This window comes from Siniperca chuatsi, linkage group LG7, assembly GCF_020085105.1.
Source record: "Siniperca chuatsi isolate FFG_IHB_CAS linkage group LG7, ASM2008510v1, whole genome shotgun sequence".
NCBI classification, from domain to species: Eukaryota; Metazoa; Chordata; class Actinopteri; order Centrarchiformes; family Sinipercidae; genus Siniperca; species Siniperca chuatsi.
Genome location: NC_058048.1, coordinates 1,485,407 through 1,557,495, shown reverse-complemented (window position 1 = coordinate 1,557,495; position 72,089 = coordinate 1,485,407). Strand labels below are relative to the sequence as shown.

The window sequence follows — 72,089 nt, the reverse complement described above, 5'->3', positions numbered from 1 at the left end:
CATTTCTTCCATTGTAAATGGTTCATCTATAATACAATCTACTTCATCCTTTCTTTCTAATATCCCTGGATAATGACTTATTTTCCCCTTTGTTCTTCTTCGTCTTTCTTCGTCTGATAGGTTTTCTGAACTATGTATCTTTGCAAATGCTTTGACCATGCTCTCTGCTTTTTCCCTATTTGACACTGCTGAGCCTTCCTCTGTTACTATAACCGGGTATTCCCATTCCCTTCTATTTCCTCCTATCCTCTTTATCATTCTCCATACTTCGCCCACTGGAGTTGTTCTACCTGTTCCAACACAAAAAGTCCTCCAGCTAGCCCTCTTAGCCTGTCGTACTGTTCTTCTTACTGTAGCCTGTGCCTACTTGTACTGGATTAAATGTTGCATATTATGGGTTCTTTTGACTAAACTGAATACTTTATTCCTATCCCTTACTGCCTGCTGACATTTCTCTGTCCACCATGGTACCAATTTTCTCTTCTTCCTATTTTTATTTTTTGGAATAGAACTCTCTGCTGCTATTATAATTGCTGATGTAAACTGATTATTCAATTCATCGACATCTTCAGATACCTCAATCCTCATTATCGCCTCCTCATTCAATATCTGGAACTTGTCCGCCTTCTCAAATATCCATTTCGGACTTCTATCACCTGGTCTTTTTCCCCCTCTTTCTCCAATTGAACAAACAACTGGGTAATGATCACTACCTATTGTATCACTTGTCCAAATCTCCCAGTTACTAAAACCAGCTAGCGAGTTAGATACTAAGGTAAGATCTATTGCTGATTATTTCCCCGTATTTACATTTATTCTCGTACCTCTACCATCATTTATACATACTAAATTCCTGTCCTCCATCAACTCTTAAATGACCCTTCCATTTGAATCAGTATGATCGCCTCCCCACACTGTACTGTGAGCATTAAAGTCTGCGCACCATACCACTTTATTTTTGTCTTGACCTTGTATTCTCAGTAAGTTATTCAGATCCAAACTTTTGCAGGGATTATAATAATTTATTATGACCCCCCATCACATATTTCCACCATTACACATTCCTGATCATCTCCCACACCCAGTTGTCTATATGGAATTCCTTGCTTGATAAATGTAGCACAGCCCCCGCCTTTTCCAAGATCTCTATCTTTCCTTATCCCTAAATATCCATAAATTATAAAATCTAAGTTTGGTTTCAGCCAAGTTTCTTGAATACAGATTATGTCTGGTTTCACTGCCAGTGTTTTAATGAAGTGTTTGAATTCCTGACCATTAGCCAGTAAACTCCTGGCATTCCATTGTAGGAGGATTACCATAATTAAGATTAACCAACCCATGGTACATCCTGACTTGACTGAATGGCAAGGTTTTCCCTCACCTCTTCCCACGTCAGTCCTATTAACGAGGTCTCTTTTATCCACGCACACCCTTTCATTTGATCTTTTTTCCTGCTCTTGATACCAATCTACCTCCGGACTCTCTTTCCTCAACTTGCTTTTCATCTGCACATCTTATCAGTAGATTACATTTACATCATTTAGCACCTTTGTGTATATTATTTCTCCCACTTTATTCGCCTGGGCTGTTGTCAAAGTAAATGGGTTGATTTTCTTCATGTCACTTTGTGATTTCTCATTAAGTCTTACTATGATTGTGTACTTGTCAGGTCTTTCTCTTTGATTTCCCTCTATCTCGTCATCTTCATTCTTCGATTTCTCTTCATTATCACTTCTAGCTCTTTTACTCCCTTTATCTCGATTGATATGTATCAGTCTCCCTACTTCCGCCTCATTCTTTTCATCCCTCTCATCATTACAACCCATATCAGCCCAACTAGCATTACCTACCTCTGATCCATTGAACAGTCGTGCTCAACTGCCTCACAAAAGATATTTCCACCTCGACTTGTTTTTCCCGTAAACTTCTGACTACTATTTTTCCGATCTCGGCCTGCTGACGCCATCTTTCATTGCACATTGGTTTCCCTTGTACTGACGCTATCATATTTCAAATCAAGATAACAAAATGTTTTTTAAATCCTTAGAAATTTAATAGTTCACTATTATATAATAGGGAATTTACTGAAGTTATAAAAAACCTGACACTTGTCCATGCCCGATCCATGACGACACCAACTGCCTGATTTGTACCTGCATGTGTGAACATTTTACTTGACATTTTACAGTCCAGGGATGTATGAAGAGATACCAGCAATTTTTACTTTATTAACAACACAACATTATAGTAGTCTAAGTTAAAAACAGAGAACTCTATAACAGAGGATTACAGTGAAAAATAATTCAAAATAATAAGAACAAATTCAAAAACAAGTATTTTGCATATACTGAATGAATTGTATTGAATGGACACAGAATTAAAACAAAACAGAATTACGTTTTCAATTACAAATGAAGTACAGATTATCGGATGATACACGGACCGAACTATTACATTTCCAATTATTAAAAACCATTTGGTTATCTTGAGTGTGAGTAGGATTGTTTTATGATCAGTCATTCACATCACGAGTAATTTTGAACAGGCACATTTTCGGTAACCTCCGTTGACTGACCGGACCACTTTTGCGCATGTGCAAAACGGATCGGGCACTGACACAGCTTTCATAGGAATGATACTCTCTTTATACATCCATGGAAAATTCCCGAACTTCCCGATGGCCAGTCAGCGCTTGAGTAAATGCGTTTCTTCGTGGCTCTTGCTGCTTTGGACCTCCTCGGTTTCTCTATGAACTAGGATGTCATCCATATAGACTTCAGTTCCTTCCAGCCCCTGTAAGGTTTCTGACAATGTCCGCTGGAAGATTTCTGGCGCGCTTGTTATCCCAACGGGGAGTCGGCAGAAGGCATACCTTCCAAAGGGAGGGATGACAGTGGTTAACTTGCGGCTGACACCTTACACAAGGAGGGTGTAATGAATGAATATAATATACAAGTTTCACTTTTTGAATGGAATTAGTGAAATAAATCAACTTTTTGATGATATTCTAATTTTATGACCAGCACGTGTGTGTGTATATATATATATATATTTATTTATATATATATATATATATATAACTACATAAAATGCTGAAACCAAGGGAATGCTGTATTGTATGATCAAGCAACAGACGAAATCGTCATATGATATAGCTTATGTGAAAGGCTAAATGGCATTAATACTGTTGTTTGTTTACTGTGTTAGTATGTCCTGCTGTGAACTGTTTTGTAGTGTTTCTCAGGGACCCCACAATTTATTTATTTTTTAAATTTTTGGATTTAAAAAAAATACTACATTCATATACCAGGTTTATATTCAGCTCCATTGTTATTCCTTTACATGCATGCAATGCATATAAAATAATGAATCTGCCACAATTTAAAGAAGTCTATTTAAGCTTCAAGGGTCATAATTTCATATATTTTTAATTAGTTGTGAATGTGATGTACGGCTTGTGCCATCAGGTGTCGCCTTTGAGCAATTGCTGTGGGCTGTGATGCAAAAGCAGAAAAACTTTTTTGTTTTTGTGTATTGCATTTCATATTAAGAAGCAATAGTACTTTCAGCAAAACAGAAGTTTTCTGTTGGATGAGACCAAATATACTCTTGTTTAGTGCAAAAATTAAGTCACCGCAAGTCAAGTTATGTACCAGCATATGTCTGTGTCTCTGGCTGAAACACACACACACACACACACCAGACCAAAAAAAAAGAAAGAGGTACACTCAAATATACAAGTCTGATTGTCGATGTGGTTGCATGTGCATGATTGTGAAGTGGTGACATATCACGTACAAAGTACAGACAAGTGAAGCAGGCTGAGATTGGTTTGACAATAGTGACCCCCTTTTCCTGTGACTGCTGCATTGTGGTAAACATACTGTAGGAGATGGCCAAATTGCAGCCACCACACTTTCATCATCTTTCTATATTGTGCTTATTGATTTTACAGCATTAACAATACAGTATATAGGCACATTCTAATCTGAATGCTGAGAGCAAAACCAGCAAGTGAATGAAAAGTTTATTTTACTAGCTCTATCCAGGTGTTTTTGAAAACACTTGAGAAACTTATTAGTAGTATTATTCAGTAGCTCAGCAGATGCATATTGAGATCAGCAGTTTATTAAACGTGAGTGAATACGTGACAGTGAAACCAACATTAAAAGAAAAGTCAATTAAAACCATTAACTGATTATATTTTTGATTTTTGTTCTAAGTTCTCTTTCTACAGTGGGAGTGGGATGTATATTATGGATTATAATAAAATAAAACAAGGTTGAAAGTCTCTCTGAGTTTAAACCAGTGATTAAAAAGTCAATTGATGTTTCTGTCTTTAGATCCAGGAAGATTACATTAAAGACTTTGAGTCCAAAAATGCAGAAGGCGGGTTCCCAGCTGGTCTGACGTGTTGTCATTGTGAGACAAAATATGTGTAAAGACCTCCCTATCTCTGGATTTTGGCAGCATATCAACTAATCAAGCCTAATGAAAAGTGCATGACTTGCAGACAGATATTAAGATCTTAAAATATATAAACTCAGACTAACTGGAAGCCAAAGCAGAGACTTCACAGCTGGTGTGTGCTCCTGTCTTTGCTCTAGTTGAAACTGTAGCAGCAGCATAATTATGTACCACTTGTAACTAGTAACTTTGGAGGACACCTACTTGAAACTGCTGCTAAAAAAACAGAAGCGCTAAATTATAAATCACAGTTTTGATAGTTGCTTCACATTCGGTACAATTTACTATATTTGAACAGAATAATCCTCCCATTATCAATATTGCTTTCCATGGAGTCATGGTCCGTTAACTGAATTCATGTAACGAGTGAAGACACTTTTTTTGGTTCCAGCGTTTCACAACAGTGTAAATTCATACGCTCAGGATTTTTAGACTTTTGGCCCGAGTAAATAAGGAGTTTGACATATGAGAGTAATTTGTCACGGAAAGAGTTGTTAGTTTGAGCCCTATACCAGTCAAAATGAATGCACACGCAAGCAATTAAGGGAGTAACAATAAGTCTTTTTTTAAACATTGTTCTTCAGGATGTTAGAAGACTATTTAACTGAGATTCCTTAGAAAATACCAATGACATCCTGTCACAAGGAAACCTAAGTCTACTTTATGAAAGTAAATAAAACTGAAATGGTTTATTTGCAATTGGAAAGTAAGATTGCAGTCACTGACCAATTTCTTACTGCAGATAACTGGGAGCACAGTCTGACTTTGCTGTCTTGTCACGCATAAATAAAGCTTCTGTTTCATCCTAACAGGAAATTCTATTCATAACAGCTGCAAGGCCTAAAGCCTCTCACATCATTTCAGTGGCAGGTGCCGTGGCAAGTCAGCGGCAGGAGCCACAAACACCAACAGCAGCCGTGGCAGGTCACTGCTGCCACTATTTGAGCCAGCCCTTGCTGCCTTTTCACTGCACGATTTAGTTTGCTGCCTTACTGACCAGAAACTGAAACTGTCCCATACTCTATGTGACTTATTTTTTTGTATTTTTGTATGACACTCGTGCCCAATGTCCACACGTTTTACATGTACTCTTTTTATCATAGTGCTGAGTGTCACATCTACCACAGTTCTGGACATTTTAGAGGCGCTTGTTACTTCTCGTGCCGCATATCCTCTCCTTTGTTGTTCCCTTTGCCGTCTCCGACGTCAACAGCCACTTGCAGCTCTGGCGGGTGGGACTGGAGGCTAATCTGTTTAGCGACCTCCTCAGACTGGCGTACTTGCTGGATAACTTGTGCTAGAGTCAGATCTGCGGTGAGCTGGAACTTCTGAGACAAGCCCTTATCTCTGATGCCCACGACCAGTCTATCACGGATGTATTCATCCCTTTTGTCGCCAAACTCACAGTTCTCCGTTAGCTCATACAGAGCCCTAATGTATGCTTCTGTTTTCTCACTGGGTAGTTGGCTCCTTTGATAAAAGGACGCCATTTCATGTATCGGGTTCCATCTTGGAATGATATAGTCGGCGAATTTCTTCAAAACGACATTGTAGTCTTTCTTATGGTCTTCTTTCTCAAATTCGAATGAGCTGAATATCTTTTCAGCTTTGCTAGCCATGGCATGAATGAGAGAGCAGACCTGGACTTCCCCGTCCTCTGTTTAATTTTGTGGCTGTCCTGAAGCGCGAAAATCTTTGCTTCAACTCGGGCCATTCTCCCGGGCTGGCAAACTTTGACATCTCGATCTGTTCTGGTCACCCGTGCTTCAGACAACATGTAATGTCTACTTGATATCTAACTACTATAAATAACATGTGAAACATTTATTGAACAGCCTTAAACACATTGTCAACACCTAAAAACCACCGTTCTTCCTGGTTTCTCTAAATTCACATACATTCCAATATTGCGACATCACTGATGCCTTCGAGGTAACATTGCAGTAGGAAATTCCACTCATTACAGGTGGAATGATTGAAGCTATGCTTTTATTTTCAGCTGTTCCACATCTCAGTTAGCACCGTTCTGGACTGTCTCATTTTAGAAGAGAATTGAGAGTATAAATACATGCAATGTCCTTTAGTTAACAGCAATTTAGCATATAATTTAAAGCTTAAAGTTTTAGTAGCATTATGGCAATCATCTGTATAAAGGACATTTTTTGCCATCTTTTAACAAGTTTTTACAATTTTTTTAAACCAGGCATTAACCTTTAAAACATCTTAAATCTTTTTAACAAAAGAAAATTACTGCTGTGTGACAGTCAGCTTTAGTTATTAAATATATTTAATATATATTATTGATGATATATTGTCCCAGAAATAATTTTACAAAATGCTTTAGAAGAAAAATACAAATTTTATACCAGTTGGTGGCGGTAATACACCATTTTGTTGTTTGTTAGTTAAAGGAAGAAGTAGAGCAGCAGGGGGAGGTGTTAATAGTATTACTATGGCAACTGTGCTAGTGTTACGGACAGAGCAGACCGGAGACACCGAGATGAGACTGAGATGTTTATTGCACACAAAGGGAATTTGGAAATGTGAAGAGGATAATGCTACCGTCCTTTAACTGATAGAAGAGGAGCTCTGGGGTTGAGTAGACACACACTGGAGAGTGGAGACATACGGGACCGGGATCTGGAGCGACACACACTGGAGACTGGAGATGGTCGGGACCGGGGCTCTGGAGACGAGTAGACGTTTCGCTAAGACGTAGGTGAGTCCGTGGCGTTGTGGAGCTCTGTCCTTATTCCAAACGAGACCGGACACTGACTGAGGGGAGTGGAGTGATGATTAGGTGCAGGTGTGTGAGGTGACAGGGGACTGGAATTAGTACTCGGGTGAGGGAGTGCGGTGTGTGTGGTGTAATGGAGCCTGGCGTGTCTGTGACAGTACCCCCCCTCACGGTCCGCTCCTGAGGACCGGGGACCCTGACGTCATGGTGGCCGTCCTCTTCCTCGGGGGGCAGGTCGATCTGGATGGGCAGCATGGAATTCTGTTTGAAGAGAGGGATCAAGGATGTCATGTCGGGGGACCCACGACCTCTCCTCAGGACCGTACCCCTCCCAGTCCACCAGGTATTCCAGGTTTCCACCACGGCGTCGAGAGTCCAAGATCTCGGACCTGGTAGGCGGCTCCATCCTCCAGGATCAGTGGTAAGGGGGGATCTGTCATGTCGCCAGGCTCTGGAGATGGGAACAGAAGAATGAAATGGTTTGAGTAGGGAGATGTGAAAGGTAGGGTGTATCCTATACTGTGCAGGCAATTGGAGTTTGTAAGTGACTGATTTATTTGTTCTAGAATGGTAAAGGGACCAATGAATCTGGGACTTAGCTTTCTGCTGGGCAGGTGCATCCTGATGTCGCGGGTGGATAGCCAGACCTTTTGGCCGGGTAGGTATTCTGGAGTGGTGGATCTCCTGCGGTCGGCTGTCAACCTGCGCCTGCAGAGTGCTCTTCGGAGTTGACGGTGAGCCACGTCCCAGACCCTCTTGGAACCAGTAGTCTACGGCGGGAACCTCCGAGGGCTCCCCAGACCATGGAAGAGAGGGGGTTGGTAACCGAGTACGCACTGGAAGGGAGTGAGTCCAGTAGTAGATTGACGTAGAGAGTTCTGGGTGTACTCGGCCCAACCCAGGAACTGGTTCCAAGAGTCCTGGTGGCCATGGCAGAAGGTACGTAAAAAGCGCCTAATCTCCTGAATCTTCCTCTCCGTCTGGCTGTTAGTTTGGGGATGGTAACCGGAGGAGAGGCTGGCGGTCACACCTAGGAGTGAGAAGAAAGCTTTCCATACCCGGGAAATGAATTGTGATCCTCTGTCAGAAACGATGTCCTCCGGGATCCCATAATACCTGAAGACATGGTTAAAACGGCATTTAGCGGTCTCCATAGCCGTGGGTAGTCCTCGGAGTGGTATAAGACGGCACGATTTTGAGAACCTGTCCACCACCACGAAGATGCAGGTGTTGACGGATGGAGGGAGATCCGTGATGAAGTCTACCCCTAGGTGTGACCAGGGTCTGTTGGGCGTCGGAAGGGGACACAGTTTGCCTGTGGGAAGATGACGTGGAGATTTAGACATGGCACATTCTTGACAACCTTGTACGTACCTTCTCACATCCCTAGCCATATTGGGCCACCAGAAGCGTTCTCGTGGCAGAGAGAGGGTTTCATTGGCCCCGGGGTGACCAGTGCCCAGAGATGTATGAGAAGTGTGGATGAGTTGGTTGCGCTGGGTTCTTGGAACATACTGATGACCAGGGGGACAGCCCGGCGGAGCGTTGGTGGAGGCATTGGAGGAGGGAACAGATGTTTCTGACCATTGGATAGGATTTATGAAGACATGCTGGGGTAGAATGGGTTCTGGCTTGTCAGTGGTGTCTTCGGGAGCGTGTAGACGGGATAACGCATCTGCTTTGGAGTTCTTGGTGCTGGGGCGATATGAGATATTGAAATGGAATCTAGTCAAAAACAGGGCCCAGCATGCCTGGCAAGGATTGAGTCGTTTGGCCTTCTTGAGATATTCTAAATTTTTGTGATCTGCCAATACTGTGAAGGGATGTTGGGCGCCCTCCAGCCAATGCCTCCATTCCTCCAGTGCCAACTTGACAGCCAGCAATTCATGGTCGCCAATGTCGTAGTTTCTCTCCGCCGGGCTAAGTTTCCGGGAAAAGAAAGCACATGGGTGGAGTTTGGCTGGGGTACCCTGCAGTTGGGATAGCACCGCTCCTACCCCAGTAGTAGAGGCGTCTACCTCTACTGTGATTGGTTTCTCTGGATCCGGATGGATTAGGAGCGGTGCACTGGTGAAGGTTCCTTTGAGGAGGTCGAAAGCTTCCTGTGCGGCGGGTGACCAGGATAGAGACTTTGGCTTATTGTGGAGTAGGCAGGTCAGGGGATGGACTATCATACCGTAGTTTTGAATGAAGCAACCGTAGAAATTGGAACACACCAGGAATCGTTGCAGTTGTTGTGGGTGTTGGCCAGCTCCGGATGGCTTCCACTTCCCCCTCATCCATCTGGATGCCACTGCCACTGATGATGTAGCCAAGGAACTGCACTGAGGACTGATGGAATTCACATTTCTCGGCTTTGAGGAAGAGTTGATAGTCTCTCAGGCGTTCCAGGACCTCCGCAACGTGTTGGCGATGGTCTGCCATATTCCGGGAGTAAATTAGGGTGTCATCTATGTACACGATAACAAACTTGTGAAGGAACTCCCGGAGCACCTCATGAATGAAGTCCTGGAAGGCGGAGGGGGCATTGGCCAGACCATAGGGCATCACTAGATATTCATAGTGACATCTTCCATTCATCCCCCTCACGTATCCGAATGAGATTGTATGCGCTGCGGAGGTCCAACTTGGTGTAGACAGTGGCACCGCAAAGTTGTTCCAGCACAGCAGGGACGAGGGGAAGTGGATACCGGAAATTGACTGATTCGGTTGAGTCCTCTGTAGTCCACACAAGGCCGCAAGCCTCCGTCCTTCTTGGCCACGAAAAAGAAGCTGGAGGCTGCTGGTGAAGTGGAAGGTCTAATGTACCCCTGGGCTAGGGCCTCCTCAACGTACTCCCCCATGGCTTTCTGTTCAGGAATGGAAAGCGGGTAGATCTTTCCACGGGGCACTGGTTCACCCGGTATGAGGTCTATTGCGCAGTCCCATGGCCGGTGCGGTGGTAACTGGGAGGCTCTCTTAGGGCAGAATAAATCCTGGTAGGCGGCATAGCAAGGCGGAATCTCCACGGACTGCTTCTCTCTTGGGCTCTCAATGGACGTTGTGCAAACAGAGTCTCTTGAGACCAGACAAAGATGGTTTAGGCCGATGAGGGAAACAGCCGGGAAAACAAGAATTGCCCCATTTCAACACCTCACCGGTAGACCAGGATATAATGGGGTTATGTTGCTCTAACCAGGGACGCCCCAAGATCACCTCCGCAGTTGAGCCCTCCAGAACCAGCAAATACTGTTGTTCCTCATGTAACAGACCAACTCGGATGTTAACAGGGCCAGCCGCTCTCTGGACGCCGCTGCGATTGATGGATTTCCCTGTTATGGTGTGAATTTGGTAGCTGGTCGGTGTGAAGGAGGTCTTGATGCAGAGCTGGCGGCAGAGGGAGCCGGAGATGAAGTTGCCAGCTGACCCGGAGTCGATGAGGGCTTGTACTGGGAGGGACAGGTTGGAGGTGACCAAGATTATTTCAGTGGCAAGCGATTTACTACACGGAATACTGGGAAGGATGGCACTCACCATTGGCTGTGGTGGTCTTACTGGGCAGGTAGCTCTATTGTGTCCTGGGGTTCCACAGTACAAGCACAAACCCTGGGTCAGCCATCTCTTCCGCTCAGCTGGGGGTAGCCTGTTGGAGTCCAGCTGCATGGGTTCTGGTTCTGGAGAGCGGCGCCTCTCTGGCTGACGGATGGTAGGAGTAGGGGGATACTGGTCCTGGTATTCCAATAAACACGTCTGCATTTGGGTGGCCACTCGAATGGCTAGTTGTATAAACCGCTCGAGGCCGATGGTATCCTCGTATGCAGTGAGATGCAATCTTACCCTGGGCTCCAATCCCTGACGGAAGGTGGTGATTAGGGATTGTTCATTCCATCCACAAGCCGCCGCGATGGTTTGGAACTCCAGGGCGTAGTCCTGGACGGAGCGCTAACCCTGCTTGAGCTGGTATAGTTTCTCGCCGGCAGAGGAGTCTCCGGCTGGCCTTCCGAACACCTCGCGGAAGTGGTTTAGAAAGCTTGTCAGGGATTGGGTGACGGGTCCGTTTTGTGACCAGATGGATTCAGCCCACTGTAACGCTCGCCCCTGTAGCTGGGAGATCACAAAGGCTACCTTGGAGCGTTCAGTGGGATACAGGGAAGATTGCATCTCCAGGACCAGGGAACATTGCAAGATGAAACCATTGCAGTCCTCCGCCGAGCCAGAGAAGGGCGCTGGTTTGGCCATGGTACTGGTACAGGGCGGAACTGCTGGTGTGACTGGAGCGGAAGCGGAAGTGGCCGGTGGTGGATGTGGTTGATGGTGGAGCAATGAGGCCACGGCGCAGGATGTCCACCAACTCCTGGAACGGATCCGTGGCACTCATGCTGCAATCCTGTTGTGTGGTCCGGTCTTCTGTTACGGACAGAGCAGACCGGAGACACCGAGATGAGACTGAGATGTTTATTGCACACAAAGGGAATTTGGAAATGTGAAGAGGATAATGCTACCGTCCTTTAACTGATAGAAGAGGAGCTCTGGGGTTGAGTAGACACACACTGGAGAGTGGAGACACATGGGACCGGGATCTGGAGCGACACATACTGGAGACTGGAGACTGAAGATGGTCGGGATCGGGGCTCTGGAGACGAGTAGACGTTTCGCTGAGACGTAGGTGAGTCCGTGGCGTTGTGAAGGCAGGATATGGAGCTCTGTCCTTATTCCAAACGAGACGGGACACTGACTGTGTGGTGGTTTTGGTGTTATCACTTCCTGTTTTATTTTGTAGCAGTCTCCTTCCCTTGTGTCTTGTGTTTTTACTTCCTGTCTGTGTTTTCCCCCCTCCATTGTTGGTCCTCCCTTGATTGTTTGCACTTGTGTCTCGTTGTCTCACCTCCCCTTGGGTATTTAGTCTGGGTCTTTTCTTTGTTCTGTGTTGGATCATTGTTGTACACATGGTGTTGTTCCTTGCCAAGCCCTTGACTGTGAGTTTATCTTGGATTCTTTGTTCTCCGGTGGACCTTGTTTGGATTTTGGATTTTTGGATTTTGTCTGCTCATTACCTGTCTGCTCACTTCTGCCTGTTCTTGCCTGCATTCCACCCCACAATAAACACGGTAGTCATCTGGCTACTTCACCCTGAGACCGCTTCCTCGTCATCTGCTTTTGGGTCCACATACCTCTATACTGGAGACTGGAGCAAGGGGCTGCTGCGACCCAGCAGGGACTGGAGCCAGGGGCTGCTGCGACCCAGCAGAGACCGGGAGCGATGGCTGCCGCCATCCAGTAGATACCGGGAGCGATGGCTCCTGCCATCCAGCAGAGACAGGGAATGGTGGAGAGTGACCGGAATCTGTAGGCGAGGTGGTGCCGGCTGTTGAGAGCTGGGTGGTGAGTCGGGAGACCTGCTGGGTTCGCTGAGTGATTTGGGAAACCATGGCTGATGGCTGTCTGTCAGAACCCTGAGTAATTGTTCATGCTGGCCTAACAGAATCTCTCTGTTAGCCAGTGCTAAGTGGTAGGGTGCTACCTCCGGGTCTTTACCTGCTGGGTCCATGTTTGGTCGGATCATTCTGTCGTGTGGCGAGGAGGTGCTATATAGAGGTATGTGGACCCAAAAGCAGATGACGAGGAAGCGGTCTCAGGGTGAAGTAGCCAGATGACTACCGTGTTTATTGTGGGGTGGAATGCAGGCAAGAACAGGCAGAAGTGAGCAGACAGGTAATGAGCAGACAAAATCCAAAAATCCAAAATCCAAACAAGGTCCACCGGAGAACAAAGAATCCAAGATAAACTCACAGTCAAGGGCTTGGCAAGGAACAACACCATGTGTACAACAATGATCCAACACAGAACAAAGAAAAGACCCAGACTAAATACCCAAGGGGAGGTGAGACAACGAGACACAGGTGCAAACAATCAAGGGAGGACCAACAATCAAAACTGGAGGGAAAACACAGACAGGAAGTAAAAAACACAAGACACAAGGGAAGGAGACTACTACAAAATAAAACAGGAAGTGATAACACCAAAACCACCACAGACTGAGGTGAGGGATGGTGTTTTATAGGGGAGTGGAGTGATGATTAGGTGCAGGTGTGTGATTGGTGACAGGTGACTGGAATTAGTACTCGGGTGAGGGAGTGCGGTGTGTGTGTGGTGTAGTGGAGCCTGGTGTGTCTGTGACAGCTAGGTCGAGGAGTCGAAATCGAGTTGTGGCTAAATACAAACAACTGTATCGTGAAAGTAATAATCATGAACTTTGGGAGTGAGGACGAAGGATGGGCCCATGGAGGTATGGAGTGACAGAAAGTGGCGTTCAAAAGGAAGAAAAGGAAAAATGGAAATAGTGGTTATTTAAGCAGGTCAAGGGCAGAGTCTGATGAAATGGCAAAGAGAGCTAGGGCATCTGAAAACCAAAACAAGGACTGGAAAGTCATAATTAAGTTTTGTTGAGCATTTCCATCTCATATTGGTGGCTAAAGCTCTGGAAGAGGATGTAGGCAAAGTGAAGTTTGCAAAGTACCTGAATAATAAGTATATACTTGTACATGCAGTGAGTCAAGAACAACAAAATGCACTGCTGAAAATGACTACACTTGATGTACAAGTAAAAACCCATGAACCTGGCTCAGCTCATCTAGATACAGGGGAGTCATATCTGGAATACCACTGTCTGTCTCAATGGGGAAAGTGCTTGATGCTAAACGTATTAATACTAAAAGAAGTGGAGAAAGAGCAGAAACGCTGTCAGTAACCATCGACTTTGAAAACAACCTCCCAAGAAAAGTTATGCTAGGCTTCTTCAGCTTCATTCCTCCGGCATTAAGATACTTTAAATGTCAAAGAACAGCTCATACTGCCAGCCGGTGCAAAGAAAAAAAAATTGTGCAAGATGTGGAGGGAATCCTGCATTTGTAAAGTGTGGGAAAGATGTGCCAGTTAAATGTTGCAATTGTGGAGGAGACCACAGTGCAGCCTATGGGGGATGCACAGTTCAAAAGCATGCAAGAGAAGTCCAAAAATTTCAAATAATAAACAGTGTCATGCAGAGGCTGTTAAGAGGGTCAACAACGAACATATAGCAATGGAAAACAGCACTGAAGGGGGGGGTGTCTCACATTCATTAAAGATAATTTAGCATACAGAAGAATACATCCTTCAGGTGGACATGAATGCACAGTTATTGAGGTATACAGAACACAAGGCTCAATCAGATTAATGAATTATTACAATCCATGTCAAACTTTAACAGCAGCAGTGTTTGAGGAAATACTGGGAGAGGAAAGTCACAGAGACTTTTTTTGCAGTGATTTCAATGTACACAATAGTCTATGGGGAAGTGATCATACTGATTAGAATGGTATGGCTAGTCTATGTGAGTGGAAAATATGCAACGATAACACAGGTAGTGACCACTTTCCCATTATATGTAATATAAATATATAGAGATATACCCAAGAAAGTTCTCCTATATATAGATGGTGCTTTGAAAAGGCTCAATGGGACAAATTTAAAGAATGCTGCAGGGAATTAGCTAGTAACATTAAAATGAATGAAATGTAGATGAATGTGCTACTGAAATCACATGTATGATAACTGAAGCTGCCTCAAAAAGTATAAACTGTACAACTGTGACAGGGAACAAGAGACCTGTGCCATGCTGGAATGATGAGTGTAGCTTGGCTATTAAAGAAAGAAATAGTGCTTTCAGAAACTTCAGAAACAACATGAATGTTGACAATTTGATGGAATATAAAAGGGAAAGAGCCATAGCACGCAAAATAATTAAAACAGCTAAAGGGAGACAGTTTAGTTCTTCTGTTGGAAGAGAGAGAGATGTGGGTCGTGTATGGAATATGGTTAAAAGATGAGTGGGAGAAGGTTAAACAATAAAACATCAGTACTTGCAGATGGAAACCAATTAGCAGTAACAGAAATGGAAAAAGCCAAGCTCCTTTGAAAGTCCGCTCTGGATGTGGACTTCACCTTGAGGGAAACGAGAAGGGCAGCAGATATTCTGCTCTGGGACAAGATCAGCTGAGTTATGCTGTGTTCAGTCACTTACCAGAGGGAGCGTTAGAAATAGTGTTGAAAATTTTCAATAAGATATGGACAGAGGGAAAACTACCTGTGAAGTGGAAGATGGCATGAATCTGACCATTTGCTAAACCAGGAAAAGATACATCCAATGCTGAAAACTACAGACCAATAGCACTAACCTCACACTATGTCAATGGATGGAAAAAAGGATTTTCTACAGGCTACCATACATTTTAGAAAAAGGAAAACTGTTAAATGAGTATCATAACAGCTTTAGGAAAGGAAGATCCACAGCAGATGCTCTAATTAAAGTAAGTCATGAAATTGAAAAGACCCTTAATATGAAGGAAATGATGGCTGTAGTTTTCTTTGACATTGAGAAAGCGTGTAATTCCATGTGGAGAGAAGGTCTGTTAATTAACCTGAACAAGCTAAGCATAGGTGGAAGGTTGTATAACTGGATCATGGATTTTCTATCAAACAGAACATTTCAAGTAGGATCAGAAATCTCAGATAGTTTTGTTATTAAAAACGGGATACCCCAAGGTAGCGTCATCAGTCCAATTCTATTTAATGATATCTTTGAAAATACAGGGACAGGTGTACTGTCAGCAGTGTACACAGACGATGGAGCAATCTGGAAAAGGTGAATAAATTGCTAATGTGTTGAAAAGTTTACAGAAAGCAACAGGCAGTGTAGAGAGATGGTCTTATGGCTGGTGATTCAAAATGTCAGTAGCAATAACATCAGGCTTTATGCTGCTCAGTGAAGAGAGAACAGGTGACGAGCAGGTGTTCACACTACAGCAAGCCCATGGAAAGAGTCAGAGTGTTTAAATATCTATGGACTGATGAAAAATACACATGGAAGAATCATACTGAAGATATCGAGACCAAATGTAAAAAGGTGTTAAATGTAATGAGGTGTGTGGTCGGAACTGAATGGGGAGCTGACAAAGAAGCATTATTACACATATAGAGGGCTTTGATGAGAGCTGCTCTGGATTATGGTTGCATGGAGTATGAAGCAGCAGGAAAAACTCACCTAGAAAAACTGGACAGGACACGACACAGAGCACTAAGACTTCGTTTAGGAGCATTAATGCAGTGCTGGTTGAATCCAGTGGACTGTCTCTGCATCTGAGGAGAACCAAGTTATCTCTAACATACTGGGTCAGAATCCAGGGAGGAGGAGGAGGAGGAGACTTAGCATCAACCGTTCTGCAGAACTGTTGGGAATACACAACATTTCCCGGTGAAGGTTTTGACTAACTCATCAGGGAATAATGACATCTTGGCAGGAAATCTGGAATAATGACAGTAAGGGTAGAGAATACTATAAAATCCAAAAATCTGTCACAGTCAGAAATAATCAGGTAAATGTAGGAAAGATGTTATCTGTTCTACGCTGAGATTAGGTCATACAGGACTCAGTGCTAGCTTGTATACTATGAAACAGTCAGTGTCAGATAAATGTGAGACTTGTAACTGGAAGGAATCTGCTGAACGTGCTGATGGGATGAGGAGGTTCAGTGTAGAAAGAGAGAGACTGGAGGGCAGAGTGGCAGGGAGGCAGCAGATGTCTGTTAGAGGCCGGGGAGAAACACTTACAGGTTCAAAGGGCTTTATTCAAATATTTAAAAGAAACAGGTATAATATCTATAATATAAAATCTATAAAGTGTTAATCCCCCTCCTTTTGTTAGTTTTGGTTAAAGTTGTTACACACTCCAATACAGTAGGTGGCGCCATGTACCTTTGACGTTGGTTTGTAGCCCGCTAGTAAGTCAAAGAAGAAGAAGACGTACAATGAAAGCCCTCCCACGGTGTTATGGCCAGACCTCTTTGAGATGAAAATAGCTCGGTACCATCCGGTCAGAAGCTATTGTACTACCAAGGATCGTTCTCATGTCTACAGAATCAAATACTATATTTTAAAGGAAGAAGAAGTAGAGAAGCAGGGGGAGGTGTCAATAGTATTACCATGGCAACTGTGCTGACGTGTAACGAAAGCCCTCCCACGGTGTTATGGTCAGACCTCTGAGATGAAAATAGCTTCGTACCATCCGGTCAGAAGCCATTGTACTACCAGGTCGTTCTCATGTCTACAGAATCAAATACTATAATTACATGTTAAACAGTCTTTAATCTGAGCGTGTTAACACCCGAGCATCATAATTATAGCACAGTAAAATAAAGTCTATTGTCTAGGTAGTAACGGAAAAAGACATTTACAGAGGTCGAACGACGACTGTATTTTCCACCCGGGACGTTAAGCTTTGCGGAGGGATCCAACCGACTTTAGTAGACATTGAAAGAGGAAAAGTCGCCGTCTAATTCCGCACCAATTTTTTATTTCCTCTAAACGTCGTTTTAAAGTACGTGCTTGGCTTTTCTCTCAGGTCTGTGTCCTTATTTAGATGGCAAGCTTCCCAGACTCTGTAAACGAAAATGATATAGGTAAGTAGAAATGCTACATTTATAATTTCTCTGTGGGCAGTGTTCTGGGAGCAGGGTGGTATCAGGACCGTTTCCAGGCAGTTAAACGCTGCTAACGCAGTTAAACGCTAACTGGCGCTAGCATTACAGCTAGCGCCAGTTTAGCTCACTTCATTGCTGAGGCGGAATGTCTGTTAAGTTGTATGCAACGTCTCAGTTAACCTAGTGTACAATTAATACACATATAAACTCCAGCCTGTATATTACAGTTTAGTATGGTTAGTCACTTTGTTATTATTTCACTCTTCATGCTTACGTTAATGGTTGGAAATTGATTTCCTTCTGGCTGGGTTGTTGATTAAAACCTCCGCTCAGACCCTTCCCTCCCCCACACACCAGCAGTGAGTGATTCATAACCTTGCTTCACACCACTGAGACGTAGGATAGCCTACGTGCGTGTGTCCACACGCTAATCGTTGACTTACATGGCTATATACTGTCTACAATACAAACTACATTACTTGTGTCTGTAATGTTAGTTAATTTTTTTTTATAAGATCAAGCATTAAAAATCACAGTTGCACTGCCCTAAATGTGACTATATCAGGTCTTCAGTTAACATTTGACCTAATTCTGTTTTTCCTTATTGTGAGAATCTGTAACTTTCTTAAGTTGTAATATACTTACCTTCACAATCTTTCACTTAAAGTTACCTGTAAGGAAAATCCAAAAAGTTCCCAGTATTTACCTGTACAAAATTATCACATTACACTACAATAAATTGCTATTTGTCCTAAAAGAAAAACATTAAACATTTATGGAACTTAATGGTCCAGAATAATTATTGTATGTAAATGTGTACATGCCCAAGTTGTGCCTCCAAATTTGCCAACTGTGTCTACTAATACCTTACTACCATTACCCAATACCTCTTTTTTTTTTTTTTTTTTTCAAAAATTGGTTCCAGTTTATTTATGTTCGGTCATAAAAAGGTGTTAAAGTAACTCTGATATCTGCAGACACCCTATTCTTCTGTATAAAGGTTACTTTTTTCTGATGATAATTCTTTGCTGCTTGTGTGTGCCACACTGTTGTTATGAAATTGTCTCCATCAATCTGTTTCCAGAATCTATAAGATTTGCAGGGAAAATATAAGCCAAAGGTTACTTTTCAAAGTAAATCTGACTGCCATATAAAATTGACTTGCAAGTATAGTTCAATACATTAAGAGGTCAAGTTTGGATCATGCATGTGGATATATATATATAATATATCCCTATTAGTTTGTTTTGTAGACAGTTATTTCTTCAAACTCACATGCATTTCAGTAATTGTTTAATTAGTTCATTAGTTATGTTACAGAGCATTTAACCTATTTATCTTGTAAAGTTCCCCACCCACTGTTTTTGTACAAATGGTTTGGTTAGCACAGTTAACCAATCAGATCCCTGCATCACTGACAAACCCACTAATATGTATGTGAGTGAAGAGTTTACTTTGGTGTGATAGGAATTCCTGTGGGTTGGCCATAAGTGATCCTATTGATGGGTGTAGCTAAAGCAACTGTGTTGTTGTTTTTCTAGGTAAGGCTAAGTTCATTGGTGAACTGCTGGTGCCTGTTGCTCCCTTCGACCAGAAGTCTGGGCGCGAGGCTTGGACTGTAGCCTTTGCACCCAATGGTTCCTACTTTGCTTGGTCTCAGGGGCATCGCATTGTGAGGCTCATTCCCTGGACAAAATGCCTGAAGAACTTGTAAGTACCATTTCATTATTATCACACTGAAATGCACTCAGTTACTACCAGTAGCAACCATGATTAATCAAACATTAACATACATATTTCTGATTTTGTTCAATAGTTCTTCAATAGTAAACTGAGTTTGTGGCAGTCCTCCTCAGGTTATGACCTTTTTAGAGTTTTTGTATTTTATTGTAGAGTACATCTTACTTATTTTATGTGTCATCCGTGTAATATTTAGGGGTCCAAGCACTGCAGGAATCCCTCATGGAATCCTTCATATTATTATTGTTGTTGTTTTTGTTATTATTAACCTCTTCTCTGGATGATTATGTCCAAAACCTCACAGCTTTCACATTTGATTCAATCTTAACCAAATTAATAGTCAATTCATCTCAGTTTATTTTATTTATATAGCGCCAATTTATAACTTATCTCATTGCACATTTCCTATAGAGCTGGTCTAGACCATACTCTTTATAATGATATTTACACAGACCCAACATTTCCCACCAAGAGCAAGCACGTGGTGACAGTGGCAAGGAAAAACTTGCCACTGTCAGAGAGAGACGATGCAAATTCCAGAATTTTAAAATAATAATTATAATGTAATCGTAGTGGTAACATTAATAAAATAATAATAATAATAATAATAATAAGACTAATAACACTAATAATAATTGTAATAGCGGGTGTTGAGCAGGAACATGGGGACAGTAGGTGGCCCGCAGTCATAGATCCAGACTCTACAGCTCCGGAGGCAGAAAAACCTGCTGAAAGCAACAGAAGGAGAGAGGAGAGAGATGAGAAAGCACAAAACTACAGGAGAGAGAAGGTGTTGAGTTAGTAACATGCATTAATGGATAAGAATGCGTACAGAGAGAGAGGAGGAGGGAGATGTTATGGGAAGTCAGCCGGCAGTCTAGGCCTATAGCAGCATAATTAAAGGATGGTTCAGGACTCACCTGAGCCAGCCCTAACTATAAGCTTATCAGAGGTGTTTGGAGCCAAGTACAATAACTTATGTTTTGTCTGAGTTTAACAAAAGAAAACTGCAGGTCATCCAGGTTTTATGTCTTTAAGGCATGCTTGAAGTTTAGCTAACTGGTTAGTTTCATCCGGCTTGATCGATAGATATAATTGTGTATCATCCGCATAACAATGAAAGTTTATGGAGTGTTTCCTAATAATATTGCCTAAAGGAAGCATATATAAGGTGAATAGAATTGGTCTGAGCACAGAACCTTGTGGAAATCTGTGACTAACTTTGGCGTGGATGGAGGATTCATCATTAACATGTACAAACTGAGATTGAATGTTGAACAATTGAGATTGAACAATTAAATGTTCCAGTCTCTGTAATAGGATGTGATGGTCAATGGTGTCGAATGTAGCAGTAAGATCTAACAAGACAAGTACAGAGACGATGCAATTAAAAGGTCATTTGAAATTTTCACCAGTGCTGTCTCTGAACTCTGATGCACTCTAAATCCTGACTGAAAATCCTCAAATGTTATGTAGAAAGTCACACAACTGATTGGCGACTGTTTTCTGAAGGATCTTAGAGATAAAGGGGAGGTTAGATATAGGTCTATAGCTGGCTGAAACCCCTGGATCAGGAGCGAGCTTTTTAAGAAGAGGTTTAATTACAGCTTAAAAGACTGTGGTACATAGCCTGTTAATAAAGACAGATTGATCATATCTGGTAAAGAAGTGCTAAGGATAAAACATCTTTAAGCAGCCTAGTTGGATGGATGGAGTCTAAGAGAAAGGTTGATGGCTACAATTAATTATCGTTGAAGTTAGTTGAAGAAGGTCAATAGGAGCAAAGCAGTCTAAATATATATCAGATTTTACAGCTGTTTCTAAGGTTCCTGTGTTTGAGGATAAATAGGTACTGGTTGAGGGCAGGACATGATGAATTTTGCTCTAATAATTAATATTTTATTATTAAAGAAGCTCATGAAGTCGTTACTACTGAGGACTATAAGAATACATGGCTCAGTAGAGCTGTGATTCTCTGTCAGCCTGGCTACTTGTTCTTATTTTCTATTAATGATGAGTAGTAGGCTGCTCTGGCATTACGGAGGGCTTTCCTACAGTGGTGTGAAAAAGTGTTTGCCCCCTTCCTGATTTCTTATTTTTTTGCATGTTTGTCACACTTAAATGTTTCAGATCATCAAACAAATTTAAATATTAGTCAAAGATAACACAAGTAAACACAAAATGCTGTTTTTAAATGAAGGTTGTTATTATTAAGGGAAAACAAAATCCAAACCTACATGGCCCTGTGTGAAAAAGTGAAAACCTTATAACTGATTGGGCCACCCTTAGCAGCAAAAACTGCAATCAAGCGTTTGCGATAACTTGCAATGAGTCTTCTACAGCGCTGTAGAGGAATTTTGGCTCACTTATCGTTGCAGAATTGTTGTAATTCAGTCACATTGGAGGGTTTTCGAGCATGAACTGCCTTTTTAAGGTCATGCCACAGAATCTCAATAGGATTCAGGTCTCAAGGTCAGGACTTTGACTAGGCCACTCCAAAGCCTTCATTTTGTTGTTTTGTGACATTAAGGTTAGAGAGACAAGCCATAACTTGTGAAAGCTTTTCCATATCAGTACCAGTTAGCGGGAACATAAAGTAACAGTGGAAATGAATGAACAGTGAACAGTTGACAATAGCAAGCCAATTGTGGGCCATCAGTCAGGAAAACCTTGTGGTGGGGATTATGTCTAATTGACAGTGGAGGAATTTAAATGGGAGATAATCTCCTCTAATTCTAACATTGAAATTTGCTTGAGGTGAGAAAAACTGGCAGATGGTTCAGAAAAGGTGAGGAGGGTACTGGATACTAGTGTGATATGGAGCCTAATATCTATTTTACTTAAGAAATGATGGAGAAACTGCTCACAAATCTCAGTGGATGCATCCATATGCTGGCTAGGAGGAGGACCGACCACTGACTTGATTACATTTTAAATAAAACCCTAAGGTTGTGACTGCTACTAACAATCAAATTGGAAAAATAAGAGTTTCTTGCTTCCTTAATTGTACACTGATTGTACACTGATCTGAAACTTTTGAGGATATCAAAAGATATCTTGAGTTTGTCTTTCCTTAATTTACTCTCAGCTTTCCTACATTGCCTCTTTAAATCTCTTGTATGGTCAATAAGCCAGGGGAGGGCGTTATGTTTTGCTCGTTTAATTTTGATAGGGGCAATGTCGTCAAGGATAGTCTGGCATGTAATATTAAAATTATCTAATAAAACAGTGACAGATCCTTTTGATTAGGGGTATTTCGGGCAGAGGCAGCTAAAAACGTTTTGCAGAAACTGGTAGCTGACTTTAGAATTAAAAGAGCAAGAGCAGATACAGGTAGATGGTATACGAGCAGGACGCGAGAGCAGGCTATGGAACGTCACAGCCTCGTGATCAGAGACATTAAAATCAAGCAAATCAACAGTAACACCATGAGACAGCACGAGGTCAAGGCTATGCCCCTTATTATGCGTTTTTTTTTTTTAACAGACTGTTCAAGATTAAAAGACTCAAAGAGATTAATAAAATCAGAAGTAAAACCAGACATGGAGGGACAACAGACATGTAAATTAAAACTCACCAAGGATAAGAATTCTATTGTATTTGGCTGTAATAAATACAAGAAGCTCAGAAAATTCTTGAATAAAACCAGTGTTGGCCTTAGGTTGGCCTATAGATTAAAACACAGTACCGATTGCTGGGCATTTAAAAGAAAACCCAGAGACTCAAAGGAAGAAGAGAGACAAGGAAATATTTGTAGTTGTTTTTAAAAACGATAGTTATGCCACCTCTGCGGCCTGACAGCCTAGCTTGAATAAAGGTTATATTGATAACATTTTTATGTAGACAAATAAAAAAAACAACAAAAAAAAACATCCACAGAGCTTTTAGAAAGGTGCGGAATAGACTTTTTTCCTTTTAAAAAATGTATTATTTTTTACCTTTTTGACGGGTCCAAAATGAATGTTTTGTGTGAAATGTCTGACGTTTGGTTCCTGGTTCTAACAAGGCTTGTGAGCCAATAGTATAACGACATTGGTATCACGTGGTCTAGTAGCCAGTTAGTGTGGAAAAAACTGACACTGACTTTAGCACATATTAGCTAAGTTAGCTTAATCGTCCGAACAACAATAACTCATAAAATTACAGTTCTGCATATTTAAACAAAATAAACAACATCTACTGACAGTCATAGTCATTAATACCTTAACTAATGTGTTGTCACCAGTTAGATTGTCAAAATTAGAAAAATAACAGCGTCAATCAATGAGTCAATGAGTGGTCCGCTTATGAAAAGACAGTGGACGTGGGATCCCAATATATTACCAATGTGTCATGTCGAAGGTAAATTAAAGTTCCGAACTACTGTAAATACGCTCATTATAGTGTTTAGACCCAAAACGTGACTTTTATTGAGGGTGCCAGCTCATATAGCAGTCTAATGTTAGCCCTATTATGCAGCTGCGTTGAGCTCAACAGCTATGGTACTCAGGTTAATATAAAAATCTGAAAATACTGACATGATCATACAGTCGTCCTTTCTCCCTGTAGCCATTGTTGCTGTGTGGCTCTCAGCTGTTTTTTATAATCCGCTATGAGATTTGTTTTCAGCAAGTAAACACTTTGACTAATGTTAGGTCAACACTACGCTAGCTAACGTCAACTTTTACTGTAGCTGTCTGTCTAATATCGAGCGCAGATAATATCTGCATCCCTACTATGTACTGTATTCTTTGATTGGGTTAAAATGTAAATATTTACCTAATGTCTTATAGAGTAAGGATGATTGAAATGTAATTTTACGGTAAGTGTTGCAATATAGGACCACTATAATTATTAAATTATTGGGGGCGGGGAAGGGTTACCTAAAGCTAACTAGCCATATCCTAAGATTACCATAGAAAATGGGCTGAATGCGTCATCTAGTGGCTGGATGTTATCAATGTTGTCATAGCACCTTTTAAAACAGGAGTACTTAGAGGGACAGAGTATCCAGTGTTCAACCAGGACTCAGTGATGAATAAAAAAATCAATATTGTTCAGAATAAAATCTTGCCATATGAAGGACTTGTTTGCATTGTTTGATTCTGACTATGTTGTTGGAGTGGGAGGAATGAGAACTAAGTTTGCTCTTACTGTGGAATTGGCAGAGCGGCTTGGTCTGTCGGTTTAATGTGATCCTAATAGGTACAGTTGAAAACAGATATTTACATACACTTCAGAAAAAAAACACAAACTTTTTTTCTTTACTGTCATACATTAAATCAGAGTAAGTTCTCTTAGATCAATAAATATTAACATATTTTTTGCATTTGTTAAATGTCAGAATCAAGCGAGGGAGAATTTTTATGTATTTTTCTTATCACTTTCATCAAAGTCAGAAGTATACATACACTATGTTTATTGTGTCTTTTAAACAAAAAGAAAACTCCAGATGATTCCATTCTGAGCTTAAGAAGCTTCTGATTTTGGTTAATTGATTCCATTTGAGTTATTTGGTGGCACACCTGTGGATGCATATAAAGGCACACCTCAAACACAGAGCCTCTTTCTTTGACGTCATGGGAAAATCAAGAGAAATCAACCAAGCCACAAGTGTGGCTCATCCTTAGGTGCAATTTCCAGATGCCTGAAGGTCCCACATTCATCCGTTTAGACAATAATACGCAAGTATAAAAAACATGGGAATGTACAACCATCATACCGCTCAGGAAGGAGTCCCAGAGAGGAACGTTTTTTTGTTGCGAAATGTGCGAATCAACCCCAGGACAACAGCAAAAGACCTTGTGAAGATGCTGGCTGAAACTGGTAAGACAGCTTCATTCTCCACAGTAAAACGAGTCCTGTACCACCATGAGCTGAAAGGTTACTCTGGGAGGAGAAAGCCATTACTTCAAAACCACCATTAAAAAAAGCCAGACTACAGTTTGCAACTGCACATGGGGACAAAAATCTTAATTTCTGGAGACATGTCCTGTGATCTGACGAAACAAAAATTGAACTGTTCGGCCATAATGATAAACGGTATATTTGGAGGAAAAGGGGGGAAGCTTTGAATCCTCAGAACACCATCCCAACTGTCAAGTATGGGGGTGGTAGTATAATGTTGTGGGGCTGCTTTACTGCAGAAGGGACTGGTGCACGTCACAAAATAGATGGCATCATGAGAAAAGAAAATTATGTGGATATATTGAAGCAACATCTGAAGACATCAGCCAGGAAGTTAAAGCTTGGGCGCAAATGGGTCTTCCAAATGGACAATGACCCCAAGCATACCTCCAAATTAGTTACAAAGTGGCTTAAGGACAACAAAGTCAAGGTATTGGAGTGGCTATCACAAAGCCCTGATCTCAATCCCATAGAAAATGTGTGGGCGGCACTGTAAAGGTGAGTGCGAGCAAGAAGGCCTACAAACCTGACCCAGTTACACCAGTTCTGTCAAGAGGAGTGGGCCAAAATTCTAGCAAACTGTTGTAGAAAGCCTGTGGAATGATACCCAAAACGTTTAGCTCAAGTGAAACAGTTTCGGGGCTGTTCTACCAAATACTAAGGAAGTGTATGTATACTTCTGACTTTGATGAAAGTGATAAACAAAAAAATACATAAAAATTCTCCCTCGCTCGATTCTGACGTTTAACAAATGCAAAAAAATATTTATTAATATTTATTTATTAATATTTATTGATCTAAAACAGAAAAAGTTTACTCTGATTTAACGTATGACAGTAAAGGAAAAAAAAGTTTTTTTTTTTTCTTTTCTGAAGTGTATGTAAAAATCTGGTTTCAACTGTATAGTGTTGGTGGAGGAGTGTTCAGCAGGACCCGGAGAGAGATGCTCCTCGTTACAGACAGGAGTGACTTCTGGGGCAGGGTCATGCTGAGGTAGGTGTCAGTCAGATTGAATTTGTATGACGATTGTCAGCTAAAATTTCATGATTGTGACAGCCCTAGTCCTAACTTGCCAAATGTGTGATCACATTTAATAAAAATATCAGAACATTTTTGTGTTGATCACAAACATGCATAATTTATTTCAGGGTTTTATCTGTAATGTTTTATTTTGGTGAATATTTAAACCTTTCACTGGTTCAAATTCAGCGGGGGACCTTTGTTGAATGTACATGGCTACATTTATATAGCGCTTTTATCCAAAGCGCTTTACGAGGTTTTTGCCACTCATTCACCTATTCATGCACACACTAACACACCGATGGCAGCAAGCTACCACGCAGGGTGCTGGCCAACCATCAGGAGCAATTCAAGACAGGAGGAGGTGGGGATCGAACTGCCAACCCTTGATCAGTGGTTGACCCGTTCTACCTCGTGAGCCACAGCTGCTCCGATAATTGTCATTGTTGTCAATAATTCATATCGATTAAAGTGGAAATAGATAACGTTTTTGCTTTAACTTATCATTATGAAGTAAATACTGATTGCACAGTGTAATGTCTATAGAATAATGACACTGTCTGCGTATCGATTGGTTCCCTATAAGCCTCGCTTTCGCTATGCTATTCTGTCTGCCACCGGGCCCAGTTTTTCCCAGGAAAAAGAAGGCTTTATTTACGGCACAAACCACTTTCTATTGTCTTATTGCTATATGATAAATGTGGAATATTGCACAGGCAAATCTGAAGACACACTATATCTGTGAACGCTACGTTTTAGTTACATTAAGTATACTACCTGAATAAACTGGTCTTTTGATTTCTAGAGTGCTTTTCCTGTTAGCGAACCCAGTTCATTTTTCTCAACACATACAAGAATTTCTATCTGCTTTCATGCCTCCATTATAGACTAAATGAATGAACAAACTCATGCTTTTTCTCCTAATGTTTTTTTCTAACGTTTTTAAAATTTTCACTGGGAATGTTGCTGACACCCAATTTAATGAGTAAATGCTGACTGGTCTCAACTCTCAAATAGTATAAAGCTGGCAAAATTCTATATTTTTCTTATAGACAACAAATCACATGTGCAGAGCCAAACGACATTAAATTTACCCTAAGGGCAAGTGTTGGCGATGTATTCAAAGCCCGATATATCTCATTCCTCTGTACCATAGAGCTCCATTATTGTCCCAAAACTATTAAACGCATCAATGAGACACACTGTTGCACTGAATGACATGTTCCATCATTAAAATGAACACACACACACTATAGTTTTGACTCAATCGCACATACATCCCACATATAGAATATTCTCTGTTCCCCAGTCTGCTTTAGCTGCTGTTTTGCATTTGATTTCATTTTGACTTTCATACAGACAATGCATTTTCCTGTGTCAAACTCAAGTACACTTATCTGCAGATTAGTGGTAAATCACTGGGAATTATGTAAATCAGCAATTTCGCCCAGAGATTAACAGGAACTTGAACTTCATGTCATTAGTATTATGCCACTTGTTGACCTCTTCTATGCAGGAGGGCAGTGAACAGAATTATTTTAACACTTGAATTGCTCACACTTTTATAAAGCATACTTTTAGATGTGCATATTTACTGTACCAGATAGGACAAAGTATGAGAGAGTTTTGGAGAAGCAGAAAACATCTGGAGAATGTCACCACTGCATGTTTTGCCGTAATATTTATTTGCTATGAAGTGTTCACTGTGTTGTTTTATCTGCAGCTGTTCAAGAAAAGTAGCTGTGGAGCTGTTGAAAGTAGATATGACAGTCAAATCAAGTCATGATATAATTTGCTCACTTAGTGAATAAGACACGTAGATCTAAATATATAGTGTTGGTGTTTGGCAACTCTATGTGCTAGTAGAACTTTTTAGCAGTTTATTGGCCCTCAGCATCGCTTCCTGCCTAACGCAGGAAGCAGAACGATCACAAAGAGGTGCTCCTCAGTGCCAAGGACATGTGGCTTGTATTATCAGCTACCTTTCTGCTTAACAGACTCTTTTTCCACTCAATAGGGCCTTGTGACTCTCAAAGGCACACTTTGAAATTGTCTGTAGTACTTGTTGTTCTCAAACAGCAGGCAGTGGCTGGTTAGCTGTTTTTTCCTTGCAATGGTAAAAAATAGTAAACTTTGCAGCTGACTAGTATCTCTGTTAAAAACATTCAAGGTTTTTCCATAGACCCAGGTTAGTCTGCTTTATCCGCAGCATGCCAAGCCGTGATGACATGCGTTTCCACTATAGCCTCACATTAGAGGATGGCCGCGCTGCATCGTGGCCAACTGTGGCCAACCCGTGATGGACTCCTCCCCTAAGCGGTGTCTTCGGCAGCTAAACTTATGTGTCTGTGCTCGAGACTAGAGAGAAAACTCTGTGTTTAGCTTTCGGTTCTTTTGTAGCTTCTACCTGAATCTCTGTGGTTTGGAGTTTAGTTTCACTCCTATGTTCTTGTTTGTACTTTAAGATAGCAGCTTTATTTTACTGATTTGCTTTCAGCCGTATTGAAGCTGTGTTAAGTTACAGCTAAAGCAAACCGAGCCTTTCCTGCTGGTGCTGTTTCGCATTAGAAGCGTTCCATTGGTATACCAGCAGGGTTGCTTTTATTGTGAAGAAGTTATAATGCTATGTATTTAAGAGTTAGCGGAACTTCATTAGCAATGATATTCATCAATTAAAAACTGGTCTTTAACCAGATAGGGACGTTTTCTGCGCTATAAATTAAGTACCCACCTGGTACTTAATTTATTTTCTGACCTGTTTTTATAGTGTTTTTATAGTGTATTGTATTATATTGTTTGCTAGTATCTTCTCCTGTGTGCACTGACGTAAAGACGAGCTGCTGTAACAAAGAGTTTCCCTTCGTGAATCAATAAAGTATTTCTGATTCTGATTATTTGTTTAGCAGTTTAGTTTTAAATATTGCAGGGAGGAATAGTACATACCGAAACAGCTACAGTGAGCTGGAAAGGGCTGCAAGCGACGGGGTGTTACTGTGGTTTGTCGCTAGCACACCTCAAATACGTTGATGCAGGGGAAAAACACTTGCACCGTGTCAGCGTGGCTCAACTGCTTGCGGCCGTTCACTCGGGGCGTCTCTTGTTATCATCCTTTTGTATCTTTCTCCATTCTCTGTTGCTGTAGTTCAATGGGCCATGGCGGAGAGGGCACCAATGCCTCGAGTCCCCGGCGTTTGTCCCGTCAGAACAGCGACGGAGGCCAGGTAATCCCGGCGGCCGGCGAGCCCTGCGAACACACTATCGACTGCGGTGACATCGTCTGGGGCTTGGCCTTTGGCTCCTCCGTGCCAGAGAAGCAGAGCCGCTGTGTTAACATCGAGTGGCACCGCTTCAAGTTCGGCCAGGACCAGCTGCTACTGGCAACAGGCCTCAACAATGGTCGCATCAAGATCTGGGATGTTTACACTGGTGAGCACACATTGTTGTTAATTTCTGTCTTCAGCTTCATTAGTTGGTAGTCAGATTAGGTAATAAATTATTCAGTAATGTCGTTTTAAAAGTGATAGTATGCTATGAACTAACAGTGATATTGAAAGGTTTTGTCAGAACAAAATCAGGCTTTTGTAGGATTTTGGATGTCAGATGTTTTGGCAGCTACTTGCTACTGTGTGCAAAACCCACCAACAGCAGTGGGATTTTGGAGCCAGTAAGTTAAATCGACACTATCTCAAGTCCACGGTGCTAAAAGCTGATATAAACTCCAAAAGGAGTCTTGTTTGGACCGTCTGAAAGTAGTAAAAAGCTTGTTTCCAAAGTTAACATATTACAGGTCTGCATCCCACAAATGTTGTTACTTTCTAAAACCAACCAACAGCCTGCCACACCCGTTTTCTATAGTGATTTTATCTTCTCATTTTATCGTCCACATTCCTACTTCCTACAAAGAATGTCCCAAGAAGAGCTTTAAATTTGAAAACAAAATTAACTTATAAAAGAAAGGTGTGGATTACAGAAACAATTAAAGGTTATACAGTACTACTGTTGGCACAGTGTCAATAAAAAGGTATGAATAGTTATTCTAAGTAAACTAACTCAATGTTATCATGAGAAGAAAGCCAAGGTTGAGTTATGGCATGTCTACACTAGGGCTGTCACTTTCTTTCCCCAAACTTTCGTTCGAACGAAAAATTAAATTTTCAAACTGTAATGACCTGTTCAAATTCAAAATGTACAGTCTATGTGCACAACAGTCTATTTTGAAGTAGTTTTTCTTCGTGGCCCAGCAGAAGGCTCTCTTAAAATGAGTTCAAATTCGTTCAAACTTGGCTTTTTGAAAAAGTGACAGTCGTCTATCCCACGTGCATCTGACAGAACAAATACCCTTCTATTTCAAACAGTCCAGCTGTCTACACAGACCGTGTAATGGCTCATGTATTTTTATGCTTCAAGTCTGTTTTCTTGCATTTTATTTGTAGAACTACATTGATTGTGTGTTGGGCTCTGAGCACTGTCAAAAAGGGAGTGACCTACATTCATTACTGTGGTAGAAAAGGTTTCAGTCGTAGTCATCTGGACACTGTTTTCAGAATCAAGACGTTTCGGCTCCCATCCAGAAGTCATTCTCAATTGTGACAATTCACAATTGAGAATGACTTCTGGATTTCTACGATAGAACACTCCTGGACGAATGAGGGACTACACCGTCTTCATTACTGTGCTTGAATGGCATCCTGTGTAGACACTGACAGAGCACTGAAGCTACTGCTGCTGCTCTGCTAACGTGCTGCTCACGTCACACCTCCCGTGTAGACACGGTATTATGTTCAGAATAGAGCCTAGGATTCAGTAGACTGATATATTCATAAAGAATTCTGTTTGCCATTGCACTTTCATCGCTAATGGTCTTGGAGAACGTTTCTTTGTTTTCAGTGATCAAAGAGAATATGTCCTCCTTTCATTGCTGGCTATACTCGTAGTTCTGTTTTTGTTTAATTCTTGTGGTTTTTCCTCTGTAGTTAAGCACACAAAGGTGGAGGCTTTGGAGGCGGTTGGGACAGGAATGGAGTTCTTACTGTGCCTGTAAACATTGTATCACTGACATAGTCACTGTTAAGCTGTACAAATTCTCAAACTTGACTGAGGAGTAGTTGCACTTCACTATTAATCCTTGATGGCATGTTGCAGGAAAACTGTTGCTGAATCTGATGGACCATACTGATGTAGTGCGAGACTTGACCTTTGCTCCTGATGGCAGCCTCATGCTAGTCTCTGCATCCAGAGATAAGACCCTCCGTGTATGGGACCTCAAAGATGATGGTATGTAGATGAGCTGTCCTTAGTGGAAAGCTTTCATTGTAACTCAACTTTCTTTGCGTTTCTTTCTTTTTTTCTTAGTTGTATTTATTTTTCAGTTGTCATGAGGTGACAGCAGAACTCTGTGACCTTTTTGTTTCTTCAACTGAGAGCATGCTGTTGACAGGGGAAAGACCAGCCCTCTAAATTGTAAGACCAGTTTTGAAAAGTAGCAGAAAGATCCACGGCCTAAGGCCAGGCTGTAAATGTGAAGAATGGCCCAGCTAATGCTTAGTGTATTGGTAGTCTTTATTTTTTTTTATTTATGCAGAGAAAACACAGTCACACACAGACTTTATGAGAGTCCCTGATCTGCTGTATGGTCTACATGAACCACAAAATGCAGCCCTCCAGTGCTGCTAAAAAACCACACACTCCCCAGGAAGCATTGACTGATCATGTGAGCCCTGGCCTGGGCCATGCATGAATGATGGCCCTTTGCATAGCATTAGCACTGTGACCTACATTGTTCATGGGTCTGTTAAAATCAGTTGCACATGCTGCTAATCCTTTGTTTACTGTTAATGAGTTCATAGCCCAACATATGCAAAAATTTTACGTGAGTTGGTAGTTATCTCAACTCAAAGGATAAGTCTGGTGATATCCTATATTTTTCTTATTGTCAACAAGTTCCATGAAAAGATCAAAACCAACAATCAATTAATTTTACAAGTATTGGGAAATGTGTATTAATCTGCCACGGAAAATAGTCCCCAACAAATGCACTGTTTCCTCATGTTTGAGTAACGTTTGCTGACTATAGTGACCAGCTGTTTTAGGAAATTACAGGGGCTTTTTTAAACATGAAACTACTGTATGTAAAGTATTCAGAGCCACACTAACACATTGTTTGTTTGGGTTTTTTCATGGAAATGGTTGACAAAAAGTAAAATACAAAATAAGTTCAATCTTATCCTTTGTGGTACAGACCACAAGAAGGATATGGTGCTCAAATATTTTTGTGGAAAATGTATGACTCATTATGTTGGTGTCCTGACGGCTAAATGATTAACGTGCATACCACATGGCCACAGCGTCACTGGTTTGATTCCCGTCGGACCTTTGTTACATGTCCTACCTCCCCTCTCTCCCCCTTTGTTTCCTGTCTTCCTCTATCCTGTCTGCTGTCAAACAAAGGTAAAAATGCCCCAAAAACATCTTTACAAAAAGTACGACTGATTATGTGTGGTTTGACAGTAGTGTAGCTTTGATAGTAAAGAAGATGGTGTACTGCTTCATCTAAGATAATGCTCTTTGTGTCTTGTAGGTAACATGGTGAAGGTTTTGCGGGGGCATCAGAACTGGGTGTACTGCAGCTCCTTCTCCCCTGACTCCTCTATCCTGTGTTCAGTTGGCGCCGGCAAAGCAGTACGTATACAAGTTCCTTTTTACTTATTTTGATGGGTTTGCTAGCTAATCTGTATGCAATTGCTTTGTGACCAATTATGCTCAATCAGCCTACAAATGAAAACACTCGCCATCTGCCATACCCTCCCATTTCCACCTCAGAACAAACTGCTCGGTGTCATAAGTTGAGCTCCCTGCATCTAGATTCTGTTTGTTTTTTGTTTGTGGAGGGAAAAAAGGCTTTTGGTGTTTTGAAGTTTGCATGCAGAGCAGGCAACTGTTTTCACTATTGTTACATAGCTAAAGTAAACTTGTTTCATCATATAATTCTGATACCTCTTAAAAGTATTTATGTTGAAGTGGGGGAGACCAAACTATACCTTTTAAATCATTACAGTGGGGGGGAATCTTGAGAGAGAGAAAAAATACTCCAAAAAATACTCTTTTGCTGTTTTGAAAACAATTCTGTCCTCATGTAAACTTTCAGAATAAGAAAAATATTTTCTTCTTTCATTACATGTTGAATTGACCTCTTAAACTTCTGCAGCCCTTAAGGCAGATGTTTCTGGACATTGATTCCATAGACTAGCCTTATCTACAGTGTTGCAGCTCTAGATCAATCTCAACATGGTGGTAATGATAGACATAGTGGTAGCTTTGTTAGGCTGTGTGTGTCCCTACAGTGTGTGTCTTGCTCTCCCTGTCACAGGTGGTGGCAGAGCTCAGTGTGTGATTGGTTTTGAAGGGAGCGCCGCGCTGACAATTTGAGCAGCCGGTGTAAACCGGGGACGCACAGTGCGCAATGCCCAAAGGCCTGGCCAGGGGCAGCCTGGCACCTGACCCGCAAGGTCAATCTGTACGTAGGTGCTGCTCCGTGTCTGTCTACCTCTGCTGTCGCAGTTCCTCTATTTATTTTAATTTCAGTTTAAAACTATTATTAAACTGGTTGTTAAATACTCCCTCTATCCCCCTCCCACCCCCCACCTCTCCCAAACCCACTCTCACACCTCCCCCCCAGCCTCTTTAAATAGCTCCGTCCACTGTCTGCACACGCTAGCTTCTCTTTTGTTACTAGGATTTCTGTTACTGTCAGTTTAAATGTTTCCCTTGTAGCATACAGTATTACATTTATAATGCTGCCAATGGCAAGTTATAGAAAACAATTCAGTCAGCTACAACAGTTTAACAACCGACCTTCCCCCTCCCTACACTGTCAGTGTTAGCCAGCAGCTGCCAGTGCTTTGCAAATGTTACTCCAAACCTTTTTGTAATGAAATTATTGTGCAGGTTTCAGATTATTGTTGATATACAGAAATTATTATGAAATATTTTTGTTTCCTTTGCGGAGCATTGCAAATGTCAGCTGTTGACTATTGAGAAAAACTGTCAACAAATTGTCCAGTTATGTGGTAACTTTTCCATCTGCAGTTCTTCTGTGGCTTTTTCTGCTGTTATAAAGAGCACTTGAGTGTTTCTGCTGTTGGCAGCTACAGTGGAACAACAGCAGCAGAAATCCAACAGAGAAAATGATACTAATGTTTTTAACTTAAATTGTGAAATTAGAAAATGAGGAAACTAGTAGGTACAGAGAGGAAGAAACCCACTTAAGAAACTTAACCATTAGCCTGCGTGTGACTGTTCTGATTTGCAGCACTTTAAAGCATTTTCAATTTCTAAGAGTGACATGGTGCAGAAGTTGTATAATTGCACAGTTCTCAGATAATGCATTGCCCTGGAGCAAAGATATTAATACTAAAAATTCAGACCATGGCTGACTGTTAGAAGAAAAAGGCTTCCAGATGATCATTTTTCTACCAGTATGTACACTACCGCTCAAAAGTTTGGAGTCGCCTGCCACAAAAGCTTGATTCGGTACAGTCAGATGGCTGAGAGGAATACTCTCTATTGTTAAATGGTATTTCATGCTTTTAGGTTGTAGAAAGTCCTCTTTACAAATAGATGTTGTTTTGTATGAAGGGTTTGCAAAAAAGTAATGTTTTGTACATGGAGAACAAAACGCTGTACAGTGGTTCAATCAGACTGACAACTGAAAGGGCAGAGAGAGACGAAGATACCTCTGAGCAACAGTTAAATCAGAATACAGGAAATCAGCAGTCACTAGTAAAAGAAATTGGAAGCTGAGCATTAAAATCTGTAGATTTAAGTAGGAAAAGGTTCCTGTTTCAGTGTCAAGTGCACAATAATGCCTATAACAAGCGGTAATTAACAGGCGTGTTGCTTTAGCAAAGCTATTCTTAAAACTTTAAAATTAGAAATAGCAGGTTAGTCCAGGGTTAACACTATTGGAATTGGATCACGAAATAGCAGCTGAACATACTATGGACTGACAAGTCACAGTTTTAACCTATTCAATCTAACCACTGAGTAGACGGCAGAGGGCCCAAAGAAAAAAGGCTTCCCAAAATATTTAGAGCCCAGTTGCAAGCACAGTTGTGGTTCAAAAATGATCTCTGGTCACTTACGATTTTCTAGCCTTAACAACAAATTAAAAATTCGAAGAATATTTGGGGGAAAAAATTGTTACAACAGTATTCTCCCCTGTCTAAATGGAAGTTTTAATCATTTCATTATTCTAAAAATAATGCATTTGGTGTATAATTATACTGGTTTTATCTGTTAAAATAGCCATTATTGAAGAAAAGAAGAAAAACTTCAATATAACAGGTGACTCCAACAGGGCTCCAGACTAACTTTTTTCACCACCGTCCTGGAACCGTTCCAAAAACAATTTTAACTGCTCCAAATTCAAAATGTTGTTTCTTGACTTTGTTTGTATCTTCTATAATTGTTAGTGGCATAATGAAAACATAAATAAAATCTTGTGAAAATAATTACATTTATTTTGCTCCATTCAAAGAAATAAGTTTAAAACAAGAACTGAAAAATGATTTGCAAACTCATTAACAGAATTTAAAAAAATTAAATAGGACACAATTTAGTAACACAGATGCGGCGTTTACGTCACCACGACCACGTGGCCCATACAAACACAAACAAGTCATGGGAGATTGATAAGACAGAAAACTGGTGAATGTCATTCAGGCTTACATAAAATCATATTGTAAACATTACTGTCCAGGCTGGTAATTGTTTGTAGGAAAGCTATCATGGCCTTTACCCTGTTGGCCGACATTGTTGTTTGTTTTGTCAGCTGACAATTACGTGGTTGCTGCCGCTGGCTGACAGATTACACTCCATTTAAACAATTTTCCCCGCCTTCGCCGTTAAGCGGTGCACTGGCGCGCTGAAATGGAGCGGACCCAAGCGAGTGTTTAGCTCCGTTAGCTGTAAACACACTTCAGGACTCTGCTGCCCACCGGCTGCTAACAGCTAACTAGCTCTCCTCCTGCCGATTTCAACACGGATTTGTTGTTCCCAATATAACATTATCAGGGAAAATATACTCACACACAGCGCCTGGCTAAAGTTAGCTAGCTAGTAGCAAGCAGCTGGTTAGACTGTTTCAATGTAATGATGTGATCGATCTGTAACCAGCGCAACATATTTGTGAGGTCCTGCCAGCAAGGCCTTAGATGGCCCGGTACCGCGGGAACATTTCAGAATCTTCATATTTTTCGTAGGTCTCACGCTGTCTCAGCCAGTGATAGTAACTATAGTCACAGCATGAGAAGACGAGCTCCGCTGTAGTCAGGGCTCAGTTCAGTTTGTCATATGCTAAGCCATAGTTATACATACACACACATACAAAAATCCCTTTCGGAGGCGTCCCAGGGAAGATCACTTTGTCCCAAACACATTTTCTATGGTCCCCGGGACGCCATTAGTCTCGAGACCTGGACTCCACAAACTTTTGAGCGGTTGTGTGTGTGTGTGTGTGTGTGTGTGTGTGTATATGTGTATGTGTATGCATATGTGTACTTTGCCAGAGGTATCAACCCTTTGGCCATAAAATATTCTTTTCTCTTGCAGTATCTGTCTCTCTTCGTAGGCTTCTGCTGGAGGTGCGAGCCTATTGTAAACACAGTGAACTAAAACTCTGAAAGGGGAAACCAGTGGAGTAACATTATGTTACCTTAAGTTACTACTTGTTTTATTTTCTCTTTTTTTGTGTAGACTTTTTATGTTAAAATAATAGAAGTATTTATTTAGTATATTCCATAATGTATTATAATATGTATAAATCTAAATTATGATGTTGTAGATTAATGCTATTATATAAAATGTTGGAATGTTAATTATAATTGCCATTGTAGGTGAAGTGTTGCATTTTGACATAGCCTTGCTGCTTGTGTAGCATGTGCTCTTTTGTTTGTACAGCCTGGTTAAAGGTTACAAAGCTTTACAATGACATAACTTCAGCATAACTCTGTTTAATTCTGTTTTAATTCCTGTTGCTTAATTTAATTTCTAAATGTTTTATGTTCATATAGTAATGATAAGTGTAAGATAGCACATCTATACTTGGTCCAAATCATTCCATGGGCTACAACAGTCCTCTCTTCACGTTGCAGGTGTTCCTATGGAACATGGATAAGTACACATTGATCCAGAAGCTGGAGGGGCACCACAATGATGTGGTGTCTTGTGAGTTTTCACCAGATGGGGCGCTGTTAGCCACCGCCTCTTATGACACCCGGGTCATTGTATGGGACCACCACAAGGCCACCGTCCTGCTGGAATTGGGGTAAGAAATATACACATATGGGGCCAGGGTTTTGCTGGAATGCATTATTAGTCATAATCGCACAGGTCAGGGTGGAGTGTCCAGTCTATTTCCATTTGCCAATGATTAAAATAAAAGTATTGTATTTTTGGGGGGAAAAATTTTAACTCAAGGTCCAGTTACTAGCTTTTTCCAGAGCTTTCAACCGTATCTCATGGTCTTCCTCATTTGCTGGAGTGTGCTTAGTTGCCATGCTTCTGCTGAAGACCCCCCAAGATGCGGTTGAATGCCACGGAAAAAGCTAGTAAGTGAACCTTTTAACTTTCATGCTTGAGTCTTGTTTATTTGTATACATATTTTGGGCCAGAATGATGTAACTTTTGTCTAACAGCAGTCACAAGTGGTAATTACAGGATAATAGTTAATGCTTAAACGTAGTGCAACAGCAGCACAAGTAGAAAAGAATCATATAGTCAATGAACTGACTCAGTAATATCAGTTACACAGCAATATCTATCTATATCTTTACTAACATTAGCTACTGGTCATACCAGACCAATTAAGGCTGTAATTGCAAACCCCCTGAGTGTATTGAAATGAGTACAAGTGTGTTTTATTGCTTATTAGTTCAACTTTTTATTTCCAAGAGAATAAATGTGTTGTCAAAAGTGATAAACATATTAATTTGAAATGGTAAGGCTGTTCTGTCTTTTACAAACAGCGAATGTTCATTTTTAACCTGAGAAACTTTGCTGTGATACTGATGTTGTTATTGAACTCTCACTCTCATCTTTCTCCAGCCATCTCTTCCCTCCTCCATCACCCATTTTTGCCGGAGGGGCAAATGACCGCTGGGTTCGCTCTGTGAGCTTCTGCCCTGACGGCCGCCACATTGCCAGCATTACTGATGACAGGTAAGACTCTGAATGACATCGGAGTTAAAGTAATATTCCTTAACTGGTTATATGTAATTTCTTAACTTGTTTCTTTTCATTAACATCTATCTCAGTCTCCAGTTTTGTACTTCTACTCAGTTTAATAGTGGGTCTCTGGGTTGAGTTTTTATTGCTTTCCCAGTTGCTTTTAGAGGAAAAACTGCATTTTTTTTATCTTTGAATGGGGGATCTTTTAAGATTAAAATGTTAACATGCTGAACTTCAGTATAAACCCTCAAACATTATCACTTAAAACCCAGATTGTGTTTTTTACGGTTCAGGGATATTGTGTGTTTTATGGTGTCTGTTCCAGGTCACCATTGAAAACAAGATTTTTATCTCTACTGGTTTTTACCTGGTTAAATAAAAATGGTGGCTGTTCTAGGAGGTTAGATATATATCAACATGAACATGTTTCAGCAGTAGACAAAGAAAGAAAGAAATGCACTGTTTGCAACACTTAGGATTTGAACACTTTGAAATCCTGACTGAGCAGTGATTTCAGTAGCCTTTATAAACCCACGTGTTCAGCTGTGTGCCGCTTGAGTAGATGTTTGTTCACTAAAGCCTTTTTATGATGCCTATTAGTGCACATGGGCTGATATGTAAACAGCATAGTGCAGCAGAAAAGCTTCTCTATTTGCTGCGGTTTGTTTTTAATCTTGTGGGGAGTCATGAGTCTTAATGGGACTTGAGTAACTGGTAGGGGTGGTGGGGTTGCCGTATTATATAAAGACAGCTTCAAATGCGCCAGCATTGATCTGGGGCTGTCTAGCGCTTTTGAAGCCCTTTCTTTAATGATTAAAGGAAAATCTCCTTTTCTTTGCTTTATCATATATAGACCACCTAGATATGATTTCTCTTTTATCAGTGAATTTGTCTAAAACTAGGACTAAATTCAATAAGTTGTTGATACTTGGAGACTTTAATATCCATGTCTGCTGTCCTGACGACCGTCTGGGTCTTGAGTTTTTAAACCTTATAGAGTCCCTTTGACTGGACCCACTCACTCTAAATGTCATACTATCACTATTAAAAAGACCATCTCTTGACTCCTATTTTTAGCAGAGGTTTTAGAAAAGGCTGTAGCAGATCAGCTGCTAGCTTTTATTCATGATAACAATATCTTTGAAAAATTCCAATCTGGTTTTAGAAAAAAAACATAGTACTGAGACTGTGCTTCTCAAAGTCTTAAATGACTTATTGCTGGCAGCTGATACTGGCCAGAACTCTATCCTTGTTCTCCACGAGATCCTCTTAGACCGTCTTGAAACCTGGGTAGGTATTGGTCATAAGTCCATATAGTGCAAATACTCAAATATCAAACAGTCTTGGCTCTCTATCCCGTTCAATAACCCAGCATTGCAGAAACCTTAGTGTTATTTTTGACCACAAGCTCAGCTTTGACAAACATGTTAACTCAATGGTTCAATCCTGTTTTCATCATCTCAGAAAGATCTCAAGGACCAAACCATTTCTTTCTGCCAAAAATCTGGAAATTGTTATTCAAGTCTTCATAACTAGTCGATTAGATTATTTTAATTCCTTGCTCTCTGGCATCAGTAAAAAAATCCCTCTCCGGTCTCCAGCTCATCCAAAACTCTGCTGCCAGGATTTTGACTCAGACTAAAAAATATGATCACATCACACAGATCCTGGCTTCCTTACAGTGGCTACCTGTTGCTTTTAGAATTGATTTTAAGATATTATTGATTACATACAAAGCCCTGAGAGGCCCTTCCCCAAGTTATTTAGCAGATCTGTTAGTGCCTTATGTCCATTCCCCCACCCTGAGATCCTCAGATGCGTCATTCCTGGTTGTTCCAAGGTCCAGATTGATACTCAAAGGTGACAGAGCCTTTGCAGTTAGAGCTCCGAGATGGTGGAACGACCTGCCTGAGGAGATCAGGGCTGCAAACTCTGTTGCCAATTTTAAATCACTTGTAAAAACCCACTTTTTCAATATGGCTTTTTTTTGTTGTTTTCATTGCTGTTTTGATGATATTTTATTTCATTTTACTCTGTTTGCGTTTTCAAAATATGTTTAGTTTTATGGCTTTTAGTTTGTTTTATTCTTTTTGTTTTAAATGTACTCTGTTTTTATTGTAAAGCACTTTGTAACTGTGTTTTGAAAGGTGCTATATAAATAAAGTTTATTATTATTAATATTAATGTAGTCTTCCCACTGAAGGCTCTATGTATTTCAGGGAAAACACTGCCAGTCATGTAATGTATTTATTGTAGGTACTGTAAAATAAGAAATCCCTAAAAGATGCAAATTAATAGAAAAGTACATGTAACTTTTTGCAACTGCTTGCTAGTTAAAAATATTCCCGAGTCCCAGAATATGAATCTTCTGTTTCCAATGTAATTTCTAATCTCAAAATGTCCGTTTTCATCACTAGATTTTTAGTCTTGTTAAAGGAGCACTCCAGTGATTTAGTATTACACTTGTATGAAACTGGAAGTCTCACATTAAATATTAAAAAAAAGAATAGTCCACATTGAAGCAGCAAATTGATGCCAGATAATGTGATGCTGCATTGCTTATTTTGCTACTCACTGGGAACTTTAACAAGTACCAGTGTTTCCCATACACTGATTTGTGGCAGCCCGCCTCAGTATTAACATTGACCGCCACATATTGATTTTTTACTATTATGAAATGAATAATATCTTTCATACATTTCATTGTAAAACTGCACGCAGCGCATAGATTCACTGAGCCCCTCCCTACCACGCTCTTTCTCTCTCTTTCTTTCATAAACATATTGACAACGGACCCATCTGTAAACAGCACTCACTGAGTGATTCAAGTCATTCGTTCGCAGGAGGAATGGAGTGTGTTCAAGACAGCAAATACACAGCTGATACGGGTTGCTAACATTTAGCTGCAATGAACGTTACTGTTTTGAAAAGAAGGATAAGCTACACTCACTCAACGGAGAACGTGTGTGTGTGTTGCTGCTATTTTAGTTTGCAAACAGTATCTTTATCCAACAAAATTCTCAGCTCACCAGCTTATCCTTCACGAACAACCGTTCTCAGTTCATTAGTAAGTGAGCTGAACTGAACGTTCTGCCGTATTTCAGTTCAGTGAGTGGGACTATGCAGTCGGAGCTCCAGTCGAGCACTGAACGATTCAGTGACCGAATCTTTTTAATGAACTGATTCTAATGAGTCAGTAAGCAACACTGAAAAGAACTGCTTTGCACATCACTATGAAGCCACAAAAGAGAGTCAGGAAGGGATAATTGTAGCTAATGAAGAGAGAGATGTAGGAGAGGAGGAGGAGGACAGCAGCCAACATGCTGCTGTGGGAGAGGCAGCTAGGACAGAAGCAACAGGTGAGATTGACAGCAAACACACTCAGGAAAAGGGGCCTCATTTCTATTCTTCGCTGTATATATTTTGTTATTTGTTTGACACATCGTGAAGCAATGGAGCTGTATATATTGTTCAGATAATTTAAGAAAGCATGTGTGTGCCTCCTTCTGTGCTTCCACTTTGTTATCCTTGTCTTTTAGCTTTGTGTCTGCTTTTATCTATCTTCCTGAACATTGTTCTTGGTACTGTGTGTAATTACATTAAGAGCAACTTAAAACCAGAGTCAAGTTCCTTGTATGTGTACACATACTTGTCCAGTGAAGCTGATTCTGATTCAGAGGTGCTTGATTTCACAATAATGTGTTTTGGAAGACTCTGGGCCTGAACCATATACATTTCTTTGTTCTTGCCTGATGATGATTGCTTTCGAAATTTCGATGTCAGCAAATCACAGATTAAAAAAAAAAACCTGTAGCCTACCTTACTCGAGTGGTTAAAAATACCTCGACAGGACACGACTACCTGCTTGATTTCCCTTTGTTTGTATGAAAACAAACGGACATGTTTCACTGTTTAAGTGAATGTGTGTCGATTGTGACAAAGCTACTTTGGAAAAACCAAGTGTGTATTTTCAGAAAACTTCACTGCATGTGAATGCAGTGCGAGCTCCAGCCGGTTCAAACCAGTGCAGATTTTTCAGTCTTGTTAAAGGAGCACTCCAGTGAATAAGTTTTATACTTCTATGAAGTTAGGAGTCTCACAAGAGACAGATTTTAAAAAAGAATGAAGCATTGAAGCAGCAGAGGCTGAGATATCATGACTTTTAGTGCCTATGGGTCAAGCTCCAAAAACACTGGATCCTCCAGTTCACATCTCATTAGACTCTCTCTGCCTGGTAAATGCCCATGTTCATTTATTTATCATTATACAACACATGGTTGTACAACGAAATGCAATCTGTAGTCCCTACATGCTAAACCCAGAAAACCCAGAAAACTATTATTTATGGTGGAGTGTCTTTCAAACTTGCTGAGTAGTACTAGCCATGAAGAGTGAACTGACCTTCATGTGTAAAATCACACACACACACACACACACACATGCTGTGATCTAGCAATTAAAGTTATCACAAGAGGAGACGCATCAGGATTTCTGCAATTCAGCTCAGGTGACAATGTTTGATCAATCACACTGTTCGTTCACCTGTTTTATAATTACTCAGAATAGCAATGATGGGAAAACCCCTCCGAGTTTTTACAAGATGGGAAAAGTCGATGCAAACAGCTCAATCAGCAATTTTCATGTGGGGATGTGCAAAGCAACTCCACAAGTAGAAGGGAGCAAGCTGTGCTGCTGGTCAAACACTGACATGATGTTAGTTTGGTAATCACCAGCTGGACACATACTCAATACGGTCTGTTTTAACAGTAAACATACATAGGTTGTCCAGTTTCTTGCATGCAGTTTGGATTCTGACAGCAGCGTTGAGTGTTTTTATTTATTTATTTATTTTCCTGTCTCTGCTCAGGCTGGTTCGTTTCTGGAGCATAGAGGAAAGGGCTCCTCAGGCCATCGCCTCTCTCTCTAATGGCCTCTGTTGTGCCTTCTCTGCTGAAGGAAGTGTACTTGCTGCTGGGTAAGACACTAGCACATGTTCAGACACACACTATCCTGAACACAGATTACAGTAAATTATCTCAGTCACACTGTGACTCCTGCCTTATGCTAGACGAGCCAAGGAAACCAGTTCTCCATGTTTTATCTCAGCTTGCTGTCTCCACAGGCAGGCTCTATGTATTCTTAGCTGTGTTTAGTTTTGGTTTAAAAATTTCCACTGAACTGTGTGCTTTTTATGTACCAGTGCAGTCTTGTGAGTTGATCAGTTATACTACCTCCTCCTGTTTTGATTTATCATCATCATTCTTTTTTGTTTTGTTTTGTTTCTAGGACTCGTGATGGTAGTGTGCACTTCTGGGAGTGTCCTCGTAGCATTGCCAGTCTGCAGCACATGTGCAGGATGGCTCTCCGCCGGGTGATGACCACCCAGCAGGTGGAGGACCTGGCCATTCCCACGACGCTCTGCGACTACCTGACCTACAAAGTCATCTAATCCCCCCACTCACCACCACAGCACCAGCTGACCCAACTGCACCTGCCGCAGCAGCATGCTGGAAAACCAATGAATCCCTTATTTTCGGAAGTTTTTCATTGAACTTTGTTGAATAAACGTAAGCAATCGGGACAGGAGGAAAAAGTTTTACTGAAACCCCAAAACCACATCCTCGTCTCAAACCCCCACTACATCCACTTACAGCAGGATATTGTGTTGTTTTGTACATATTTATTTTTGTAAGTGCTTTAATAAATGAGTGTGCTATTTCTGGGACCTCCTGTCCTCTATCAGATCAGAGTGGTACCTGTAAGTGTTCAGCTGCTCTTCCAGCTGGCTCCAGCTTTCCGCCAGGTTCAGTAAACCCTTCATCTTTTCCTCTGACTTGAAATGGCTGTTGCACTTAGTAAGAAGCTTTGAAGTGGTGCTCGCTCTTAATGTCAGGTTTTCTGTTTGCAAGTGTGTGTGAGCTAAAGGGACACATGGGATGTTTAGAGGATGCAGGGTTTTCAAGGCCAATACTAAGATCTGTGAAATACTGATACTGTAAGTATAGTATCTTTACATTACATTATTGTCATGGCATAATAGAAAAACAAAACCAGTTATTGTTCTCTTAGATTTTGAACAGTATTAACACCACCATGTCACGTAATCCTGACGCCTTTAATGTTTGTAAGCAGTAGTTTGTATTTCCAATACAAAAACATTAGCCAGATGTATTAGCCGTTACATGATCAATACAATATGTAACCTAGTTTCATTTAATTTCTGCTGTTTGGTCACACCAGAAACAGGCAGAGTGAGAATTCTTCATGTGTCATTAATTGAATATATTTTTGATCTGTTTGAGATTTGGTGCAAAGTTTATAAATTGTTAAAAATGCTGGTGTGACCAGACCTCTAAAGACACATTATTTTCTTTTTGCTTTAAAGCCACCCTGTGAAGTTTTTGACCACTAGTAGCACTATGGAGCAATGTTTTATGAGTGGGTCCTCGTTTTGTTTTCATCGCATGCACGAGTCCCAGGCAAGGCGACAGATTCCTGCTGATGGTTTCACGCTGTGCCACTGATGTCTAATGAAATCCGAAATGTCTAAAATCGCCTGTGCAAAGGATTTTTGTGGAAGGAATGCATTCAACACATTCGTTAGGCCTCAAGGATACAGGCAATGTGTTGTGGTGAGAAACACAGACTCTAAACGTAACTTCACAGGGCACCTTAAAATTCTCCTAAAATAGCTCCTAATATTTACTACCCAACTACACTAACTGGCTGATATCAGAGTTTCAGTAAATTGCAAATATTGGCCACATGTTTGGACAACAAACGGTCAAACCATGACACGATGCAGGTGTGACCCACCCACAGTCCACCCAAAAATGTCTCAGACTGGCAACATAAATGGAAAGATTATGCTTCCATTTACTTAAGTCCTCTGCAAGCACCTCTGCTGCTTAATTGCTTTCTATATTTTAACTTGTACAAAAACCTGTATTGAGTTCTATGTGATGTGTGTGTATATACAAAATTGTATCATGTCTAGAAACATATCAAAGTTCTAAGCTTTTTTTCACTTTATTTCATCAGTTCTTCTGTTGAACATCTGTATTTTTGTATTTTGTTGTCCTTTAAATGTGAAAATGTCTACAAAAACTACACATCTTACTGCTTAAGCCCAGAATGAAAGGTGTATTACATTTCTTTGCAGGTCAGACTGTGGCAGTGCTGCTGTGCCCTGTTACATATTTTTGCTATATGTTGAAATTACAAATTACAATTACTTAAATTGCAATCCTGAAAGTAATCAAAAGCAGCCAACCAAACCTGCCACCCTCGGCCATCTGGTGTTAAAGACCTTCATGTTCACTGAGCTCTTGATAGAAATATATGCACATGATAATCCACAATAACTCTTAAGATGCAGCATTCTCTTTCTTCATTGTCATTTTCAGTTTTTATGTTGGTGAGAGGAGATGTGAAGAAGGGAAAGAAGGTGGGTACAGAGTGGCTGTCAGTCATTCGTTAAGTTCTCTGACAGTGCTAATACCAAAGGTTTTCCTTTTAAGATAGTTTAGGGGGGGTTCATAATTTTCTACTGAGATAATAGAGGTCTCATGAATGGGCTACAGTGCTTAAATCTGTACAGAACCTTAACAGGGGTGTCAGATGTTTATATACCTGTAACCATCGCGATTGGAAAAACACAGTCCTGCCTCAGTGAGATGCCGTATGAAGTGGTAAATGTATCAAATATAAATGAATGTATAAGATTCCTGCAAGTTACTTGTAATTTCTTTTTGTGTGTGTGTTTTGTAGTTTCAATAAAGGCTTTTTGACAAAATAATGGTTGTTTTTAATTTGAAAAAGTCTGCCATGTGCCTTCAGACAGAGTTTGGCAGGGTGTGTGTTCTTTAGATTTGATTGACGGTGGCGTGGCAACATAAGTAAACAACCACACAACTGTCATTATATTTTAAGTGAAATATTGCTCTGCTCTGATTGGTGCTCAGAAGAACATTTGTCCAACTGAGCCTGACCCACATCAAACCAGTTCGAAGAGCATAGATAGAAGTCTGTCATGTGAGTCAATCAAAACTCTTCAAACTTTTTTGGAACAGTAAATGTTAGGCCTTGAGTTAGTGTGTTCATGTAGGACCCCATCACACATAGTGAGAAGCTGACCCAGAAAATAGGTTTTCAGGGCCTTAGGGAGAGACCGGAACATTTAACGTTGTTAGAATTAACTTTGTCTCATATAGCCTGTTTGACGTGCAGATTCTGGAAATAGGATGGGCTGGACAGCTGTATGTCTTCTGTAGTTGGTTGAAAGTCAGGAGCGAGTCATTATTGAAAAGATGTCCCAGGCTGGCTACTCCTTTCTCTTTCCATTGTGAAAATGAAAATGCTTTTTTGCCAATACAACATATGGGATTACTCCAAAGTTATGTTAGTGGTGATGGGGAAGGATTGTGGTGAAGGATGTCGCTGGCTTTCCACCAGGCTGATAGGGTTGTGTTGATAGTGAGATACTGTAAGTAAAATATCTGTGTTTCTTGATGGTTTGGTCAATGAAGGGGTTTTTAATGTGGAAGCCTGGAGTTATTTATTGTCCTATGTCTAGCCATAAATAGTTGCAATCATTTAACCAATTTATTATACTGTACCAGTTTGTAACTGTACTGTAGACAATTATAATAAATATTTGGGGCATTCAATCCTCCAAGAGATTTAGGTTTTTGCAGAGTGGTTAGCTTGATTCTTGTTTTTTTTTGCCCTTCAGTAAAATCTGGTTACTGCTACGGTGAGAGCAGAGCCAGCTTAAAGACTGGTGCACTGGATGAAAAGAGACAAGTTGATCTTTGGGATAATATGCAGTTTTACAGCTGACACTTGGCCAGTGAGGGAGATTGTGTCATGGTACAGCGTACCATTCCTAGTGTCTCTGTATTGTTTGTCCCCTGTTGGTTCTCCTCCTGTGTTTGTCTGTGTATGTGTGTGTGTGTGTGTGTGTGTGCTAGCGGGGTGCGGCCTCTGAGGAACCTCCAATCAGGAACTGACACACCTACTACTCACCTGCTGTTGCCCACCTGCTCTCCATCCACAAATCAACACCTGGCGGTATATTTACCCGGCTCTTCTCTCCAGTCTTCGCCAGATCATCCGTTTACCTACGTGGAATTATGCCTCGGCCTCTACCTGTGATCTATGAAAGATTATCTTGCTTGTGTTTCTGAAACCCTGACTAACCTTCTGAATTCCTGTCTACTGTCTTCACCTCGTCTACTGACCCTGTCTCCAATCCTCACCGGCTTCACCAGCAACCGCTTACCACGGATTCTCCGCTGCTCCATCTCAGCCTGCTGTCCTCGTTCCACCTACCTGCTCTCACCAGTCACTCGCCAGCCAGCCATCATCGCCTAGTCCACCTGGCATTTCCCTCCACACACCTGGTGTCTCTCGTGTTTGTAATAAAACTGAAACTAATCACTCCATTTTCCTCTGTGTCAGTCGTGCTTTTGGGTCCAGAATATCTGTGTGTCAGATTGGAAGCTTGTTTCCAGGTTGTCTCTGGTAGTTTGAGGAGTTTAAGGCGTGGGGCGAAGTTTATAAAGTTTAAATTGGGTGAGATATGGATTCCAAAGTACTTAATGGGTGTAGGTGCTTTCTTGAGGGGTTGATTCCCAACCTCAGCATCTCAATGAATTTTTGTCAGAGCCAGTATCTCAGACATCTCCAGACACCTGGCTGTATGAATTATCATATTATGGATTGCTTGGAGAGAAATGGATGGTTTGGTTATTTATTTTAATATGCTGTAAATGTACAAACAAATTTTGTGGTGATATGACTGTGTTTCAATGCCATTCACATTTGGGTTTTGTTGGAAGGTTGCAAGGGGTTCTTTAAATAAGGCGAATTGGTGATACGAGACATCCTTGTCTAGTGTCTTGTTGTAGCTGAAAGGGTGTAGAGATTTGACCACTGGTAATGACTGATGCTGTGGGGGAGTGGTATAATAATTTGATCCATTTTGTAAAGTACTTTCCAGTCCAGGACAGTGAAAATGAAGGGCCATCCCCTGTCAAACACCTTTTCTGCATCTTGTCAGGCCATGATACATGGAGATTTAGGAAAATATTGAGAAGTGGCGTCTTTGTACAGTTGTATTAGGTTACATGGTCATTGCATGTTTTCTGAGGAATGGCTTCCTTTAGTAAATCCAGTTTAGTCTGGGCGTATCAGCAAGGGGATGATGGATTTTTTGTCTCTTTCCAGTCAGTTTCCCCTCTGGGATCAATAAAATATTTCTGATTCTGATTTCTGATTATGTTGTCTACTGAATTTTTGCTTGTTTATATTACAAAAGGAGAAGTACATAAACACAGTCTATGTGTCAGATTTACTAACCACTACATATGAATTGTTCCACATACACATGTATGATCCATATGACTTTTGCCTTAAATGACTGGAAAACGTTTGTTTAAACTGGTTTGGAAACAGATTTGCACTGTAACTAACAACATGGAGGCAGTCATTATCACAGAGTGAAGTAAAACATGTGTAACATATGTAATAACTTGTTAAATATTGCCATTATACCCCATATGCAGATGGGTGACAAATGAAGGAAAGACTAACTTGCAGTGTGTTAGTAAGGTGTTGTTCCACTATGAGCCTCCAGAACAGCTTCCGTGCTTCTTATTATAGATTCTCCAAGTGTGTGGAACTCTACTGGAGGGATGAGCAGAATTCTTACAGAAGGTATTCCCTCTTTTGGTGTTTTGACGATGGTGGTGGAGAGTGCTGTCTAACATGTCGCTCTAAAATCTCCCAGGGGTTCAGTTGGATTGGGATCTGGTGAATGTGAAGGCCATAGCACATTATCATACTCATCAAACCATTCAGTGAGCTCTTGTGTCCTATACGGAGTAATCTGCATTTATTATGTTTCTACACCCAGTTAAATCAGGTTTTCCCTTTATAATTTGTCACCCATCTCCCATGATGGCCTATTGATTGATCACACACGAGCCGTTAAATTTGCTTTCTGCCTTATGGGTTATTCTTATTCCCACATTATGACATGGTTTGTTAAGTCTGGTGATGGTGCAGTTTCAGCTTCTCATGGCACTTTCTGTGTAAAAGCCAGGCCTGTTCAGTCTTTTTGTGTGTGTATGTATTATTTATACATCCTGGGCTTGACCTGGACCACTCCATAATATAGAGACCAAGAGCAGATTACTAATTACTGATTACTAAATTTCTTAGGCCAGTTATCTTGAGATCACAGTTTAATCATCTCATTAGATCCTGGACCAGATAAAAAAATCCTTTTTATTTATAGATATTGTTTAAGAGAACTGAATTATTAGCCTTGCTATCAGTGTGGCTCTAGGGATGGCAATGTTGGTCTGTCGGTCCACCACTTAGGTCTAGGCCAGGGGTGGGACAGGCTTACTGACGGAAGCAGGGTGGAGCTCTCTTCATATTCTAGTATGTAATTTCTAATACTGCATCACTTTAAAATATTCATAATATAACTTCATAATTTTTTCTCTGTTAAATTTACAGCATATGGCTTACCCAACATTATCTTATTATTAGGCTATCATCTCATATAATAACTGTAGCTGTTCACCAGTGAGTTTATGATATTTTTCATGATATCAGTATGATATTATATTAGACTGTCAGTATGTGCATCCTGTCCAGAGTCCCTCCAGATAACGGGAGAGATTTGTCTGCCAGTCACAGGTGCTGCTGCTAATTTGATGATTATAGAATACTTCCAAATATAAAATATGTACTTTTCTAAAAAAAAGGAGTTTCATTTATCAAAAAATGTATTCATGCATTATTAAATGACGTTTACATTAAAGAAAAAGTAGGAACTGTCAATTTAATTTTTTTTAAATATAGAAATTAATATTGATTTGTCAACCAAAATGCCACAAAGATGTACAATGTGACAATGACTGGTGAGGAAACAGTGGTATCTAAAAACACAAACAAACATTGCAAAACTCAGACTATCTACGTCGTTGTGACAGCAAGAATTGGAAAAGCACTTTATAGCCTTCAGAGATCCTCCTATCAGCTGAATGGAAATCTACCAGCAGCTAAAACACACACACAGAGCCTTGTGCTCAGTGTGCACATGAACTGTGATCGGGTTTATTATTGACCTGGACTGTTAATACCTACAGTTACACATTAGGGAGGAGGACACATACTGAAGCAGAGTGACTATCTTCACACAGCAGACTACAGATCAAAGAGCACAGCCTCTATCTGGGTAGAGGGGACTTTTCATCTACTGAGTTCTAAACATTTAATACACCAGCTGCTAAAACTCATTTCTATTTTTTGAAAGGCTATCTTTACAGGCTGCTAGTACAAAAAATTCAGACAGCTCATTGACACATTAAAGGGTCAGTTTACCCAAAACTTGTGGTTTGTTGAGCTCAAAAAGGGCATTTAAAAAAGTCGCAGCATCTGTTTTCAGAAATCAGTGATAATTAACTGACCTTATGATGAACAGAACAATGCACTCAATCAATCAATCAAACTTTATTTCTATAGGACCTTTTGCACAGGTTAGTGCAATTCAAAGTGCTTTACAAATGACTGACAAGCTGATAATAAGACAGTACAAATGTTAAAGGTAAAAAATTGAGACTAATGCAAGTAAGAAATAAAAATGATGAAAATGTAATACTAAAACCAACTAGACCTGCAAGCAGGCATTAACAGGGTCCAAGCCTCTGGTGCAAGTCGCAACATGTGGCCCATGGAGGCAGTGCAAGTCGGACCTGCAGTCACACGAGCACGATGCAAATCGCAGGTGGAGATCAGCACAGAGATTGGAAAACATTCAGTTCAAAGACAATAGTGTGGAAAAATAATTTCAGCATATTTTATGATTTTGCAACAAAAGCCTCACCTAGTGGCTGATTGGCCACATTTTTGGCTGATTGGCCGATTTTGCACTGAGACTTGGTCGGGCATGGGAAAATTCTGGCCCAAGTTTCGTGTTAATCGAAGAAACCTATGTTTCCCTGCTACCTACAGGAAGTTGTTCCTTTATAACTTTTTGGAGAATCTTTTGGAGTATCAAAATTCTTTTAATAACTTTTGATCATGAGGGTCCATAGATTCCACGTGCAAAATTTTGTAGAGATCGGACTCATGGCCTAGGAGGAGTTCGAAAAAGTAGGTTTTGCGAAAACAATTGAAATGAGCGTGACTTATATCACGAGATGCATCTCATTTCAGGGAATGCGTGCATGTAAGGTTGTCGAATGTGTGATGTACTATGTGGGAGTTACTGGCCAAAACGTGTTTACCTTGATTATAGCACCACCTGGTTGACCTGTATCATTTTTGGTGTCTGAGGGGTGTGCACGGGTCTATACCACCCCTGTGAATTTCACTTGCATTATTCTTACGGTGTAGGCTGCAGTACCACTTTTACCAACAGAAACATACAAATAATAATAATAAAAATAAAAATCTGAGCGATTACAATAGGGTTCCCAGCACCGCTGGTACTGCACACCACGATGCCTTGCATTCGTGGTTCCCAGCCTTGGGCTTGGACCCCTAACTAGAACAAGCAGTTATAAATGGAGTCCAAGCCTCTGGTGCAAGTTGCATCCAGCGGCCCACAGAGGCGATGCAAGTTGGACCTGCAGGCTCATGGCCTCGATACAAGTCATAGGTGTAGAGTAGCACAGAGATTGGAAAACATTTAGTTCAACAGTAGTTTGGAAAAATTATTTGTGCATATTTCCTGTTTTTGCAACAAAAGCACCACCTAGCCTAGTACTCTCCCGTGCCCCACCGAGGCTAGGTGGGGCACAGGAAAGTACTGGCCCAAGTTTTGTGTTATTTGGACAATCCTGTGTGGAGATATGACATCACTTCCTGTTTCACTGCTACCTACAGGAAGTTGTTCCTTTATAACTTGCATATATGCATATTTTGGAGTATCAAAATTCTTTTAATAACTTTTGATCATTAGGGTCCATAGATTCCACTTGTGAAATTTTGCACAGTTTGGACTCACGGCCTAGGAGGAGTTTGAAAAAGTAGGTTTTGCATATTTCGCGATTTTCCTAAAAAAATTATAGAATAGTATAAAATGGGCGTGGCCTATATCACGAGATGCAGCTCAAGAGATGCAGGGAACGCGTGCATGTATGGTTTTCAAATGTGTTGATCATGAGGGTCCGTACATTCTATGTGCAAAGTTTTGTGCATATCGGACTCACTGCCTAGGAGGAATTCAGAAAAGTGTGTTCGCATATTTCAACATTTTGCAATAAAAGCGCCACCTAGTGGCCGATTGTCACCAAATTTTGCACAGAGCCTCAGTGGGGCATAAGAAACTACTGAACCAAGTTTCGTATTAATCCGACAGACCTATGTGGAGATATAGATATCAATTAATGTTTACATATTTAGAAAAATATAAAATGATGGTCTTAATTGACCATAGGTTGCAGTGAAGCAAATTTTTGTCACACATCAGTGGATGTGCTGAAAAATGTTCAGCATTGTAGGACATACAGGTGATTTTTTTTAAAAATTTGGAATGTGAAACGTGTAGAAATTTACATTTGTTGTAATAAGCCACGCAGACTTTTATCAATCATTACCAAATTTAATGCATCAACTGAGTCATGACCCTAGATCGTGCATACTGAATTTCGTACGAGTCAATGCAGCAGAAAATGAGATATAAACTTTTCGCATTTGTAGCGCCACCTAGTCGCCAATTGGCACCAAATTTTGTACTGAGCCTCGGTTCGGCATGGGAAAGTACTGGTCCAAGATTCATGTTAATCGGACAAACCTATGTGGAGATAGATATCACTTCCTGTTTCACTGCATTTACCTTGATTATAGCCTTGAACCTACTAGTTGGCCTGTGTCGTTTTTGGTGTCTGAGGTGTGAGTACAGGTCTATACCACCCCTGTGAATTTCACTTGCATAACGCTTATGGTGTAGGCTGCAGTACGACTTTTACCAATGGAAAAATAATAATAATAATAAAAATAACCAGACCTGCAAGCAGGTATTAACTGGGTCCAAGCCTCCGGTGCAAGTCACAACACGGAGGCAGTGCAAGTCGCAGGTGGAGATCAGCACAGAGATTGGAAAACATGGGCAGCTCTTTGTCCTGAAGCAGTATTTTAGCATTTAGAATGTTTAGAAGAAATGAGTATTAACAGGTATGTGTGTCCTAATGAAAAAGAAGAAATTCCAGATTTACAGCCACTAGAAAGGAGAGCAGTGTCCGTTGAATTTCAAATGCATAAAAATCGATAAAATCGATCAGAAGCATTATCTATTATGCGCTCATTAAATGAGCTGCAGAGGTTATTTTACAAAATACCTCAATGGTGATTAGATATAGTAAATGGGAAAAATCCTGACCCATTTCATGTATTTATTTCTGGAGGAGCAGGCACAGGAAAGTCTCATTCAATGAAAGCTGCGTATTATGAGGCATGCAGATTGTTAGCAAGAATGTCTAATAATCTCGATGACATTCATGTTTTACTAACTGCTCCTAGTGATGTGGCTGCATGTTACATTAATGCTACAACAATACACAACAGTTTTGCGATTGGTAATAATGCTTCATTGCCATACCAATTTTTTGAAAGAGCTACAAATATTGGTAATAGATTAAATTTCCATGGTTGAGCCCAAACTTTTGGCCTATATCCATGGCAGACTACGACAAATTAAACAATGCGCTGATTTTCCTCCCTTTGGCAATGTTTCTGTTATACCTCTTGGAGATTTTTATCAGCTGCCACCAGTTAAAATAAAGCCTATTTACACAGAGCAAATAGGCGCCAAACTATGGGCAAATACTTTCAGTCACCTAGAGTTGACAGAAATAGTGTGGCAAATAGGCCAAGAGTTTGCCCGGATACTAAATTGACTCAGGAAACATACCAAAGGGGAAAAACTTAAAGAATGAAGTGTTATTAAAACAATGTGAGACAGGCATGGACGAAGACACAGAATACCTTCACATTTTTGCAACAAACAATGAAGTGCAAACACATAATTTCAATATGTTGCACAAGGTATGTTCAGATATTGTACAAATTCAAACTCAAGATTTTGATAAAAACGGGGCGATTTGCACATGAGAACAGCTTACATACCTATGATAAAAAAACATATTTGGATAGATTGCCAAGTGTTGGTCCGAAGGCTCACGTTATGCTTATCAAAAATATAGATGTAACAGATAGTCTTGCTAATGTAGTGTTTGGCACTGTTTGTACTGTGAAATTTGATGGAAACAACAAATTTCCCAAAATGATTTATGTCAATTTTGATGATAAAAAGACTGGCAGAAAACCTATAGTTAAATATATAAGTTCATAACCAGGACTTGAAAATGCAACCCCAGTAAGTGCTGACGAGGACAAAGTGACAAGCAGTGGTGGAGTTTCCATTACGTCTACCCTGGGCTTGCACAATACATAAAGTGCAAGGCTTAACTTTAGACAAAGCAGTGGTGTCATTTAAAAACATTTTCTCGGCTGGCCAAACATATGTAGCCTTAAGTTGAGTGACATCTTTGGAAAATCTTGTCATTCAAGATTTTAAAGGCACTGCCTGCTGCTTGGTCCATGCCTTATATTACTCATTCTATTTAGTTTTATTTTTGCTACAATTTATGCATATCGGACTTGCAATCTAAGATTAGTTAAAAAAAGTAGGTTTCGCAGATGTCATGATTTTGCACCAAAAGCAACACCTAGTGGTCGATTGGCACCAAATTTTGCACTGAGCTTTGGTGGGGGGAACGGGAAACTACTGGCCCAAGTTTTGTGTTAATCGGACAGAGTTGCGTGGAGATATGACATCATTTCCTGTTTTGACGGCAACCCACAGGAAGTTTTTGCTTTATACCTTGTGCATTTTGTGGAGTATCAAAATTGTCTTAAAAAATTTTGTTCATGAGGGTCCATAGATTCTATGTGCAAAGTGTAGTGCAGATTGGACTCACTGCCTAGGAGGAGTTCGAAAAAGTATGTTTGTATATTTCATGATTTTACAATAAAAGGCCACCTAGTGGCCAATTGGCACCAAATTTTAGACAGAGCCTCAGTGGGGCATAAGAAACTAATGAGCCATGTTTTGTGTTAAGACCTATGTGGAGATATAGATATAAATTTACGTTTTCATATTTTGAAAAATATAGAGTGACAGACTTCTTAATTGACCATAGGTTGCATTGAGGCAAACTTTTGTCATACTTCAGTGGATTCAGCTTTTTTGAAGTTTGGAATGTGAAATGTGTAGAAATTTACATTTGTTGTAATAAGCCATGACAATAATTACCCAATTTTCAACTGAGTTGCTGCCAGCCTCAAACCGTGCATAGAATGAATTCAGATCATCGGCTAGGGAGGCGTCAGCACTCACAGTGGAGCTACCCTGGTAATTGGTTATAGAACTGTACTTATATGGACTGTACTTATATAGTGCCTTTCTAGTCTTTCCAAGGACACTTCCACATATGGGCTGGGGGAAGGACGTGGACGACCCGCTCTACCACTAAGCCACAGTCATCAGGATGTTTGTTCTAATGCTGGCATAACATATCATGTAAGTCCGAGTGCTACGTTGATGTTCGCTTGGGGTGGTATGTAGACTGTGCTGTCATAACTGAGCCAAACTCCTGGGGAAGATAGAATGGACAGCATGAGATTGACAGATGCTCCAGGTTCAACGAGCAGGAACAGGAAAGCATCTTAATGTCCTTGGGGTTGCACCAGTTGTTGTTAGTCATGAAGCAATCCCCTCCACCCTTGGATTTACCAGACTCTCCCGTTCTATCCACATAGAAAACAGAGAAGGACTCGGTAGGGCATATGACTTGATCCGGCACCAGCAGTGTCAGCCATGTCTCTGTCAGACAAAGGATGTTACAGTCCCTTATGTCCTGTTGAAATCTAATCTTCACCCTAAGATCATCCAACTTACTGTATTTTCCAGGTACTGGACATTAGCAAGAAGGGTGCTGGGCAGAGGTGGACGGTGGGCTTGGGCTCTCAGTCTGTTCTGATGTCATGCAGTTTTCCTCTATGTTTTCTCCTTTGTTTCCCCGGAAGCGCGTCTCCACTGTTGTTGTTATGATTGGCTCGTTATGATCTCTCCATGATAGATCGATGGATAAATGGTACGAAGAACTTTGTTTTAAACAAAGGTCTATGTCCAGGAGTGTGTTGCGATCATAGGATGTTACTGCCATGTGTTTGTAGCAAAAAATATGTTAAAACTAAACACAATTACTCATCTCTTTGAAGCTACCATAACTGTACTGTACTTTACTGTACACGGACGTGTCATTCTAAATTACAGTGCAGATTCTTTTATTTACATTTTAGGAGTGGTAGAATATCTCTGCATGATATTATGTATAATCACATTAATGACCTTTATTGGACTTCTGTAAACTATTGTACTGTAAGTCTCACATGGTGCAATTTGCTCAGCATTTTGCTGATTGCACAAGACTACTGTATATTTTTTACATAATATGTGAATGTGTTTTTGTTATTTGTTAAGATATCCCAAGTGCCTAATGTGTATCTTTAAAACATAATTTAACTGTAACTTGGCTCTTCAGCATGGATGGATTACTTAACAGGCCCTGAGCCCCAAGAGTTCAGGGGGCCCCTAAGCCAGAGCCAATGTTTGAAGAGAACATTTCTTGTTGGAAAGTCACAGGGTTCAGTCAGATGTGTCTGTGTTTGATTGACAGCAGCTGGCAGGCTGAGCCAAAGCAGGAGACAAGACAAAGAGCAACACAGTAAAGAAACTTGCGCTGTAGTCTACATGTCATGGGCAGACAGCATGTTGTTAGTGGTGTTGAAGAGTAAGAATCCCACCAGCATCTAAACTGACCGAAGTAACATTTGCAAGTAAGTTGACATGCTGTTTAATATGCTGAAGCTGACTAGCTAATTAGCTATTCAATTCAATTTTATTTATATTTTTTATTTATATAACAATTCATAACAGAAGTTCTCATCTCATTGCACTTTTCCTATAGAGCAGGTCTAGACCGTACTCTTTATATTATTTACAGAGACCCAACAAATCCCACCATGAGCAAGCATGAGAGGGAGGCACAATGCAAATACCACCTAGAATTTATAAAATAGTTAAGATGTAATTGTAGTGGTAACATTAATATTAATAAATTAATAATAATAGGAATGACAGCTATAGGAATAATAATGACAGTATTAGTAACAGAGCCAATAACAACTGTAGTAGCAGTTGTCGAGCAGGAACACGGGGGCAGCAGGTGGCCCACAACCACAGATCCAGACTCTGCAGTTCCAGAGGCAGAAATACCTGCTGAAAGTGACAGAAGGAGAGAGAGAAATGAGAAAGCACAGAACTACGGGAGAGAGAAGATGTCAAGTTAGTAACATGCAGTAATGGGATAAAAATGCATACAGATGGAGTGCGAGAGAAGGAGAGAGGAAAGAGGTGCATCATGTGAAGTCTCCCAACAGTCTAGGCCTATAGCAGCATAACTAAGGGATGGTTCAGGACTCACCCAAACCAGCCCTAACTATAACCTTTATCAAAAAGGAAAGTCTTATGCCTAATCTTAAATGTGGAGATGGTGTCTGCCTCCCGAACCCAAACTGGGATCTGATTCCACAGGAGAGGAGCTTGAAAATTGAAGGCTCTGGCTCCCATTCTACTTTAGGAGACTCTAGGAACCACAAGTAACCCTGCATTCTGGGAGCGCAGTGTTCTAGTGGGGTAATATGGTATTATGAGCTCTTTAAGATATGATGGTGCCTGACCGTCTTTGTAGGTGAGGAGAAGGATTTTAACTTCTATTCTGGATTTTACAGGGAGCCTGTGCAGAGAAGGTCTTATTTGAGAAATATGATCTCTTTCCTAGTTTTTGTCAGTCCACGTGCCGCAGCATTCTGGATCAACTGGAGAGTCTTAAGGAACTTATTCGGGCAGCCTGATAATAAGGAATTGCAATAGTCCAACCTAGAAGTAACAAATGCATGCACTAATTTTTTGGCATCATTTTGAGACAGGATGTACCTGGTTTTTACAATATTGCATAGGTGAAAGAAGGCAGTCCTTGAAGTTTGTTTTCATGCTATCTAAACTGCAAACTGATGTTAACTGTGGACTTTTCCCTGGCGAATGTTTGTTTGGTGGCTCATTCAACAAGATAAGGTGCAGACGTGTGTTCATGTTTGGCAGTTGGATAAGGAGGATTGGATTGGCTGTATGGAAACAAGTATCCATCTATATAGACAGATAATTTATGTTATTCTGACAAATTAATGCAAAGATAGTCATCATGAAACCAAAATATATAAAATATAAATTTCTCCCTTTTGGTTTCTGATTCTTTCTCAAAGGAGAACATAGGAAATGCGATTTACACAACAGATATGTATTCTGTAGCAGACACTACAATGCTTTAGTTTCAGTTGAACTTTTAATATTGATAGTGTAATTAGATATTTATTTGTATTTATTTATTTTTACTTTTTTTTTTTTTTTTTTTACATATTTATCTTTATATTTTGTATAATATCTGTGGAAAGGGGTGTCAGTGTGGATCTGTTGTGGCAGGATACTTCGGAAAGGAGTTAGACAGCCTCTCTTCATCTCCAGTAAGAACAAAATTCTGAAACTCAGGTGCAGTTTTCAATAAATAGCAGAACATAGGAGTTCTTTAGAGAGTGCAAATGTTTGCCAAAAGAAATACAAAACAACCATTAGAAGCTGCTGCAACATACAGGCCTTTTATGTGTCTGTACCCAGGGGTCCCTGGTCTCATAATCTGTCCATGCTCTTGACAATGTGTGTCTGTATGAACTTCAACTGAAATTGTATACTAATAGGTTGTCTTACTTCTCAATACACAATAATTAGCATGGCTCTACTTTTGTCTTTCAGTCATTATCTCACTATAATAATATTAAAGAACAAGCAGGGGGTTTGGGGGAGTCTGCCTCAAATAGGCCTGGGCTAAGTTGCGGGGCTGCGTGACATTCAGTGTTTTTCCAATTTGTTCAAAGTACGTGCTGTGAGTGAAATAATCCAATTTAATTTGTAATATGTCTTTGTGAGCTCTGTATCATCATCATGGCGTCTGGATCTGAGACTCAGTGAAAGAGAGATTTCAGCAAACGCAGGAAGTGAGTCATCGCTGTGTTATGGGCTCTCAAGGACAGGAGGGTGGAGCTGTCAGCAGGCAGAAAAAAACAACTGTGGGCTTCAATTCTTCATTTACTGTTTATTCCAGTTACAGTATTTTGTTCAGTCTTGTCCCTTTAGACCCCAATAACCAGAATGTATCCATCTACAACACATGGCAAACTGTTAATATTCCCACATGGATCAGAAGGTGACTGAGGTAACAGTAGTGAAGTGTGCTGCTGTGGTGGAGGAATGTGTTACATGTCAGGCTGCACACAGAATCCTTATCAATTTCAAAGAAGAATCAAGAAGCTCTGGTCCTTCCTGGCAACAACAGCCACTTTCTCACATCTTCCCAAGCTTACATTCTGGCTCACAAAGTCAACAAAGATTTTTTTTTTCAAATGCTCTGCATCTAAAAGTGCACAACCCAACATCATGAGAGTTTAAACATGTAACAATACCAACCGTTAAGTTATTTCTTTCTCTGATGTACAAAACATTTACACACAACTTACATAACTAACTTTTTTCTCTTCCAAGCATGAGGCAAACAGGAAATAAAGCGTTGTATGTAAGTGTGTGTGTGTATCTGGGTGGAGCCATGCAGAGCAGGCTGAGATGCAGGGAGCAGCTCTCCTCACACGAACAACACTATCAAATATGTGCTCGTAGACTAATCTAGAACACCTACGGCAAATATGTCAGTAGGTGTTTATCAGGAATAAACTGATAACCATAATTTATATAAATATGATTATTTAGAAGAGAAAACACAGTTATCATCTAGAAATATATAAACTGGTTTGGCTAGACCTATTCATCTAATAAGAAAATAACCCTGATGATGTCATACTGATGTTATCGGGATTACCTCAGTTTTGGCATGGAGACTAGAAATTCATAACAGAAAGCTCACATTCCAAACTGAAGATGTGGAGTTTGAAAGACATGGGCATTTAACAGGCTAGAAAGGTCTAATGATGTTATCCCGTTGCATTATCTGCCTCTGCTGCTTCAGTCCCCCAACTTTATGGAATTGCAGTACTAAATCGCTGGAGTACTCCTTAAAGAATAGTAAAACATCATAAATTAGAATAAATAAAAATGATAAAAAGCAAGTCTAATCTAAGTCTGCATATCTATCTATCTATCTATCTATCTATCTATCTATCTATCTATCTATCTATCTATCTATCTATCTATCTATCTATCTATCTATCTATCTATCTATCTATCTATCTATGCAACTGTAATATATCAACTGTAATATGCTGGAGAAACCACAAATAGTGAGCTTTTGATTATTAAAATTATGATTACTGGTTGGATAGGTTAATTGGGATCCCCAGTACTACCAAGTGACTATAACTGTCACTGAAAGCTCTGCTTTATCTGAAACATGACAGTAGGGCATTGTAGTTTAGGTTAGAGTTAGTTTTCTAGGATTGTGGTCAATGTTAGAAAAAGAGTTATAGGTCTGAGCTGATGTTAAATAAAAGATGTTGGATATAATTTTCGGTTTAGATCAAGGTTAATGTTGCAGTGTCTAAAAATGCAAAATAACACATAAATTCTTTGTTGAGCATGTGTTTTGTGTCAGCTGATTGTTCAGTACCAATGCAATCATACTGCCATATTATTTACTATCAGATGTTGTTTTTATCAGCTCATCTTTCTACATGGGAGGGGATGTGTTCCAAAAAAACTTTCAAGGAGATATTAAGCTTGTTGCTGCTTGTTTGCCCTTAAAATGCGCAGGAACAACAATCAACTGCATTCAATATCATAGAAGGAAAAGAAAATTAATAAATATGGTGAAAAGTAAACATCTATTTAATTCAGTTTCTTTCTCATGCAAAGTGCAAGTATAAAAACAGTGCAAGTAGTAAGCTAATCACTTCAAATACAACATAATTTGCTTGTTTATGGGACCTGGCTACTGCAGGGCCCTGAGCAGCTGCTTAGTTTGCTTCTACCACAGAACTCCACCCCCCTGGCAATCCTTCATCTTGACAACCTGTGACTGCCCTAAACAAAGCATGTACACACAGCTGCAGCTGCAGAGGTACATGGAAAACCAACAGAAGGAGGGCGTTGGCCCAACAGAAGCTGCAGGAATCCTGTCCGTGTACTTAACAGATGCTACTAGAAGATTCTGAGCTCTGTTGGAGTGATAATAAGATGCTCAAGATTCCTCCATGATAAATAAGGTGGGAGACTCTAGAGTAGTAGCACAGTTTTCATGCTCACAAGAAAACTATGCAGACCTAGACTCAGCTAAGGGGTGATTCTTCTCCCAGTTGGAACAGAAATGATTGACCATCATACTGCAGAATGTGTTTGTATTTTATCTCATGCTTGACTAGGCTTAGTGGCTCAGTGACCTCCAAATTAGGTCAGGCGTAACACCCAACACAGTAACAGAGCCCCAGAACTATTTAGTTTGAGCCACATATAATCTAAAGCTCTGCTAGTGCCCCCAAGAGGCTGCAATGTTCATCTGTGTTAAGGAACAAACAACACACTGATAATGTTTCTTTACAGCCTTACCAGCATATCCTGAGGGTGACTCTAAATAGGAGAGGGGCTTGGGAATATTTTTGGACCTGCGGCAGGTCAGTGACCGGGCACAGTAGAGGGCGCTGTTTTCTGCCCTACCAGTCACTCATGAGACACAAAAAGTGACCCACAGGTGTTTTTTGTGGTCTGTTGAAAATCTGGCATGCAGGGGGTGTAATCATGGGTGGAGTTGAACAAGAGAAGAAAAAAATCTCTTAAAGGCCCCACACACCTACAGTACTTATCCAAAAGGAAACGTACAGCAAAGCAAAAATGAAAATTAATAACTACAAGCCTATACACACACTCATAAGCCACCCTACACAGAATGGGTATGAAATATATACTTACTATATATGAATAAAATATTATATATATTATATTATATTATTATACTTTGTGTTGTATATGAGAGTGGAAACAAGGATAAGGTTACTGTATCTGATCATTTAGACAGATAAAGTTGTGTTTTTTGTTCAAAATATCCAAAGTAATAACACAGGGTGCATCATCATCCTCTGCACTTCAGTTCTCTGGGTGTTTTTGTCTGTGTAGCATGAAGGGACTGCAGTTTGCATTTCGTTGAACAACCCTATGTTGTATAATGATAACTAAATGAACCTTGAATGGGATATGGTATCAGAAAAGGGCATATTCTGACAGCCTAAAAGATGAACTATTGTATGTCCAAAACATCTTGACTCCGGCCATTTATTATAAATGATAAATGTAGGTTGGCCCTACTGTAGCATGCAGCAGCAAGAACAATCAATTCAGTGTTTCTGAGTGTTGTTTGTTATATGTTGTGGGCACATAGTGGTGGTTACGTTTATAATTACTTATGTTTATTCAAATTAAAAAGAACTGTTTAATTATCATAGCACTGTGATCCAAAGTGTTATCAAGGGAAGAGTTACCTCCTGGTGTGACTTAATAGTCAAACTGACCTGCCACCTAAACAAACTTGGTTCACATGTCAAAATGAATGTCCTCTTACCTGAATTAAACCGATTCATGGGTCAGTATTTTTTACCTACCTCCGATCAAAGTGGTCTGATAAAACTGACTACTGGGTCTGTCAAAAAACATTGACCCATGAGTTGGAGTATTTTTTTAAAAATCACAAAATTTGATATTTATGATATCTCTCTACGTTATGGTTTAAATGTTGTTTCTAATCCTTTTCTACACTGCCAGGTATACAGTAATTCTTGTGGAGAACATAGAATCCCTTTTATTTTAATGTATACAATTTGCTTAAAACAGTCCCATCTTTAGATATTGAGTCTAAAACATACCAGAATAAGCCTTAAAAATCCACGTATCTGAATATTGATCTTGCATTGATGAACTAATACATAATAATCTTTCTCTGCTGTATCAAACTATCAATGAAAATGCAATAACTGATTTAGATCACAAAAAAGTCAGTGTAGATAAGCTAAAATAGAAGTTTCTTACTCTTTTCGATGTATGCAAGTCCCAATGGCCCATTGTGATTAAAACAAACCAGCTATCTCAGTTTGCTGGACAGGAAATTGAGAGACAAGATCTTATTTTGTAACTTTTGTGACTAAGTGTCCTGAGTTGCTGAATGCTCCACTGCACACCTCTCTTACCATCTTTGTCTTGTTCTACTGAATTAAAAAAATCAACATTCCTTGAAGTTGGCGTTAATGAAGTTGGACTCATTAATAGAAATGAGACCAACATGGATTTTAGAATTAGGTGATAACTGAGGGAGTTACAATAATACAAGTTGACCCCTTATACACTCACCAGCAGAATGACTAATCTGACCTCCTTACTCAGAGGTCCACTGTTTGTGCGCTTTGTACCACTTCACTTGGCAAAGTGCATAATTAGGTGTAATGTAATGTTCGAATGATAACAATGTGATACTTCACTGAACCACTGTGGTTAAATGTCTCTGTCTTCTTCTTCTCCCTCCCAAGAGTGACAGGAATGCAGGTTCAGCTACATAACAACAGATAGTTGAGATTCACAATACTGTACACTTCAGCAGTGTGAGGGTTTGACCTCTAGTACACTGGTTGAAAGACAGTCCTTAATTTGTGTGGTAATACGCTATTTCACGTCTTATTCTGAGTCTTCATTGACAGGGCTCTGGCAGCAGATGGCAGTGTATTCTAATTTAACACAAGACTATGCAAACTATTTCCTCTACAAAGTAAAAGTGTTTGTAAAATACATTTTTATGTTGCTTAATTAAACAGTTTTACATTTTCAAAAGCTTCAGATAAAACTGAATTGCTGGAAATGTTAGGCTTGCAAAACAAATACAATAAATCTGAAAAAAAAAACCCTCACAAACTAAGTTAAAGTACTTGATCATAACTACATTACTACAAGGTCATATTGCTACACTGGTTGTTAATGTAAAGTTTGTTTAATTATGATAATATAAATGTTACAAACATTTAGGATACCAGAGATTATGCAGACAATAACTGCAGCAGGTGTTTGTTACTATCAAACTGCCAGAGCTGTGTCAAGGTACTTCAAATAAAAGCATAAAACAGCCCTACAAAACTATACAGGACAACCTACTGTTAAAATGTTGTGTAGCTCTTTTTTTTTAATTCTCGCACCATACAGTATAGGCTATAGGCCAGCTTGTATGATGACGAAAAGTAGTCCTGACCATTACAGGAGCTAAGTTGGATAGATAAAGAGGTTAAATGAATGTTTATAAGATGTCTGTTTTATAAATCCAAGTTGTCCGGTGTACATTTATTCAACAATTTCACCATAGATTACATTGGCTGATCTGTAGCCAATTGCCTGTAATTGATGTTGTTAGGGACTGTTTGTTATTTCCATCTCCAGCCTGCAGACTCTCAGGACCAGATGTGCCGCATCCAATGACAGCATCCATCGGTCCCTCTTGGAATTGCCAATATTCTTCTTCTTCTTCTTCCTAGGAAATCTGCCTTCCCATGTGTGAAAATAAACAACATTTTGCACATAGGTCCAGTCCTATGCCTAACTTATCTTATATCAGTAGTCATCAACCCTGCTCCTGGAGAGCTACTGCCATGCATGTTTTAACTATCTTCCCACTGTAACACACCTGATTCTAATTATTAACTCATTATTCAGCCCTTGACACGCTTAAGCTGCTTCCTCTCACATTTTTTGCTCAATTGACACCAAACTAACAAATGGTTTCTCGCAAGGCAGCAATACCATGACTTGCCATTGGTGTCTAAGGTTGTGAGTGTGAGTCCTGGGTGATGCAGAATAAATATGCAAATTTCTACTCAGCCAATGTTAATGAACTTCACCAACTCACCAGGGACACCTTGGTCCACGAATAATTTTTTTTATTTGTCCCTGTACGCGAACAGGGACATGTCGAATATTACTGGGAAACCTGCTACAGCAATTATCAGCCTCTCCTCCATTTTGCTTGGGAACTAATGTTTGATTGGGACCAAAGATTACACGATTGTGTTCTCTGGAATTCTCTCAAGTGGAGAACTTCTAAATTCTGATTGGTTGCCTCCGAACCGCTTCATCGCTCATTACCATAAAGTTACCTGGACTTCAACTTTCCTTGACGCCCACACCGTCCAAGATGCTCAGTGCCGGCACACATTGAAAATGAATGACTTCTGGTCACTCTGATGCTCTCTCTAGGACTCTACATGTGGACTTCCCCATTCAACTCCAGCGTTACCTCTCTACTCCAGCGTGTTCTCACCATCTCCGTGCTTCACCCACTCATCAATGGTTTAGGGAACAGTAAGACTAAGGACAGTAGCAATAGCCAGTATTCAGCCTATTACGTATCCATATCCTCACCTTTTACCTGCATACCTGTCTCCTCCGTGCTGTAATCCAATAAACCATCATCTGTTTCCATATCGGTGTCTCCTGCCTATTTGTCCGTAACAATATAACCCCCATATGTTTTTTTCGAATGTACCACTCTAAGCCCATATGGTCAAATTTAAATAATTCATTATCTCCACCAGGCGTAAGCCTGGAGAGGATCATGCATTTGGTGTGTGAGTTTGTGTATCTATCAGCAGCTAATCTCAATATTACATTCCTGCAGTAGCAGAGGCTACAGTTTCAGGACTGTAGTTGTAGGACTGCAGTGCTAGGACCCTAGCAACAGCGCCACCTACCGAATTAGATGACCACTAAAGGGCAACCAAGGCAGAATTCCGCCCAAATGCTGCTTTCTGTCCAAGTATTTATAGTTTTATGGTTTTATTCCACCTAAATACTACTTTCAGTCTAGCAATTCAACTTGATTGGTAAGAGTTGCATGTTGGGCAATTTGTGTTATTAGTATAATTAGCTTATTATCTGGTAAAATACAGATGGAATCATATACTATGGCCTTTGCAGTCACTAGATCTCAACCAGATATTTGAAAGGGTGGAGAGCGGCAAGACACAAGGACGACGCTGGTGGCAGACTCATGATTATATATACAATATATACAGTATATATATATTTTTTGATACAATAAACAATAACAAGCAACAATATATTAAACAGATTCACCCCAGGCACCCACCCCACCCACCCACAAAGAAAAAAAGACAGGTGTTTGTCCTTGCACAAAGAGAGGTGTTTAATGAAGTCCAGTTTACATGACTGACCGTGGATGCAGTAGTAATGCCAATGTTGTCAGCAATCTAACCCTCGACTGAATGGTATACCCTAAAACATAAGAACATAGAATTGTAGTATTATTATTTTATGATGATATTATTTAAAGTGTAAATTATGAATTCCCCAAATCTGAATCAAGTATTTGGTCACCACAAACAAATCAGAGAGGTCTTCTTTTCATTCATTGCTCAAATGGAATTGATCATAATATTCAGGCTGCTTTTAATGCATACATTTCACAGACATAAATTTGGCCTAAACCTAGTACTGGACTAAAAGACATTTAGAATCTTCTGTCCTGGATTGAGCTTAATCTGTGTCTATGAAATCACTTCATATAGGTTATACAGTACATGACAAAATCTAACATGTTGTAACACGTAGTGTAGGTCTGCAGAATAGACCTACCTAATAACTGACTTTTAAAAATGACAAATGTCTCATCCAACATTACAAAACAATGTCAAAATGAAGACACTGGCTGGCAGCACTTATTGTGGAGTAAAACATAACATAGCAGCATAACTAAGGGATGGTTCAGGGCTCACCCGAGCCAGCCATAATTATAAGCTTTACTACTACTAAATGTGGAGATGGCCTGATACCACATGAGAGGAGCTTGATAACTGAAAGCTCTGGCTCCCATTCTACTTTTGGAGACTCTAGGAACCACAAGTAACCCTGCATTCTGGGAGCACAGTGTTCTAGTGGGGTAATGAGGTATTATGAGCTCTTTAAGGGGTGCCTGACCATTAAGAGCTTTGTAGGGGCCAGTGCAGAGAAGCTAATATGGGAGAAATATGATCTCTATTCTTAGTTCTTGTCAGTACACGTGCAGCAGCATTCTGGATCAACTGGAGAGTCTTAAGGGACTTATTCGGGCAGCCGGATGATAAGGAATTGCAGTAGTCCAGCCTAGAAGTAACACATGCATGAACTAGTTTTTCGGCATCATTTTGAGACAGGATGTGCCTGATTTTTGCAATGTTATGTCGGTAAAAGAAGGCAGTCCTTGAAATTTGTATCATGTGGGAGTTAAAGGATAAATCCTGATCAAAGATAACTCAGAGATACCTTACGATGGTGTTGGAGGCCAGGGCAATGCCATCTACAGCAACTATATCTTTAGATAATGTGTCTCGGAGGTGTTTAGGGCCAAGTACAATAACTTAACATCAGAACATTGCAGGTCATCCAGGTTTTTATGTCCTTAAGGCATGCTCGAAGTTTACTGGTTGGGTTTATCTGGCTTGATCGATAGATATAATTGGTTATCATCCGAACTGAATGTTCCAGTCTGTAATAGGATGTGATGGTCAATGGTGTCGAATACAGCACTAAGATCTAACAAGACAAGTACAGAGACAAGTCCTTTGTCTGATGCAATTAAAAGGTCATTTGTAATTTTCACCAGTGCTGTCTCTGTGCTATGATGCACTTTAAATCCTGACTGAAAATCCTCAAATAAACTATTGTTATTTAGAAAGTCACACAACTGATTGCCGACTGCTTTCTCAAGGATCTTCGAGAGAAAGGGAAGGTTAGATATAGGTCTATAGTTGGCTGAAACCCCTTGATCAAGAGTGGGCTTTTTAAGAAGAGGTTTAATTACAGCTACTTTAAAAGGACTGTGGTACATAGCCTGTTAATAAAAACAGATTGATCATATCCAGTAAAGAAGTGCTAACTAACATCTTTAAGCAGCCTAGTTGGAATGGGGTCTAAGAGACAGGTTGATAGCTTAGATGAATTAATCGCTGAAGTTAGTTGAAGAAGGTTGATAAGAGAAAATCAGTCAAAATATATATCAGGTTTTACAGCTGTTTCTAAGGTTCCTGTGTTTGAAGATAAGTTGGTACCGGTTGAGGGCAGGACATGATGATTTTTTTCTCTAATAGTTAAAATTTTATTATTAAAGAAGCTCATGAAGTCGTTACTACTGACGGCTATAGGAATACATGGCTCAATAGAGCTGTGACTCTCAGCCTGGCTACAGTGCTGAAAAGAAACCTGCGGTTGTTTTTATTTTCCTCTATTAAAGATGAGTAGTAAGCTCTTCTGGCATTACGGAGGGCTTTTCTATATGTTTTAAGACTATCTTGTCAGGCTAAACGAGATTCTTCCAGGTTGTTGGAATGTCATTTCCTTTCAAGCTTTCGCAATGTTTGCTTTAATTTGAGGGTTTGTTGGTTATACCATGGAGCTAACCTTCTTTGTTTCATTATCTTCTTTTTTAGAGGGGTGATAGAATTGAGTGTCGTTCGCAGTGAGCCTGCAGCACTATCAACAAGATGGTCAATTTGGGAAAAATTAGCATAGAAGTCCTCTGTTATGTTGAGACATAGCACCGAATTCAGATTAAAATTCAGAATAAGGACCAGGAGCACGTTACACTATAACAAATAGAAGTGGTGTGGTCGTGTTTTCCAGGTTGGGTGTGAAAGACTAAGAACAAGGCTTTTGAATTAGTTATAATTTAGTTTAGGTTTAGAGTTGATTAATAAGCTTGCGTGTGAACTGTGGGATTAGCGAGAAAGTCGTTAAAAGGAGAAGAGAGCTATGAGAGAGCTATGTGCTTGAGCACAACTAGTGTACGTTTAAATGTATAGCAGATAGTTAGTCACTATAATGAAGAATCGAACAAAATTAACTGTGATGAGCTAGAGCAGCAAAACTACGCTACTAGTAACACACAAACACCGGTGAACGGAAATGAGACAATATGTTTAGCACAGCATGTCAGCTCACAGTTCAACTTCTTGTCAGGGGGGAGTAAACGGCTGGTTACAGAGACAATAGAAAGATGCTCAGAGAGCTGTTGTGACTGGCTAGCTTGCGGTGGCCGCACTATGGTTTCATTAAACAAATAAACAAATAGGCTAACAGCAAAGTTTTGCAGCAAACTATCATAAACTAACAGAAGATTTTTTGTAGTGCCTTTAAGACGTTCTAACGTTACTCACACTTTGGCTAGCTAACGTTAACTTTGCTGTTAGACACCAGAATTGTTTTTAACGTTAAACAAATAAAACTTGATTTACATTCAGTACTCACACTTCTTGTCCCTATTATCCAGAGCCTAGAAATGCGGTCCTTGGTTATCCAATTCAGTGGGTGGCGCTGTCGCGAAAAACGAGGGTCCTAGAACTATGGTCCTACATATGCGGCCCTGAAACTACAGCCTCCTCTACTGCAGCAACATGCAACTCGCTAATCTTGCATACTACTGGACCCATCAGCCTAATAATTTTTTGTGTACATTTATGACTGTATGCTCAAGGACCTATCATAGTTGCGGTGTTTCACAATTTTTGAAAAAACGTATTTTATTGATTGCTTGTTTTGTACTGCCATTGACTGCTGACTCCTCACTCCTCTTAACCAGTCTGTAAGGGCCCCAAGTGATCAACTACTGCTTCAGTTTGGAATCTTGTTTTTCTGCTAGGGACAACGTACGTTAGTGTTGGTGAATTCTTTTGTTTGCATTTTCACTTGATGATATAACCTGCATATTGTCTCCCATTCTTTCCACCACTCTCATGCATACACGGTGGACACACAGCCTGCCCTGCACTCCCTGTTCCCCACCCACACGCCCCCAGATCAATCTGATATCATGGCATATAAATAGCATGCCACTTTTAAGGACATTTCGCGTGTCATGTCTATGCATTTTAAGATTTTTGCATGTCATTTAACGTCGTTATAGATGGAGTATTTTATGAGTTTTGGACGTGCAGGAAAGGACGAAGTCAGGTGACCTTCGTCGTCATGGTAACAATAATAAACACGTGGTGAACGTTGTGAAACTGTCATAGTTTGGTTAGGTTTAGGCACCAAAACTACTTGGTTAGGTTTAGGAAAAGATCATGGTTTGGGTTAAAATAAGTACGTTAGTAAGTTAAATGCATAGAATCGTTACATTAAAATAAGTAACGTTGACTTTTGGTTTCATGCAGGACACGAACAGCAGTCTCCAGTTTTTTTCTGAGCAGCAAAGGACACCCAGCAGTCATTGCATCCGACAGATGTGTGGATCTCACCCACACCGCCGATGTTGTAGGTATGTCTATTGGGACCATACCATGTAATACAGATGTGAATTTAGCCCCTCACAAAAAAACAGGTGTACTGGGGGATCTTGCAACTGTTGCGTTGCCTGAATTAAAAATAGAATTTGAGGGGGTCAATGGGTATTTTTACCGTTAAATATTGTGACGGCAAAGTTACGCTGTGTGCAGGGACTTGTGCAGGTGCTGGTTTTGCGGACAAAATATGTCATGGCAGTGTGGTGGTTTTGGTGTTATCACTTCCTGTTTTATTTTGTAGTAGTCTCCCTCCCTTGTGTGTCTTGTGTTTTTACTTCCTGTCTGTGTTTTCCCTCCAGTTTTGATTGTTGGTCCTCCCATGATTCTTTGCACCTGTGTCTCGTTGTCTCACCTCCCCTTGGGTATTTAGTCTGGGTCTTTTCTTTGTTCTGTGTTGGATCATCGTTGTACACATGGTGTTGGTCCTGCCAAGCCATGACTGTAAGTTTGTATTGGATTCTTTGTTCTCCCGTGGACCTTGTTTGGATTTTGGATTTGTGATTTGTGATTTTGGATTTTGGCTGCTCCTTTGTGAACTGTGTTTTCCACCTTGGACTCACTCCCCTGCTTTCACCTCTGCCTGTACATGCCTGCATTCCACCCCACAATAAACTCGGTAGTCATCCGGCTACTTCACCCTGAGACTGCTTCCTTGTCATCTGCTTTTGGGTCCACATACCTCCATATAGCACCTCGCCTTACGACAGGCAGTATGTCTGTAAAAGATTAGAAACTGGTTCGTTCTGTCGTCTGCCCAGACCTTGATCAGCCTGGTTACACTTTATGTGTCGCAATGGACCAGCGCTACAGGTCCTGCTTTATATCGTGTTGAAGCAGATTGTTTCATTAGGCCATCAGACAAATGTATTTTTCTTAGCGTTTGTGAAGATAGAGAAAGTGTAATTGTGTCCAGAGGACGTGAAGAATGGAGATTACATCCATACCCTCTCACTCTTCAAGAATATACCTCATGGTTTAAAAACGTATTCTTTATCCAGTGGTGTGATTGGAGGGCTCTGCAAATA

At 40.4% G+C, this 72,089-nt stretch overlaps 1 protein-coding gene across 1 annotated transcript; it reads left to right on the top strand.

The window, feature by feature from the left end:
* Positions 1–17,280: 17,280 nt before the first annotated feature.
* Positions 17,281–46,363, top strand: wsb1 (WD repeat and SOCS box containing 1). Its single transcript, XM_044202285.1, has 9 exons — positions 17,281–17,676; positions 19,239–19,407; positions 29,486–29,769; positions 31,486–31,617; positions 32,921–33,021; positions 37,494–37,666; positions 38,446–38,559; positions 43,436–43,543; positions 43,855–46,363. Exons 1-9 carry the CDS (start codon positions 17,637–17,639, stop codon positions 44,015–44,017), a joined length of 1,284 nt encoding a protein of 427 aa, XP_044058220.1. The 5' UTR covers positions 17,281–17,636; the 3' UTR covers positions 44,018–46,363.
* Positions 46,364–72,089: the final 25,726 nt, after the last annotated feature.

Bases quoted from the DNA above. Each gene is read 5' to 3' on its own strand.
- wsb1 (XM_044202285.1), top strand. From the start codon at position 17,637: ATGGCAAGCTTCCCAGACTCTGTAAACGAAAATGATATAG. The intron at 31,618-32,920 runs GTATGTAGATGA...TGTGTCTTGTAG, and splicing joins ATGGGACCTCAAAGATGATG to GTAACATGGTGAAGGTTTTG. The intron at 38,560-43,435 runs GTAAGACTCTGA...GTCTCTGCTCAG, and splicing joins GCCAGCATTACTGATGACAG to GCTGGTTCGTTTCTGGAGCA.